Consider the following 72089-nt stretch of genomic DNA (forward strand, 5'->3'; position numbering starts at 1 on the left):
ATGTATTACTGTGTATCTTTTAGATGGCCAAAGTGGTTTTCCTTTTACTCTTCAAAAACTCATGGGTCTGTAGATGGAACACACTAGAACACAAATATCTGGGGCATGTTTCCAATATCTCTATTGTAACTGCAATGATAGGGTTTGGCATATAAGAATATAACTACACATTTAATGAAATCTGGCTGAGAAGTGATTTTCTAAAACAAAATGGTTCATGAATGATGAACTTTGAATTACTAAAAGACACTGAGAACTATCGAAAATTTTTCTGTGTAAGAAAATTAAAATCAAATCCGCTAATTATAATCAGAATGAGAATTCAAAATATAAACACATCATACAGAATGCATCTATCTACTAATTTCAGTATTAATTTAAATAAAGGAAGATATATAATACCATAAAATCTAATAGAACAATAGGTAACTTTAAATATTCTTAACACTGCTCATTAAGATCACAGTGGATAGCCATTTAACAATTTTAACTTTATTGAAATTAGATCTTTACATACAAAATCACTTATATAATTTTATTTACAAAACAATAAAAATGTTCATTTTCTATGAAAAAATAACTGTTTTGACAAATGAAAAAAATTTAATGCAAACAAGTTAATACAGAATGCATGTTTATTTGCTTCATTGTCTCTTCTACTTTATTTTCATAGATTAAGTCAGAATGATTTTATTTGCTTCATGGTCTCTTCTATTTATTTTCTATGATCTAGTTTAACATAAACAAGAATTACTTTGGTATCTGCTGAAACATAAATGATAAGGTCCTTAAATGCGGAGTTAAACAGGCTGAGTGTTCAATATTTTGGAAGTTGCATAAACAAAAATAAATTAAGACTCTGTAGTCACAGAGATTTGTCATTTTTCTTCTTTGCTCTTATGAAAACATATATTAGAACATTACCCATGGGAACACATTTTTAAATTTAGTGTTACAATCCTATCAACTTTAATAACAATGCTTAGAAATTACATTAATTTCACTCAGGATTAACACTTTTTCTAAAACAAAGTGGAGGTAGTCTGAATTTTGCATTTAAACATTTTAAAATATAAAGTTTCAAATGCCATAAATGGAATTATATAAAATAATATTTTTTCATATTTGGGATTTAATTTTCTATTATATTCAAAATTACTAAATTTTTCAAAATACTAAATTGTTGCTTAAAATTTGTTTGGTTGAAATGATTACTCCAAAGAATAATGTTAATTACTTTTAAATCACAATCTTTACAAAACAAAAATATTTAATTTTTATAAGTTTTCTATTATTGGAAAAAAAAAGGTTCCAATGATTTAAATGCATTTATAGATCCTCTCACCGCTAAAAAAAGCAGCTTAACAATTTGTCACATAAATACTTCCAAAGAATTAGATGTTAAAGCATCTACTGAAATAAAAAGCAAAATTTAGAAATGTAAACTGGATTAATCAAACAAAAATCTTTGTATTAAATTTTTAGTCATTCCAATATAAATGTGACATATCTATAAGCAGTCAATTTCATGTTTTCTCTCACTTTTCTCAGCAGCCTGTTTGGTAACAGAGCATAGCAATGTATAGGCTTCTCTGGTGTTCCCACCTGTAAAGGCATCCCAGAAGCCCCTGCAAACTTTTACGTGGAAGGCTCTTACTAGGCCCAAATTAGAGCAAGGACTTAGTAATAATATATATATGTATATATTCTGAAAATTCCTGTATTTTATTTTTGAAGCAACTCTATTGACTTAAAATAAAATGTGATTTATTTTTACTTTTGACACACTGAAGGCTTTACTTCCCTTTTCTTCTTTTTTAAAGTGACCACATTTTAAGTTTCTGCTTAAGTGAATATAATAAATATAGATATCACTTAAAAAATCAAATAGCAAATGAATAAGTACTTTTCCAGAAAAATTCATTCTTCATTTACCATCTGGAATAAACCTAAAATGTATTTTTTTAGAATTATGTGAAAATAATTTTTATCTAAAAAGTTGCACATAGAATTTATGTGAAAAGAAAAACTTTCGAGAACCCAGTTTTACAAAAATTCACGTTTTACAAGATTTACATTTAATAAAACACTACTATTTTAACTGAATTGTGCGGGAGCGAGGGAGAGTTGCCACTGACTGTTTTTTGTGACTACTCACCTTTAAGTTTAAGTTTTGGGGAAAATGCTCACTATATAACAAAAGCAAACTAAGATCATTATTCTTCTGTCACTGATGATTTCCTGCATTTGAGAACAAGGTCCTTAATGGATGAAGAAAGCTCTTGAAGCTCTTTACGAGTAGCATTGGTGACATCCTGTTGTTCTTTGTCTAGTTCATCACTCATGGGATCATCTCCCTGCCCAGTCTTCTTTTGACTAACTAACTGTTTTACAACCAAACCTTGATACTTTACCAAAAGAGTATGCTGATCCTGTGAAGAAGAAGGAAAAGTTACAAACACAACTCAATTTTATGTGGAACTAAAGAAGTAGGATTTGTTTGACAATATGCATTGAAGGTCCTCAACTTTATGAAGCCCTGGTCATGTAAGTAGAAAGCTGAATCTAGCAAGGTCCCTGCTTTCAAGGAGTTTACAGCTTAGAGGAAATAAACCATGAACATAGATCAATTTAGTAAAAGTTGACTTAGCTAGTTTCTAACACCAAAGTACAAAGTGATAAGGAGATTTAAAGAAGCCAAATGACTTTTAGCTGAGGGGCGGGGATTCTCAAAAGAATTTGTATAGGACAAGACTTTTGAACTAGACCTTGAAGGTAAGTTAATTGCTTTACAACCAAACCTTGATACTTTTATATTAAAAGAGTATGCTGATCCTATGATGAGAAAGGAGAAGGAAGGAGAAACTAAAATAGGAGATCTGACATTGTGTATTTTTCCTGAAAGCTTAATTTTCAAATTCAGAACATTCTTTACATGGATCTTAAAGGATTCTGAAAAGTTCTTTCTTTCTTTATTTATTTTTATGTGGTGCTGAGGATTGAACCCAGTGCCTCACCTGTGTGAGGCAAGTGCTCTACCACTGAGCCATAGCTCCAGCCCTGAAAAGTTCTTGAGCTATGTTAAATTAAAAACAATAAAACAAACAAATTCACTGTTTACATTCTTGGAAGCAAGCAGATGATATTAATATGTTGTGCCTGAGAGTTGACAATGATTTGTGTTTATTCACTCAAAATATTAAGAATTTGAAAGCTTGAAAATTTCAAATGTATTGAAAATGTTAATACCTCTGGAATTTTATTATTAAGAAAAGCAATGATCTGTGGGACACATCTTCCAGGTGCATGGAGCATGCTGTGGGTTGAGAACTGAAACAACAGGATTGATGTGAGGTGCAGAATAAGAGCAGGGTCTTCTGTGACTTTCAGCTGTTCAGCCAGTGCTTGTCGATGCTGGAATAGTATCTGTCTAAACAAGAATCAAATCATAAAAAGACATAATTTAATAATTTCTCACCAATCTCAATTTTTCCCCTCTGTATTCACTTTATCACTTTGTAGTTTAATGATCTAGTTCCATAATATTTTAAGAAATCCTTCAAATATGGGGTATATACACAACCAGCACCCTAACAGACATGGACAGACTAGCATACCAGAAAGTTACAGAAAAAACTCTATAGAGCAGAGATGTTTGAAATACACTTTCTGTTTTAAGCTGCTGGTGATCAAACAGAACTGCACTGATTTAAATAAGATTTCCTATAAGGAAGGTCCCAAAGCTCACAAAAAGTCCCAGGCTTAATCAACTCTGGGATTATGAGCTCTGTCACATTATTAAGAAGGTCAGATAGGAATACCTACCTATATCAAAACCTTGACATGCTTGAAGATATATAGTCATTTAGATACAGTTCTCTAGGCAAGGTTCAGACAGTAATAATTCAACTTTCAAATATGAAACAGCTCAATTTAAGAGTAACACAAATTAATTCAATGTTACCTTTCCCTTTTTTTGTCTCCCTTTTTCACCATAATATCACAAGTTTCTGCAGCAGAATCCAGAGAAGAAAGAAAGTCTTCTATGCTCTAAAAAGATAGTTAATAGCATATTTTGCTTTTATATATAGGTGTCTGAAGAAATATAGCCATTTAATACTGTTTTCTAATTTTACACCCTAAATACAATTTTTAAAAGGTCACTTTGGCATTAAATTAGAAATTTTGATTTAGAACTAAAAATGGTAAAATGTTCTCGGTTTTGTCTCCTTCCCCTCCTAAAGGTGTATCTGAGTATACAATTCTAGCTTTTATAGTTTACAGTTTTTATGATAAAATTCTACTTAAAAGATTTTTATAACATAAGAGTTTAGCTACAGTAACTAACTAGAATCAAACTTTACTTACTTTTTCATTCAGAGAGTTATGCAGTTTTGTTAGAGCTACTTTGGTTTCTTCTGACAATTTACTTAAAATTTTTTTTCTTACCTGTAGGGGGAAAATTTCTTTCAGTACTGTGCTTTCAACATGTAGTGAATATAAGATCAATGAAAACAAAAGAATAAAGTATATTTATTACTGTAACAGAATGCTGAGTGGAATTTATTTTGTTCTTGAATTTTACATCTGAAACTAGGAATAAAAATATGATTAAACATATTGTAAAATCACAGAGCTAACCAGTAGTCAACAAAAAGGTAGATACAGTCCTACTCCTCCCACCTGCTCCCGTAATATAAGAAGGCTGGAAAGAAAGTCAATGCTATTGTGGGAAGTAGAGTAGTTAGTTGGGTTAAGAGGCTCCTCCTTCCCTGGTGCCAGCTGAGAAGAGCCTCACTCACAAGGAACAGAGCTACCTATAGGATGGGGGCTGAGATCTTGTTCCATGGCTAGATTCTTTTTACGCTGTATGATATAAGGAATCTTTCAATACTTTTATCCACACATATTCATATTTGGTGAAGTTTGGTGGCATTCTTGGCCAAAGTCAGAGATAGCTCCTTCTAGTACAAAATTTCTGGAAGAGGCCTACTGAAATGGCTTGACAGTAGGCCCTAAAGGGTACAGTATGTATAGGAAGTCAGGGGCAACTTAGTGCCTCCTTGTACCACCTTATACTAAGCCTTCTATGGTTCTTTAAGGGCATGGAACAAGATCTTCTTTATTTCCTACAATAGAAGTTGGTACAGAAGCAATAGACATGGGACTGTCCAAACAGCTGGTGATTTGTTACTCAAGTTGAAGAAGGGAAGGGGCCTAGGGGCTGGAGGGAGAAAAAAATATACATTTGTTTGGGAAATGGTCCTTCCTATGAGGGGGAGTAATGTTAAACTAAATGTCATTCTAAGAACAACTCATGTAACCTATGTGGCAACAACCACATTACTAGAGGCCATAAGCATTAGAATGATTTGGTTTGATCTAGTTCAAAGTAAGTTATATGCAGTCAATTACATGAAGATACATCCACCTCACTCATTTTCCTTAAATCTCCAAGCTTTTGTGAACCAAGAAGGATGAGGAAGAAGAGAGGAAAAAGAAGAGAAGGAGCAGTTGTCATTGTCATCTTCAGGACATTTTTCTTCCTCTAAGCAAATAGGAGACACAACTCTACAATTTATTACAATAAAGGAAGTCATATGTTTTTAAATTTAGTTCGAGATTAGTGTTAGAAAAGATCTGGAGTTAGTTTAAATATTGAAATGAGATGGTGTCATTAAATGAAAATTACTATAAAGTTATAGAAATTGATCAGAATATTATGTGATTTACAAGCCAACATGAAAATTGAAAATGTGACATAATGATTAGGAAAGTAAAAGCCTTGTTTATTCCAAAGTAATTATTATTAACTTTTAGTAGACTGGTTACATTACCAATCCTGCTAGCAACTATCTATACAACATTACTTGAACTAAAAGCCTTTTAGATGTTTTAGAAAAAATTCCTTCCTGTATTTTATTTTTCTTTTAAATTATTTCAAATGAGTGAAAGTAAACTGCTCAGACTCAACACATCAGGAATGTGAAGAAGATCACTAACATACTTCACTTGTAATGGTTGCAGGATCATCTACTGCCATCATTAAATCTGAAGCTAAGAAGTTAAAAATGAGGTTGGTGATGTCAGTACACACTGTCTTCAGTAAGTGCTTAGTAAGAGCAGCCAGTGTATCATCTGGAAAAGAAAGGCACTTTATTAAAACTAACTTCCTCCCAGAATTATGAGAATCAATGAAAAAACAGTATTAAGTATACCTGCAAAAAACTTCATCCCTTTTTCAAATAACCTAATATTATTATATAGATTTGAAACCTCTTCTTGTAAATCCTTGATTGTGCGTTTTCTGCCAGTTCCAGAAGCAGAAGTTGAAGACATGAATACTGAACGTACCACCTCAAGATAGGTTTTATTAAGAGGTCTGTGCACAAGACAAATAGAGTTAATTATAAAAATGTACTGAATTTAACTGATGTAAATAAGAAATGTTATATCTACTCAAATAAGGCTTTAAAAAATCTATTTTTCCAAACTCATAAAATTAATCTGGAGAAGAGTTCATTAAAAATTTGTCTCCTAGCTCCAGGAATTGTAACTTAGATAAACTATTACACTTAAATTTTAAAGTTGTAAAAGTTATTGCTCTAAAGATTACAAGAATAATATATAATTATAATGCACCAATAAAAATATGGGGAAAATAAAGATGACAAGAACAACAGTAACAGTACACAAATCAAAATAGTTTTTTAATATTAATTTGGAGAAGAGTATACTATAAGTCTGTTCCCATTCTTAGGAATTACAACTTAAGTATTTCACTTTTTTTAAAATATGTGAAAAAATTCTGTAGTATATTTAAATGTAAAAATAGTTACTTAAATTAAAAAAAATTCTCACTGCAAAAGCTACAATTATACATATAAAAAGTTCATGCACCAGACTCCTGGATTGTATTTATGGCAACTTATATATTGAGACTAACTTCAGGGATGACCAGGTTTGGTTAATGATGGTTATATATAACTTCCTTTACTCTTGCATGTAAAAAAAAGTCTGGCTCATTCAAAAGGCAATAGCAGTAGCTCAGTGGTAGAGTGCTTGCTTTGATTCTTAGCACCACATATAAATAAATAAAATAAAGGTCCATTGACAACTAAAAAAATATTTTTTTAAAAAGGCAATAGTATTTAAATTATTCTTTTTGAGACAATTTATTACTTATTTTCTCCTTCAAAATAAACAGTTTAAAAATTTTCTGTCAAATCAAACTAGAATACTGGTGTTTTCTTCCCTGACTACGATTTAAGACTGCAATATTGGTGAATGAGGGCACATCTTCAAAGCTTCTCGGCTTTATTTCCCATACTGCCTTGCCCAAAGAACTAACCAAAGGTCTGTGGTACTAACAGCTTCCCAAGACAAATAAAATACAGTTTGTTGGCTGGATTAAATGCTAATCTTTGAAAATACCTAAAATATATGCTTTCTGATCTTCATGAAAATTTTACTTAACAACTCACTGAATTGCTATCACAAAACAGAAACTGAAGAATGTTTTATACTTGCTTTACTAAATATTCAGCAAGTTCAGAAATGAACTCCTCAGGGGCATCTTGAATGTGTTTTCTTAAAAAATCTTCAATATCATCCTGGAACATAAAAGTGATCTCTGGCTTCTTCTTTGCTACAACAGACAGGAGCAATGGGGGAAAAAAAAAATCATCCAAAATTAAACATATAAGCAACCAAAAAGCAAATAAAGTCCCACTAATATACTTATTAAGATGGTAATTCATTCATTATCTATCAGAGACTTTGATATTAGTTATTATGTCAATAAGATAACTAATATCAAATATCTATAACTAATAAAAACAATAAGCTATGTAGTGGAATTTCTTTTATTATTTCTAATTTATTATTATATCTAATCATTTTATAATTGAATTTAAGTTATAGACTTTTCAGCTGGGTGTGGTAGTGCATACTTGTAGTCCCAGCTTCTTGGGAAGCTGAGGCAGGAAGATCTCAAGTTCAAGACCAGCCTGGGTAACACAGTAAGACCCTGTCTCAAAATAAAAAATAAGATGGGTAAAGGATGTAACTCAATGGTAGAGTGGCATTGGGCTCAATTCCCAGTACCTCACACGTGTGCACGCGTGCGCGCGCACACACACACATACAGCTGTTTTCTACAAAAATGAAATGATTTTTCTTCCTCACTTGGCTGATGAAAATAGCTGGAAATCAAAACAATCAAGAAGAGAGAAAATAATCTTTTAAGACAGGATATTTTGTTTAACAGTAGACACTGTGTAGAATTTTCTTCTTTATAAAAATAAATATTTTGTAATTTGCACAAGATCTTCAGGGAGTTTTTATAATCATATGAACCACAACTCCAGTAGAATTGTTTAAGCTGAATCAATTCATGTACAATTGTTCAAACTACCTTTTTGGAAAGACACAAACAGCATAATTTACAGCCATAATTTATTTTTTCTCTTAAAAAATAATTCTGTAATAAGGAAACGCAGGCAGTTAATGAAATCATAATAATTATAAATGTGGAAATGTTTTATCTACTCACTTACTTGTAAAAGTGTGGGTTGAAGACAAAGCTAACAATATTTCCAGTAGAAACTGTGAAAGTATAAAGTGATTATATCCAGCTAAATTAGGTTATTGGTTATATGAGTGGAGTATTAGCAATAAAAAATAAAACAACTCAAAATTCAATTTTCAATATGAATGAAGATCTAAACAGTTGAAATCACACTTTAGAGTAGTATCCTTCTTTTCTGAGAGCTGCTGTCTATCCCTGATGTTCATACTAAACAATCTATGAATTTCTGTGTGCATCTTGCATACCTTTTACAAATTACTAATTTCCTTTCAGGAATCTTTCATATTGAACTGATCTTAAATTTTAAGCTGAAAACCAAATTTTACTGTCCATTTCAGAGATTACAACACAATATTTTTCAAAAGCACTGAAATTACATTTGTTTTAGGTAGAATGATTTTACTACTTTAATAGCACCTCCCAATAATCTACACACACAAAAAAAGAATATCACATGCTTCATTTATTTACAATTACAGAATCAGAGAAGTATTTTTTAAATATCTCTTTACCTTCATTCCTAGCACATCTAGGCAATAGGGAAATTTATTTATCAGTGAGAAATTAAAACACATATAAGAGAGTCTTAATATTATTCAAAATAAGGATAGGTAACAGGAGTGGTTTCTACAAAGATATTTTTCTTAATTAACATTGTTTTATGCATGTCAAGAACAGTAGCTATTTCAACCTTCTTAGAATATTTTAAAGACAAATCTTAAGCTATTAAAAACAGAAGCACATTAATGGCTGCAGCCATGTCCTTTGCAATTTGCATTTCTCAGCTATAGTTCATAGGCAATAAACTCTGTGAAAAAGAAAAAATCTCAAATTATCATTTGAGGTTTGTTTTCAATTTTCTTTTTGCTGAGGATGAGGAGGAGAGTAGTATCATGGTTTCTTTAACAGAAAAAAATAAAAAATTATGCATACTTTTATTTAGAAAAACAAAATACAATGTCTCTTGCAGACTTAATATTGCCAAACACTAACAACTCAAGGAAAAGAAAGATACACTTAATTAATTCTCCCCTTTAGACATAAGCAGTTAGGTATTATTATAAAAATTAAATATGCATAAAATGTCTGTATCAGCTTTCAACACTTTATCTTTTGCCTTTCAATGTCTTGAAGCATTTCCAAGAGTTCTTTTAATGGGATTTCTTTTGCCAATTTTACATTCTCTAAGAAATTTATATCCTTTTTGTCATAACCATTTTCTCTGTTTATATCAATAAGTTCGCCTTTACTGTTCCTCTTTTGTGTGTAGTTAGAGTCTCCTGAACAATGGCACTGTCAATACTCCCACAATCTGCCATTCCTTCTATTATTCCATTATACTTGGTTTCAATTTTATTTCCAGTGTCATTACTTTTCATTTCTGCACTTTCATCTTTATTATCCATTTTTTAAAAATGTCACATGGGTTTATCATTGGGAGACAAAGGCAAAACAACTATATGCTTTGTTGTTTGTGCATAAAGAATAATGGATGTACAGTAATCAACTACTGACAAACCTTAAAAATGAGTGATCATAATATATATCTATTATTTTTTTAATTAAAAAAATATTTTTTTGGTACTGGGGATTAAGCTCAGGCTGCTTGACCACTAAGCCACATCCCTATCCCTGTTTTGTATTTTATTTAGAGACAGGATCTCACTGAGTTGCCCCACTTTTGCTGAGGCTAGCTTTGAGCTTTCGATTCTCCTGCCTCAGGCTCCTGAGCCACTGGAATTACAGGTATGTGCCACTGTGCCCAGCACATCTATTATTTATATAGTGATTCATGTCCTGAAGACCTAACAGTAAAGTTTGTACTTGAATTCAACTACTAGCAGTTAATATATCAGGGTAATGTGGTAACTGAAAGTTAGGCTGTATTATTGGTGGGATGATATTTAACTAAATTGTGATTCCTGAAATTTGTCCCCAGTGAAACTATGCAAAGCAAGTACTTCCTATATAAGTATCATATTTATGAATGATATGAATATCAAGAAAATTTGTTAAAAAAAATCGTACATACACAAAGAAAGGATAAAAATACATACCAGTGTGAGATGACTGAGACTCATCATCACTGTCATCATCTTTTCTTCCTTTCTTCTTGGTTTTTTTAATTTTGTATTCTCTGGCGTTGCCCCATCCTCCTCCTCTCACACTTCCACTGCCCTCTGGTGGAAAATGAAGCTAGTTAGTATTATATAATGAAAATGACATGAGTTAGTATTAGAAAAATGATGACATGTATTGTTGTACTTAACTTCAGAGCAGAAAGACAATTAAAGTACATTTGATCAATAAAAAAAATAAAATATGAATCCTCTTGAATTTCGGCAACCTTCTCCTGCCTATTCTAAAAGCAGTTTCTTCCTCTTATGTTACTTCTGTAGCTATGTCTGATCTTTTCTTAGCTAAACCCATTCCTTCATATCTTCTTTTACCTCCAAAAGAAATGTGCTGCTGGGCATGGTGCTGCACATGTGTAATCCCAGCAGCGTGGGAGGCTGAGGCAGGAGGATCACAAGTTCAAAACCAGCCTCAGCAACAGTGAGGTGCTAAGGAACTCAGTGACCCTGTCTCTAAATAAAATTCAAAATAGGACTGGGGATGTGGCTCGGTAGTTGAGAACCCCTGAGTTCAATCCCTAGTACCCACCTCCCCCCAACCAAAGTGTTTTCATTTGTTCATCTCTGTTGTCACAGTATTATTAAAACCCCCTATTATGAAACTTCACAAATATAGCTATATTTGGTTTTGTTTTCTTGCTTGAAAGAGTATTATCCATCTTTAGGAGACATCCTGACTCACTGACCACTCAACTCAATCGCAAAGTTTTTGATAGCAAGGAGCACATCTCACTGTTTGTACTTTTTGGGATACAGAAATGTTTGAAATATTCTAGGTGCTCAATAAATGTTTACCATGATAGTTATGTAAAAAAAAATCATTACTGATCACAGTTTAAAGACTAAAAAAATAAAAATTATGAAGCAAACTGAAACACTTTCAAAAAAGTAAATAAATAGATATTTACATTCAAATATCTATTCTACAAAATAGGATACTGATAATGGGTTATAAAATATTGTAACTATATTTCTTCATAATTTTTTTTTTCAATAAACTATTGGGATTTCTATAAACTAATGATATATTTCTAAATTCTAAATAGAATTCCCTTAGATTTCATCATATCCAAGAATTAAGACTTCTATTAATTTACCTTTCCCTTGCTTTTATGATGGAAGCATACTGTCTTCATAAGCACACATATAAAGTGAATGTGCTCTTTCATATTTGGCAATAAGTTTCTTATGGAAGGACATTTGTATTTGAGACATGATTTCATATACTATAATTAAACTACTGCAATATAATTCAATGAGATAAAAATCCATATGACCTTATATTCATAAAGAAAAAACAAACTAGTTATCCTGACATAATTCACCAGTTAATTAAGATGCATTTAAAATTATATATTTAAACAAAATAAAACGTGCATGACTATGAATATTACTATGATATATTGAAGTAATTTACTATAGTTCTCTTGAAAGAATAGAGAGAAATTTCAAAAGACCATTGCAAGATTTTGATGAAAATGCTTTAGAAGAAGAAACTATCTCAACAAAGTAAAAGTGAATTCACATAGCAAAAATTTAGTTTTTATAAAGTATTTTTAATGTAGCTACATATTAATTAACGAAAAATACTGAATATCTTTTTTTTTTTTTAGTCTTGATATGGCATTAATAACTTTTTCCTAGGGAAAAAAGAATGGAAAATACATATCGCTTTTCAAATGCAAGTTACTAGTATATCAGTGCTACCTAGAATAATTTCCAGTGACTATAAATTTTTAAAAAGGAAATTAAAAAGACAATGACTCATTGGGAAATTCACTCATTCAATAAATATTTACAGATCATCTAAAATATGCCAACTGGTGCTCTAGGTACTAGAAATACAACCACTAACAGAGATAGACAATGTTCCCAAACAATAAAACATAACACAGTAATAAAATAAGGAAAGAAACTGGCAAGATAAACAGTGACTATGGCTACTATTTTTTAGGGGTTGTAGAAGCCTCTGAGGAAGACATTTAAAGTTGAGCTCTAAATGAAAAGAAGGAACCAGTTACTTGAAGTTCGGGACAGGGCATTACAGGTAGAGAGCAGCTAGTGTAAAGGCCTTGAACTGGGAATTTTGAGAATCAAAAAAAAAACCAAAACAAACAAAAAACCCTGGGCTGGAATACAGAGTGAGTGAGAAAACAGGAGTTGGGCACAATCATAAAATTTAGTCAGTTTTTTTTTTTTTTACAAGAGAAAACAGAATATGCAATCACCAATAATCCATTAGCTTAAATAAATTTAATACATTATTGAAAGATTTGGTTGATATGAGTAGTTAAAAGTGAATCAATCAGTAAAAGGTATTTCAAAAGGCCTAATAAATGCAAAGTTCACTACAACAAATAAAAACTCATCTTTCAATCTTCTTTATTGATAATAATTTATTACCTGTTGCTTTCCTCCTGCGTTCATCTTTTTTATCCTTTTTATTTGTATTAACACTTTCTAGAATGGAAACTTGCTTCAGATCTTCTTCAGTGATTAAATGCACAGGATTATTTTTCATTTCCTGAAATTAAACAAATTTTTAATGGTCAAATATATATAGCATTTGAAAAGCATTAAGTAAAAGTTGCTTATATACTGTATAAATTATAAAGAACTATCAAGCTTTATTTCACAACTGCCATTCTGAGGCAATTTCTCCTTGCTAAAAATCAGTCTCTTCTGTTGTTCTTGGCTTTTTGTATGCATTACTAGACAAAATAATGAGAACGCCTATGTTATTGCCGAACTTATGGTTGGTCACTGAGCAACTCTCCTCAGCTGTTATTGGCTAATCTTACCATTGTTTATTGATACTCTCAAGTCCAGTACCACCTGGTTACTTGAGATTATAAGAAAGATAATGAAAATGACATTCCCTACCTATATAACCACACTAATTCACATAAATCTATTTTTTCCTCTGGATTCATTCTTGATTATCTCTGCTTTTTAAAAGTTGATGTTTACAACACGGAACTATTTATTTCTATGTGTAGAGATTTGTTCTTTCTTGTGGGAAAGGGTTCTATAATCTCTAGTGTCAAAAGTATATTTTCATGGTAAAAATGCTATAATTTCCTCTTTGGTTTTCTAAAGAAAAATGCTTAGAATGTTTACAGTTCATGTAATACAAATGCCTTTCTCGGAACCATTTTTTTTTGTGGTTAGACAGAATACTAAAAAAGTGATAATAATGTTTTAATTTTAGTTAATAATCATAAATAAAAATAATAATTTAATAAACTACAACAGACATTTATATGTATCCCTTTATATTTATCCTTAACATAGTAGGCATCATCATCTTTTCTTTGAAGATAAGGAAATTGGAGGTCTACTTGTCCAAAGTAATATATAGAATAAACATTTTTAAACTTAGGTTTCCTAATATCAAAGAGCTTAAAAGGAGTATAGAAAAATACAGATTACATATTTATTAAGCCTACGTGAATTTATTAGCAGTTTAAAATACAGGACTTGTTTTATCTACTCAAGCAAACTTTATAAAGAGATGGTGTTAATTAGAAATATGAATTCAACAGTCATTAAGACAGACCTAGCATTGCCTCTTCTTCAAAATACTTTGATAGCAGTTGCTCTGTAAGACTAATCAATTTTGACAGAAAATTTCTATTCTCAGCTAGTTACCTATTTATATACTCTGGCTATGTAAAATTAACAAAGATCTGATAGATTTAAAAAATACATTTATTGTCCAGCACGGTGGTGCATGCCTGTAATCCCTGCAGCTCAGAAGGCTGAAGCAGGAGGCTCATTGAGTTTAAAGCCAGCCTCAGCAAAAGCAGGCTCAGTGAAACAGTTGCTAAATAAAATACAAAATAGGGCTGGGGATGTGGTTCAGTGGTTGAGTACACCTGAGTTCAATCCTGAGTACCAAAAAAAAAAAAGGGGGGGGGGGCTGGGGATGTGGCTCAGTGGTTGAGTGCCCCTGAGTTCAACTGCTGGTACCACCCCCACCCCCCAAAAACACCATATATATATATATATTTTGTGTGTGTACAGTACAAATACACTATACTTTTACATATCCACAGATATGTATAATTTATGTGATTTCAATTTGTAAAATTATTTTTCCAAGTTCTAATATATATTCTGATGAAACTAAAGAAAAAGAAATATGAATCTGTGAGAGGAAATAAAAAAGAATGATCTATTAAAGGGAAAATGATGTATAATTCAAAGTGTTCATTTTTGGGTAGACTGTTTATCCGATTTTTCAAAAGACATGACAGATGATTCTAATGTGAAAATACTGTTTAGAGAGATCAATGAAAGGAAACATGGTATACCTTTTCAGCTTTCTGGTGCATCAATTCACTGAATAACTCTGTACAGTCATTTATAAATTTTTCACTGACCACAACAGTGTCGCTAAAGATTATAGCTGAAGCCTGTTTACTGAATGCTCTCATCACCTGCTGAAGCAATATGGCAGAATCTTCAACTGATAAAGAACTGGGAAGCAGAGGCTAGAATTACAAACAAAATAAATACAAAATGAAAATGCAATATAATACAGATAAACCATTTGTTCCATATATTATGTATATGTAAATATATGTATTATATACACATTACAGTATGTATTTGTTCTGTGTGTATATATCATATATATAATTTTAATTTATTTATTATATGTATTATATGTATATTATTATACTTATAATATATATCCATATATTATGTATACACACATAATATATACACACTCTCTAGGTGGTTTCATAAAGTCCAGTGACTTTAGGAACAATATTTATACTGATAACTTCCCAAAATTATATTTCTGGTTTCAATACCACTTGGAGCTCTGGAATTATATATCTTACTTCCTACATCATTTCCTCACTTGTATGCCTAATAGGCATTTCAATAATGGTTCAAAACACCCAAACTTACAAGTCACACTCAGCTTCTCTCTCTTACAAATCCACAAAATATATGTCCTCTTAGCTTTTTCTACTATCTGAAATTGTCATTTTGATTAAACTTTCACCAATAAAAGTGTCCCTCCTGACAGCAGAAAAGTTGTTTGGCTGCCATACACCCAACAAGTAGAATGATGCCTCACATACAGAAAGTATTTCATAAATTTTGTTGCATGAATAGAAAATCTTGGGAACTTTCATATTCCAAATGGAATTCTGCTTTATAAAGAGGTTCTGACTCCTAACTTAAAAATAAAGAATTGACCTCTTATTTATCTTTACCTATATGTATCCTTTTAGCATAATGAAGGGCAGGTCAACATTGAACACTGAAGTAAAACACTATCAATGCCAGAGGCAGCTTATGTTAACATATTAGCAGAGATTAACAGATAAGAGATAAATAAATGCTACACAGTGCCTGATGACAGTGGTTGTTTAAGTGCATGGATAAGATGTGAAAAATCTCATTGATTTCTGTATCAGAATTGATATGAGTGTTATATTATTTACTTGTTTATTTTGAGATTCATAAAACTCTGGATATTGATTATGGACATGTAAAAGGATATTCTTTATTTTAAAGGTTAGAAATATTTTAAGCTTAAAATAATTAAAATTATCTTTGTTGTAATAATGACTAATAAAATTGACCTTTAAAGCCAAGACTACCTTTATGTATCCTAATTTTTAAAATGGCTATCTACTAGTGAAACATGTGTCCTTGGCTTAAAGAAAAATTAAGGAAAAATAAAAAGATAAAACATACTGAAATATCAACCCATGTTCCAGAGCTGATGGCTTCCTCTACTGATGCTTCCACCTGATCCACAAGTCCTTGACCAACACAAGCTGCTTTCAAAAACAAGAGTTGTGTAGTCTTATATCTTTTCTTTATGTAGCTTACAGCATCTGGGATTCCAAGTCTGGACAAGGCATCAAATTCTAGAAATATATAACAAAGTTGGAAAGAACTGGAAATATATAACAAAGTTGGAAATCATTTACACCTTTTAGAAATCATACAAAACGTTCCACCAATATCTATTCTTCAATCACAAAGGTACTGCATTTTACTATTTTTTAGGAATAAAACAGAAAAGAATTGCACCTTATTTCCTGCCTTATGAAAAATTTAAAACTAAAGATATGTGTACAGAAAGTGGTTCGAGTATCTTCCTGAATATCAGCTATGTCAACCCCTCTCCAATTGAAGGACCAAAGGAAGACATGAGGACTTCACAACAATGTGATCAAAAATGGGAGCAAAGGAGAAGGAATGATTTAAATTAAACTGGAATTAATTTTGCTTAATATATTTAAGGAATGGAATCTATTTTTCAAAATGTATCAGCAGACAACTTAGGACAAAGTAGTTCTTCAGTCTAATTTAAGTTAGAAAAAGATTTAACATAAAAATATACTTAAATATACAGACATTCTAGTTATTGAAGATTATCTACCTTCCTCACCACACAATCCCTATCCAGATAATCACACTTAGGAAAACTAGATATAACAAAGTTCTAATTCAATTCTGTGGTCGAAGAAGCTAAAAAGTTTGTCACAGAAGTCAAGTAAGCATAAATGAAGTCCATTATCCTAGGATATATTTAAACTGTTCATTATAGGTTTATTTATAGGTTTATTATTGAGAAATAATCTGTTATGTGGTTTGACTTGGGTTATAAAGCTGTTTTTTTAATGATATGATAGCAGAACCTGAGAAACAAAACTTAGAGTAACTTTGATGTTTCTGAAGTACTATATAACTGATACAAATGAACACTATAAAGTGGACAGTCAATAAATATTTCTAAGATGCTGTAACTAAAAAACTGGACAGTTTCAGAGAATGTAAGATATAGTATAATTACTTTTATGAGTTTGAAATATTTGAAATTTTGTGTCATCAATATACCTAGAAGCTCAATAACAGTCAACAATAGCAAAGTACATACTAACTCCAGGGTTAGTATAAATACCCTCCAGAAATGTTTTAGCGTTAGAACAAAATTTTAGGTTTAAAGAAAATTTAAAAAGTTACCTAGATAACCATTCTGCCTGAAAAAAGAATCCACCCAAGTACTCTGTGTCCTGGAGTAGATGTCAGGGACAAACACAGCTTTGTCCTGTCTCCCACCAATTACAGTGCCTCGTAACCGTCCATTATTAACAAGTTCCTCGAGCACAGCTTAAAACAAACACATACAAATACAAATAAATCAGAACAGGTAAAATCTTAAAAATAGTAAAAAAAAAAAAACAAAAAAAAACACTTTATCATTTCACAGTTAAACTATTCTTACCCTTTTAAAAACCAATTTGAAAGGTAAATAACAATATATTATACTTTAAATAAATAAAACTTTCCTGCCACTTACAGTTTAATACTCAGGTTGTAAATACAGGGAATTTTTGGTAACTAATATTAACATATTGAACTTTTTTATTTATTTAAAGAAAAAACTAAAATGCCATTATTTATTTCATGATTTGTTTTAAAGTGAATTATCACTTTGAAAATAGATAATATTCAACTGTTAGAGTTAGCTAGTTTAATTTCCTGATACTTAGAAAAATCAAGATAATGGAACATATTAGCTCAGCAATATGAAATAAAGTTATAAAAATTTTAAATTAGTTATTACATTTACACTGTTTAAACAGAAAAACATTTCAACTATACATAAAAGAGAAGTAAGCATGCGTAAAAGGATGGATCTTGGAGTCAGACTTCCAAAGGCTAAACTTCAACTCTGACACCTATTAACTTATGACTTAATGTTCTTCTCTGTGAAATGGAACAATAACAATATCTGTCTCATAGGGCTGTAGTATTCTGCTTGAAACAGTAGCTGGCCTATAGTAAAGCAGTCAATATATATTAACTTAAGTATCTTTACTACCACTACTGCCATCATAAGGACTGAGAGCAGTTTGAAAAAATGCATAGTGCTGCAATTAATACAAACTTATGCTTTTTATTTAAACAAGAAAATTTAACTAAATGTTTTGTTATTTTAACCATTAAAATCCTCTAAAAAAGATAAAAGAAGGCAGAAAGGAGCCATTTATAAATGAATTAGCCAGCTAATTAAAAGATGTCTGGCACAAAGGCTTATAAAAAATTATTGCCTTTAATATAAAAAAATTTACCAACCTAGATACCCTTCAATAGATGAATGGATAAAAAAAATGTGGCATTTATACACAATGGAATATTACTCAGCACTAAAAAATAACAAGATCATGGCATTTGCAGGGAAATGGATGGCATTAGAGCAGATTATGCTAAGTAAAGTTGGCCAATCCCTAAAAAACAAATGCCGAATGTCTTCTCTGATAAAGGGGGGTGACTCAAAATGGGATAGGGAGGAAGAGCATGAGAAGAAGATTACCACTAAATAGGGAAGAGAGGTGGGAGGGAAAAGGAGGGAGAAGGGGAATTGCATGGAAGATGGAAGGAGACCCTCATCGTTATACAGAATACATGTATGATATTGTGAGGAGGAAAAAAAAAAAAAGTGTGTCACATTAGATTGGGTAGAGAGAAGTGATGGGAGGGGAGGGGAGAGGAAAGGGGGATAGGAAGGGCAGCAGAATAAAACAGACATTATTATTGCTGTATATATATAGGGGTGACTCTATGACCAATGAGATTCTGCAACCTGTACACTCAGAAAAATGAGAAATTATACCCCATTTGATTCAAATGTATGAACTGTCAAGATCATTATACTGTCATGTGTAACTAATAAAAAAATTTACATAGGAATTTCAATGATATCAAAAAAGTCCAGATTTCTCAGGAGACCACAAAACATGATTTTCAATTTAGTGTGACTATATAAAAATCTATTCGAAATTCTGACCAAAGTTCTCAAGTTATCAATTAGTACTTGAAAAACTTAACATTATAGTGAAATTGTGTCAAGCTTCTATTTCATAGCTTCCAATTAGTTTAATTTAAAATGTCTTAAACAAAAAATTTAAATTTAAAATTCATATTCTGAAAAATACAGTGAAGATTTTTAATTCAATACTTGAATATCTTTTCCATTCATTTTAGATTTTCATATCTGCACAGATATCATCTGAATTGAAAGATTAAGTCACTGCTTTTAAAAAGTATTCCAGCCAATCATAAAAAGACCTCAAAAATGCATAAGAGTGTCACACACACACAAACAAAACAGACAATAGACCAAGATTAATTGGGAGATACTGTGTTGTTTGAATGCTAAAAATTTAGCCATATTTTTATTGCTATAAACTCTACAAAAATTTTGTTAGAGAAACCCTATTTACTTTTATATTTAAAAATATGAAAAACCATAGGAAACAAAGCAAAAATTATTCCCAATCCTACAATTTTAAATCTCTATATACAGTAGTCTGTATACATGTATATTTTCATTCATGTATAAATTTTCATTCCAATCCTCTAGTATTATCCAATACTAAATGTCTGGTAGATATAAAGATCAACACATATATGGAAACCGTTATATGGAAACCTTTTCAAACCATGAAATATTTTAGTAATATTGTTTTAAGATTAAAGAAATCAATATTATTAAGTTTTATATTAACAGTATATTCAGCAGCTATGGTGTGGATGCTGAATGTCTACCAAAGGTACATCTGTGGAGCAACTGGGAGATGGTGATGCCTTTAGGAAGTGGGGCCTAGTGGGAGGTGGTTAGGCCACTGGGATGGACCTTGAAGTGGCTGTGGGATCGATCCTGCTTCTTCCTCTTTTTTGGTTCCTTGGCTCCTGATGTAAAAGGTTTTTCTATGCCACAGGCTCCCTGTAGTTGTCATCTGACATGTCATCAGAAGCTCAAAGCAATAAGTCTACCTGATATTGAACTGGAATATCCAAAACTATGAGCCAAAGTAAAGCTCTTCTCTTTATAAGTTAATTATTTCAGGTATTTTGTTATATTGATGGAAAGCTGACTACTACCACCAACTAACTTATAATTTAAACAAAACTCACAGTACAGAAGCTGCTCCTGAAATCCATATTTTGAAATCAAAGAATTCACTGCTGTAGGCCTGTAAAGAAATAAAAATAAGAAAATATTAATTATAGAGTTACTTAAGAATTAAAAAATAACTAGGAGAATTAGTGTTTATGAAAAACACCAATTAATTTAAATTTAAAAAGGCAAAAATTATATCACTTTTGAAATTCTTAATCAGAATTATGCAACTGAAATATCAGAGAAATCAATTCACTTTTATAATCCAAGATTGATTTATGTTCCCATCCCACAAAATGGGAACATGAAGTATGTTCCTTTACTGTATACACTGTATACACTCATCTCTTAGTATCCATGGGGAATTGGGTCTAGGACTGTCTCCTATCTATCTAAAATCCACAGATGTTCAAGTTTCATATAAAATGGTGTGGTATTTCCCTATAGCCTATGTATATACTTCTGCATATCTTAAATCATGTTTAGATAATTTATCATACATAACAGAAAGTAAAGGTGATGAAAATAGTTTTTCTATTGTACTGTTTATATAGTGATGATGAAGGAGAAAAAAATCTGTATAGGCTTAGTACAGACATACTTTTTTCCTTGAATATTTTCAATCTGTGATTAGTTGAATCCACAGATATAGAACCCACAGATGGGAGGAGCTGACTATATTTGTTTTACTTAATTCTGTGCTGTCCAGGAGGATTTTCCTCATTTGGGAATACTGAACTGAATGTTATATGACTCCATTTTTGGAGAAAAATGAGATCATATTGTACAAATAATGTATGAATGATGTATCAGAATGATAACTCCTAGTGAATGAATGGGATTCATTTAAAAAGCTTTTCTTAAGAAAACAAAAACTACAACAAAACACTTATCAGTACTTTCTATAATGACTATGCATTTTTTCTAAGCTGTTTTAATGGGTTATAATGAACACATCATACAATCCACTCAACTTTTAGCATGTAATATATGGCTTTAATTCATGGAATTGTGCAACCACAACTATCCAGTTTTAGAACATCTCCATCATCTAAAAAGTTCTCTGATAGCTGTTTGTTGTCAATTCCTGCCGATACCTCTATATCTAGATAATAACTTTTTCTGCTTCTGAAATTTGCCTTTCTAGACATTTAATATGGATAGAATTTTTATCTTCTTTTACTAAGAATGTTGTTAAGGTTCAACTATAATGAAGCATGCCAACAGAAGTCATTCCCTTTTATTGGTGAATAATAGCTATATAGATAGAACACATTTTGCATATATTGTCAGTTGATAGACATCTAAACTGTTTCCAGTTTGGGGCTATTATGAATAATGCTTCTATGAACCACACACACATTTTTTTTTAAGTGAAGGAAACTGACAAAAGGATCTAGACTTTTTATTCAACTACAATTTTTTTTTCCTATTTATTTTCAACCAGTATGTCTATTCTTCTGTTAAGGTTAGTCTGTTTTCATTTTTATGAATATAAGTGAAAGATTTTTAAGTAACTCCAACATTTTAATCCCTTAATGTTGATTACTTAGGATGTTGTAAATTCTTTTGTGCTACAAACTGAGGAAAGCAGAAATAATTACCTGTTTAAAAATCTGTTTGGTGACTTTTACTAAATTATAATTTTACCAATTTATTAAGTGGACAAACTTATTTTAATTTGTTTTATACCAAATTTTCAGCCAAATTGCCTAGAAACCAAAAGCTAACTAGGTCCAGATGCCCTATGAATTTTGTTCTCCTCTATTTATTTTACAATAATCAATATAACCTTCCAATGTTTTACTTGTGTGTGTGTGTTTTCTGTTGTTTCTATTTAAACACATCCCTACAAGAAGTTGAGGATTCCAGAAAAGACTTTATTTTTAAATTTCTGAGTGCATAACATACTATAGGTGTTTGGTAAATATTGAATGGAGTTATAGAAAATTCCCAGTTTTTTTTTTTTGTTTGTTTGATGAAACTGTGAGTTTTTATTTCAATTTGGAGTAGAATGTAGTTCAGCATATCTGTGTATCTCATTCTTATCACTAATTGCTTCATGTTTTGTTTTCTGGATACCTTTAATAATTATAAGCCCATATAAATATTTTCTTTGAAGTTAGGCCAGAAAAAATTGGGTATGTTCTTAATTTTAAGAGGTCACTATGAAGATATGGTGCATTATGTGAAATTGTCAGGAAAATTATCTAACAACATCTTTTCAGGATCAGAACTTGTTTTCTTATATCTACACATACAGAGAACATGTATCTGTACATACAGAGAAACTCAGGGGTACTCTGAAAAAAATAAAAGGTTATCTTGATAAAGATTAAAACAACTATTTAGTATTTTAGTAAAGGAAAAAATCAATGCACTTTTTAATAGGAAAAATATGTTTTTAGTTTTTGTTTCATAATTATATAATAAACACACAGGGCACAACAAAACTGAATTCTCCATTCTTATCAGTCAGTTACCCGGTTCCTTTCTCCAGGAACAACTGGCAGCTTCTTATATTAGTAGGGATCCATGCATGGGCTGTTAGAGCCACGGAGGATAAAGAATATATCCATACATAGGAGGAAGCTGCAGTAGTAATGGGAAATCAGTCACATAAGGGAAATTAAATTAGTAAACATATTAAAGATAACAGATGTTAGGTTTCTCATGGTTGAATGAGGGTATTACAAATATGGGAAAGGAGAAAACTAGAATGAAGCTTATAGAGTTGGACTAGAATTGAAAGAATTAGTATGAATTCATTTTTTTTGATATACATATTTAAAAATACTAAAATATAGAGGGGTAAATACCCATGTGTAAGTATATCCCCTAGCTTGTCTACTGAGATGGCCTGAAAGCAATGTTGAGTAAATAAGTTATAAGCAATTAAGTGTCTAGATCCTTGGTTGCTAAATATTATTTTCTATTAGAAGGAACCAGGGCTGCTTGGAGAAATGGCTGATTCCAGGCTAGGGACAGAGAAATTATGTCTGAAAATGAACTAAAATTTAAAAATCCCTGTGAACCTGAAGCATCTTGTTCCCCAAATTATAGAAATACCCCACCCAGGAATGATGGGGACATGCCAAAATGACACAAAAGTAGCCCAAGGAGCCTACCATAAGTTAAATCAGGGCCAGTTTGAAAATGTAAATGATAATAAATTAAACTTTAATGAATAAATTAGGAAACCCTGAGTTCATAGTAATTGTAATAAATAGTTTGATGAGAAATGGGATAAACTGCATGGTTCTAAATGGCCCTTCCCACAAATACTTATTAGTTACAAAGAAAAACCAGTAGCTTTGAAGAATCCTAACAGATATATATCTATAAAATGATTACAATATATTTATTAGTAATTGGAAAACTCTAAATTGCATGCCACCTGACAGAATTCTATTAAAAGAACACAGTGTCGTTTCTGTGATATTCCTGCCAAACATGGGAAACTCGAATATCCACACACATAAACTAAACAGCAGACAAGAAAAATTGAAAGTCCTACAAAATAATTGGCCTGTGATCCTCAAAAGTATCAAGATATTTTCAAACGTCATGAAAATCAAGGAAAGACCAAGTAAGTGTTGCAGATTGAAGGTAACTGAGGAAATAAAATAATTAAATGCAATATGTGATTCTTTTTCTATAAAAAATATTTCTGGAGCCATCATTAAACCATGAATGGGATCTGAAGACTAGATGTTAGTATGTGTCAATGTTAATTTAAAAAAATAAAAAGATTTTTTTGGTAGTTATAGATAGACAGAATTATTTGTTTATTTTTAGGTGGTGCTGAAGATTAAACCCAGTGCCTCACACATGCTACACAGACACTCTGCCACTGAACTACAGCCCCAGCCCATCAATGTTAATTTTATGATTTGGACGATTATATTATAGTTACATAGGATAATGTTCATTTTGTAGGAAAAACATACTATTGCATTTGTGGTAACAGAATGTCATTTCAGCAATTTCTTCACACACACAAAAAAACCCTCAAGTTTCAGGTTATTTAATATAAAAAAAAAAGAGAGAATAAAATTATTCCATTAGATTACAAACTCTCCCTAACCTTCTAGTATTTTGTATCTCTGTGCAATTATGTGCTCAGTACTTACTGATTTGTTAAATGACCAAACAAACAAAAACCCAAAAACATAAAACCAAAAAAACCACAACAGCTATCACTTAAAAAATGTCTGGAGTTAAATATTACTACAAAGTCAGATGTAATCATTGACTTATTTTGCAGTACTGGGGATTCAATCCAGTGTTCCTCTATCACTGAGCTACATCCATATCCTTATTTATCTATTTTTTAATTTTGAAAAGAGGTCTGGCTAAATTGCCCAGGCTAGCCTCAAAGTTGAGATCCTCCTGTGTCAGTCTTCTATAGCCAGGATTACAGGCATGCACCACCGTGGGTAGCTTAGATTTAATTATATTGACATCACTGCTATGTAAGTTGTAGAAGCCAAGGAGGTCAGTTGAGAAGAAAAAGAAGGTAAGAAAGCTGTGAATAAATGCAGACATCAATTTCAAGAAGTTTCACTTTAAGGAAACTTAATACACAGGATGGAGTGAACTATGGGGTTCAGAGTCTGTTTTAAAATGGGAGAAATTTGGACATTTTAAAGGGACACAAAGCCACTGAAATGAAGCTGATGTCACAGGAGAGAGGAGATAAGTGAGAACATGTTTTATAAAATCTATAGTTTGTCACATAGATCCAAAATATCATAAATTCTTATTTTAGCAAAGTTAGTCATTTTGAAACTAAAGTTGTTATTCATTAGTATAGTAGAATAGTAGAATGTTAACTATTTTTTTTTTTTTTTCTGGTCCTGGGAATTGAACTCAGAGCCTCACACATGCGAGGCAAGCATTCTACCATTGAGCTACATCCCAGCCGTTAACAAGTTAACTTGGTAAAAAGAGTCCTAAAATTATCTACCCCATCTAAAGCCCAAGTCAGAAGAATGACATTTATGCTTAAAGTCACATGGTTATTATTTGATGCAGCTATAAGCCCCAATTCTTCTACCTTTGTTAATTGCATGGTCTTTCCATGATTCCAGGACAACCTTAATATACAGTTTTGCATAGCAGTTTTTAAACCACATTCTACAGATGTGCATCTGGGGGTATGATGGAGCAAACAGGAAAAAGAAGGGGATGTTGGTTGGAGAGAATTAGGCTGCATTCTGGACTTTGGTATCCCAACCCCATTTCACAGAAGTTCCCCTTCTATCGATGACCCTCAATGAAATTTTGCTTAAAACAAAACGAAACAAAAACCAACCAAACATTCAGTTGCTAGGAAAAGAAATGTAAACCATATCAAAAAAATGTATAAATCTGCATATTTTAAAACATGCTCACCGGGTAATAGCACTGAATAATCCACGGATGCGTGCTTTATGTCGAGCAATAAAAGCTTCTGTGAAAATTACTCCTCTGTTATCAAGATCAATATGTCCATTGATAATTCTACCTAGTCTGTGAGTTAATGCCTGGGGGTAAAGATTTAAATTTTTATTAATTTGAATAAAATCACACATATACATTTTGTATACTCATGCTTACTGCATGCTGATGTTATATGAATGATGATTAAGAAATTTTAACAAGCTTAAATTACAAGATATATAAACTAAATGAAATTTCAGGATCTAGAAAAATACATTACCACATAGCAGAGCCAAGAAATAAGTCAAATTACTTTTATAATAAAAGGCTTGGTTATTGTATTAGCCCTTGTTTATAAAGTGTATTTCTAATATAATATTTCTATATATAGGCAGTTTCCAACATAAACACAAGATATATGCATTGATATCAGAGAAGACCCTATCTGGAGCTTCAAACACTGAGAAAAATAAGTGTTATGCCAAGATTCTGCAATTTAGGAGAACCTAAGACCTGAAAAAAAAATGATTTCTTCTGGTACAAATATTAACAAAAGATTTAAACCTGAAGATGATTTGGTTTCTTGGTAATCTGTTTTCTAACAGAGAGAATATTTTCCAACAGCTATAATATACCTGGGATCAGATAAGTGCGAAATAAGCTTGGATATAGTTCACATCTCAAAATAAATTAAATCTGTAAGTCAGCTTGGCTGATACTTTTATGATACAAAAAATATTTTCAAACAACTTAATGAAGTTTTAGAATGCTGCCTGTGGTATTCAGAATAATTAGAACTAAAAAATATTAAGAAACTGCATATTTCTAAGAGGTATTTAGGTGCACAGTTTGGTAAGAATTTGGATCTGGCCTGATATTTTAAAAAGTGTTTTAAAATTAGAATAAATAAATAAATTTTATAAAGTACAATTTTTAAAAAGTATAATGTTTTTCTATGATTAATATGTATTTACTCATGTGAAATAGAACTTAGGATCCTGAAATGCTATACAGAAGTTATACTCTATTTTAAATGTAATTTGGGAAGTTGATTCTCTTAATGTGGAGAACAATCCTGTTTGTACTCCAAATTAATCTCATCATAGGGTCTTTTAAACCTTCTCACTGACAGGTCTTTAGCACTCACTTCAGCTTGAGCATCAGGAGGGCAGAGCCCACCTCTGTCCAATACATGCAGTGCTGGGCCCCAGAAAATGTTTGGTACATTTTGTAAGTTGAAGTTTCTTATTAAAGTGGTGTATAAAGTGCAATGTCTGTTACAACAGAGGCACTCAATAAATGATAGTTTTGTATACTGAAACATGGAAAAAGCCAAATCTCATTTTAGGTATACACCTCTGTTGTAACAGACATTGCACTTTATAGGTACATCTCATTGAAGCTTATGAAAAAGATATAATTATTCCCATTTTACACATAAGTAACTTGAAGCACAAGAGATTAGTTTTTCTAATGTAAAATAAATAAAAAGTGACACCAAAAGGTTTCAAATCAAGCTGTTTAACTCCAAAACATGTACTTTTTACTCTATCAAATGGATTTCCACAATTCTAAAATGTCAAACTACTTAAAAAAAAAAAAAATAAGGAAATAGCATCTGTTTTCAGGTAGCAGTGTTACTATACTATAAATCAAGATATTTGATTTGAGTATTAACACAAGTACCTGAACATAAGATAATACGTGAGATTTCTTTGTTTTTCTTCCCATCATACTGACAGTTTAAAGAGGAATAATATAGATAACATTGTTTCACCTAATAATCAAAATTTGCCTATCCTGATAATGTTGCACACCAGATATAAGAGAGCCCTTCAGTTTATTCCTTTACTTATAGGGCTAGAAAAGGACTTGCCAGGATTGGCATAGAAGTAGCAGGATTAGGAACTTCTCTTCACTACTATAAAAAATGGTCCATACAGGTTATTGAGGATAGCCATGCTGATTTGGTATGAACTTTACAAAATCAATTGGATTCCCTGTATTCTGTAGGTTTGCAAAATCATCAGCACCTAGATCTTCTTACTGCAGGACAAGGTAGCCTCAGCCTCTTCCTTGGGGAAAAATGTTGCTTCTATGTTAGTTAAGTCAGGAATAGTAAGGGATAAGAAAGCTAAAGAAACAAGCCGCTAACTTAGCAAACATCTCCTCTTTCCCCTGGATGGGAGGGAGGACTCCTGACCTGGATTTGGACCCATATGATCCTTCATTCTCCTGATTATCTTATTTTTCTCCCTTCTTCCATGTTTCATTAATATTTTCCAGAGGTTTCTAACAGAACATGTCTCTGATCTCCAGGGCCACCATGCTACAGCCTCTGGAAGATATCTTAGTGATGCCCCTGCTCAGCAGAGTAGCCAGATATGATGACATCATCCCAACTCACTATATCTTTTTTAGAGTCTAGAATGAAGGAAATGGAGACTTACTCAGGGAAAAAGGGGAGCTTAGGAATCTAGTCTCTCCTAATCACCCTTATCTGCCCAAAACCCCCTGCCGACCAAAATAAGCCCAGCAAAAGTAACTAACCAACTCCTCCCATGCCCTGCTAAACCCTATAAAACTCAGATCTGCTGTAGCCCATCACCATTTTCCCCCTTTAAAATGTGCTCCTCCACTGCTTAGTAAAGCATCACTGATCCATTAAAAAAAAAGATGATATCAAAAGACAGTGGCACTTCTGACACTTATGACAAGAAAATACTTTGCTGAACAGGCTGTCTTGTGTAATGTAATATATTTAGCAGCATCCCTTCCTTGCCTTTACCCACAGATGCCAGGAGTACCCCTTCTAACTTAAAATGTTTGATGGTTTTTCTAAAATGTAACTGGGATATGGAACTGTAGATATCCTGGTTAAAATTTCTATGCAGCTGATAAGAGAAGCATTAAATAAATTCATGCACTAAGTATAATTCTCTGTTTAAAATTCTTTGTTAAAAAGATATATTACACCATTAAGAAAAAAATACCTGTGTCAGAAAGTTTCCAGGAAGGTCATAGGTTTTACACAGTTCTGATATGGTTACCTGACCACTTTCTTGCAATTTATCATTTACTTCTTCTGCTAACCGATCCAAATAGTTGCTAATATTGAAAAAACAAAATGAAAAACAATTAGAAATAATGTTTTTCTTTATTTTCTGATTCTTTTAGGCTTATTTTCTGTTGGAATAAAGTATGTACCAAAAGTAATGAATAATGTATTGGTAATATGAATATTATTCATATTACCAATACATTATTCATATTCATTATTCATATTCTAAAATATTTTTTCTCATCAATGTAACTAAATGAACACAAGGTTACTCAAATGATAAATTTTGGGATTTTTTTCTTATATTGTAAAGTTTGTTATTCTTCATTAATATTTTTAGAATGAATGTGCTTCCAGAGTTAATATCATATAGCAAAAATTATAAAAGTTCCATTTTGTATTGCTTTTTATTTTCAAAGACAGAGGTTTATAGAAAAGCAGAAGCACATTCAAGGGAGAATGTGGGCTATCCCAAGAGTGAGAAACTATGGGGGTACAACAAAGAATATACATTCAAGGGAAAATTTGCTTGATCTCCAGAAGCTTTGCACTGCTTCAATAGAAACAAAATAAAACAAAACAGACACAGTTTATAGTATTTGCAACTACGTATTCCAAATAATTAAGCATTTACATTTTAAATGCAATGATATTTATAACAAAAATCAGCACTATAAGAGCTGTAAATAAAATGCCTAACTGGCTATAATTGGTCTAAATTTTAACAATATTTTAAAAAGAAAGAAAATAAATGCTCCTAGATAAAGTACTTACTCATCTATCAATTGTCCCAATACTAGCTGGACATGCTTTTCTGATTTAATAATGTCACCAATTCTATTCTCAATATGAATCAGGTCCACATTAATTACCTGGAAAATAAATAGAAATTCTACTAGTATAAGTATGTACTGTTTCTTAAGTTTGTTTTGGCCATACTGGGGATTGAACGGGGTACTCTATTACTTAGCTACATTCCCAGTCCTTTTTTGAGACAAGGTCTTACTAAGTTGCTGAGGCTGGCCTCACATTTGCGATCCTCCTACCTTGCTGGGATTACAGTATGGTGCCACTATGCCTGGCTATTTGTCAGCTTTGAAATTATATATTTAGATTTTTTTTTTAAAAATTACTTGAACAATTTTGAATTTATTTAAAATATCGTTAAAGGCTTCAAATAAAAAATGAATTTTTGCTTACTTATGTTCAGTTCTAAAGAATTCTATTTTTACTTGCTAAAAAATTTAATATAAATTAATATAATAAACAACAATTTTCATACAACAGACACCACTTCACACAAGATTGCCTAGCTTCTTATATATAATGTACCGCGTCAATCACATGTGTATTTATATTTTGAAAATATATTCTACTTCTTACTATTTCTCCATTACTTCCACATAATAAAGACAATAAATATAAAACTCATGATTTTTCTCCTGAAATGACATGAACTTTAAATTATATAAAATGGCAGCTACTGAGTTTATTAGGTAAAGAACAAGCAAGTTGACCAAGGAAGAACCTATTAAATCAATTGAATATATCATAATTTATTTGATTTAATGTATCAGTGAGGGCTATGTAACTATTTTTTCACAAACATTATATAAAGTGCGATACCAGTATCAGTCAATGCTTTTAAAGACACTGAACAAATTCACAGGATTAAAAATTAAGAAATCAAGGCAAAAATTTTATAAATTTAAAATTTACCTGTTGCAGATCAACAATGTTTACTCGACCTTGAAAGAAAAGACATTCACTTATTTTAAATTATGTCTAAGTACAAATCAGCTAAAAAGTGTACATTCTCATAGATTTAAGTTTTGAACAAAGTTTTTTCCTAAAGGACACAGAATCACAATTAATGTCTTTAAATGTAAACCATTTGCTAAGTGTTCATAGCTGAAATCAAAGGCAATAATTTGAATTTTTATTACATGAGGCTACATATAAGCATCCACTGATACACAAGTTAACTAGACTTACAGAAGGTACTGAACTCCCTTAAGAACTCAGAATTTATCTACCCTGACCAAAGAGATATTGACAACTAAATTAATTATTTTTAATAATATTTTTCTCAATTGTTTGAACCTGAAAGGTAGGTTTCTATTTACCAGCAAAAGAAAATTTACTAAATACCCCCAATTACAGGTCATATTTCATTAGCATTATGTAGGGAGATAAAAAACTAAACTAACACCAAGGTTATATTCTGTAAATATCCAATGAAGAGCTGCTTTCATAGTTGCTTGTATTTTAATCAAATTGTGTCCAATTTGCTCAGTAATTTTTCCAAATAAAAGACAAAGGAAAACTGTGAGTGTTTTATGCTAACCACAATAATAGCATTTCATATAATGTGATGGGTGAAACACTATATAATATTGAGTTACCTAGTTTGTATTACTTACAAAATAAATAATTTAAAAAATATGGTAATATAGACTTGTTTAGGAATCTCTGATCTTTTTAAAATCCTGTTTCAAAAATAATACTGATAACTGGCAGGTAAGTACCCTACTTTAGTTCATATAATAAATTAATAAATTACAAAAATAAATAGCCAACATATTCACATATAATACATATAACTCAAAATAATAAGAATAGTATTTTGGAAAGTGATATTACTTGAGTTCATTTAGATTATATGATCATGTTTATGTGAACCCAGAAAAAACATTAAGCTTGACTACTAAGTTAACAATTAAGAAGGATGTCCTATAAGCTCCATATAATTTAGCACTTACGATTTAAAGATTTTTTTTTTCCTTCCAAAGGTCCAGGAGACAAAAATAAAACACTACAAAATTACCTACCGCCTCGGACATGTAGCTCATCTCTCATTTCTTTACTAATTTGGGCTGGAGTAATATATTCCTTTCCATCAAGTGTGTGAACTACTTCTAGTTGTTTCTGAGCAATCAGTTTATTCACAATCTCGATGCAGTTCCGTTCTGACAATCTGAGGGAAAAAAAATTTAAGAGTGAGTAACATACTGGTGTTCCATAAAATTAACACAATGTATGAAAACAGGTTTCTAAAATGTGTTTGGGTAGAATCATTAACTTCTATTATCACAAAATATTTGTCTTTTATTAATATAACAATACCAGTTTAAAAGTTAAAAAAAAAAACTATTGAATGTAAGCAGATTTTCATATACTTATATCATTTACTTAATATATATATATAATTTTACTCAATTTCAAATTTGCTCTTTTAGGCCTTCTTTTAATCATCAAATCTAAATAGAAAATTTTGACATGTAATTTAGATAGGAAAAACAACTGCCCTACCTTACTTCAATTTTTGGTTTAACCCAAATCTTCTTTTTAAATTAAGTGCATAGTGGCCTCACTGATGTACTTGGTGTGCAGATAGAATCTGGCCTAGCAAAACCATAACACCTACTGTTAGGTACCTGCACACTTACTGTGCTCTAGATTTTGTTTTTGCATCTCTCAGTGCTATAAAATACAAAATACAGCATAAAAGGTCTACTGCCTTCAGGACTAGAAGGAATAAAACATCCACAGTAAGAAATACTCCATCGATAAAAAGGATTCTATTAGCATTATAAGTATGTTCTATAATATTGAAAAGTAGAGTTAAGGTGTTCCAGACACATCCCCCAAAGGTTCGTGGGTTTCTAGACAATGTCAGTGGCCTGAAAAAGTCCCTAAAAATGACAGATGACTTCATGGGTCTGTTCTACATCTGTTATGTTAGATAATAAAGGATCACATTTGCAGAGTACTGTATTTGGGGTTAGTCTCGCTTTTCATGCTCATTCTAGGTCAGGAAGTGTGTAACCGGGACGATGCAGAAGTGACTTGGTAAGGGGTGGGGGAGAAGGATTAGAGGGAGACTCTAAACACAGCCCTAAGTCACCCGCTTAGGCCATCGCAGAGAAGGGGCGCGCCACCACCTGGCTGGAGCCAGGAATGGGGGTGGTGCGGGGGGGCGGGGGGAGTTCAGGGCATGGTAGCAGGCGGGCTTTCCAAATGACTCCTGGACTCAGAACTGCGATCCAGGCTGGGGCGAAGAAGGGAAGAAGCGAGAACTCTGATGAGGGCTGGAAGGCCCGGGGTCCAGGACCAGGGATCTAAGCTCTAATTCCGCGCGTGTCCACCCAGGGCCTAAATTGGACTCCACAACGAAGAGGGAGAGTCTGGCACCTCTGCGTGGCCTCGGCGAACTGCGCCCGCTGGAAGTCAGCCGCCAACCGCCTGATCTCTTCCCAGGCGTCCGCCATCACGGCCTGAGTCGCTGAGACTCGGAGTAACTGCAGACACGTCAGCCCAAACACTACCGGAGGCGAGGCGGCGAGACGGAACGGGCCGCGCGAAGGGACAAGAAACTCCTCCCTCGACACAGATACCAAACGCGCGCTCGCGCAAGCTGGGAACACCCAAAAGAACTGCAGCCCCGCCCACCCGCTGGGCGGCGCTTGGCTTGCCAGTCCCCGGAGGTGCTATGGATGAGATGTGTGAGAGGAAGGACGAATTAGTAAAGCGTTACTTGAGATCTTTGCATTATTACTAATATTTCTGCCTAGTGATAAATAAACCACGTTTTTCGTCTGTCTTCCGTGTGTGTGTGTGTGTGTGTGTGTGTGTGTGTGTTTTGGAAGCGGCCAGGGGAAATGTGTTTGTGCCTACAGTCAGCATAACCCTCTTTCTCTGGCTATTAACTCTTGAGTAGTCCACTTTGTATAGAGCATCCTGCTGATTTTTACTTGAACCCAGAATGATTTTTACCTTTTGGGAGACCTGTGGAGGCACAATACTGAAAGTAATCACTGTTTTTTGTTTGCACAAAATGACTGTTTTGCTATCATAAGTTATGTCAGATTGCTTTCATGTATTCTAGAGACTTTCTTATTTCTCTTGAGGGGAAGATTAACTCCATGAAATAATGAAGAAATGTAAACATGAGATAATAAGAGTACATGGCTATGACAACCCCTGAAGATCTACTTTAAGATCAGTAAAGATAGATATTTACTCTGGAGTATTTTTCCATTGCCATTCTGCTTTTATACTTCATTTAAAAAAATACATTATCCTTTTTTAATTTGAAGCCCTATTGATACAGTTAGTAAAGTTTTTTCAGTTGCTTTCCTTCCAAGTATATTATGCTGGGTAACTCACATCTAATGCCACAAATACATTTGTCTATCAAATTCCTGGCTTCATTTAAAACGTGGAGAACAAGTCATAAAATCTGTTGTTAAATAGTAAACAACGACACTGTCTGGCAACCTGATGGTGGATCAAAAGATTAAACACCACAAGTCAAAGGGGTAACTTGGAAGATGGCAGTGCGGTTCCAAGGGCATGAAGCTTCAGAACAAGCATAAATAATATTCATAAAACAGATACTGAGCCAGGCGCAGTGGCACATACCTGTAATCCCAGCAGCTCAGGAGATTGAGGCAGAAGATTGCAAGTTCAAAGCCAGCCACAGCAAATTAGACTCTAAGCAATTTAGAGAGACCCTGTCTCAAAATAAAACATAAAAAAAGAATGGAGATGTTGCTCAATGGTTAAGCACCCCTGGAACAATTCCTAGGACAAAACAGAAAAACAAAAGAAAACAAAAACTTAGTCTATATTAGATGTCATGGAATATACTGGTCAATAAAACAGTCTCTCCACAACAAATTATAAATCAAACGAGGAGGATTTTAAAACATAAGTAATTAACAATAAAGCAAGTTTTCTAACAATATTGAGAGTACAGTGTACTATGGGATCACTAGGTATCCAAACTTCTTGCTTACCACAAGAGACTGTCACAAGCAGCCTAGAGTCAACTTTACAGTAGCATCTTCTGCTGATATTGATGCATACCACATATGGAAGATGTGGGTCCAAGACATACCAAGCCTTTTCAGAATTCAATGTTGTTTCTGGAATGCCTGTCTACTTCCTCACCTCCCATTCCTCTCATATTATTTTATAGCATATTCTATGATGTTCCAGATTTTTAAAAATTCGTTAATGAAAACTATTACTTCTCATGGACAGTTATTCATATGCTATGTCCCCCAAATTTTTATTAAGATGCTCTACTTACAATGAAATTGTATCATAATTTATTTACTTCTTTTTTACATCTTTCAATAGTCTCTGAGCTCCTTATGACAACTGGTACATAGAACCTGCTATATCCTATAAATGTTTGTTATAGGGATAAGTCAGTTTGAGTGTAGCATTATCTATGGTCCTATGGTTATGTTAATATTATTAATATTTACATTTATTCCTTAAGAAATGAAGACCACAGGGGTAATTTGTGGTTATATTTTCTGGGGAGTTGTTTTGACCAATGTGGTAGTCAAAAGTCATGTGAAAAAAAAAAGTCATGTGAGACTTTAAAACTTAAGTTAATTAAATACTTTGATTAATTAGAACTTCAGTTTCACTAGCTACATTTCAAGTGCTCAATTGTAATATATGGACCATAACCATATTATATAGTAAAGTAAGAAATATAGTATGTGATTAGAATAATGATAAAAATTCCAAGTGGTTATTAAATATGAGATTGAAGATTTCTTGGAAGAATGAGCTTTGTGTCCATTTGGGGAGTAGAGCTTCTATTCCCTACTAAATTTTCTAACAGCTATCTACAAACCTAGCTTGAATTTTGACATAAGGTGCAATGAACTGATGATGTCTTCAGCTACCCAGAATATATGATTTGTGACATTCTCAGCCTCAATTCAATATTTAATTGATACATACAAACATAAAAATTGTACATAATAATGGTGTACCATGTAATGTTTCAATTATGTAATATTAAATCATGTTAAACATATGTATCTTCTCGTTTATTATCTCTTCATGGTGAAAACATTTAATATTCTTTATTCTAGACTTTTGAGGTATAAAGAACACAGTTGTTATCCATAGGAACCCTATTGTGCAACATAATACCAGAGCTTCTTTCTCCTATTATTTAGTACCATTGATTAACCTGTATTCATTCCTGTCCCCCACCTCCTAAACCCAGTCTTTGGTAACCACCATTCTACTTGTGTATGAAATAAACATTTTAGATTCTACCGATGAGTGAGATCATGTAGTACTTGTCTTTTAGTATATGGTTTATTTTATTTAACATAATGACTTCCAGTTCCATTCACACTGTCAAGAATGACAATATTTCATTCTTTTTTGTGGCTGAATAAAAAAGAAAGAGGTCCCATTTTATTTATCCATTTCAAAGTTGACACACACTTAGTTTGTTTCTTTATCTTGGCATGCATGAATGGTGATGCAGTCAACATGGGAGTGCAGATGTCAGACACATTTTTAAATGTGAAGAATAACAAAAATTTCTAACATCTTTAAGTAGATTGATGATTTTACTAATATAATAGCAAATTTGAGCTTACAGAATTCCTCCAATTCAAACTTTTAAAAAATATAATTTGAAATCCTTGTCTACCAGGAGAGCAAAACATTAAAATTTGAAGTACTTTCCCCAACTCAACTAGGAAAACAAAACTGCAAATAGGTATTGTCAAACAAATCAGTATTTACTATTTGTTATATAGAGAAATTACAAAGATAAAGACAACGTTAATTGCATTGCTGGCATTATTCTATTGTGCTTAAGAATTTTAAAATTAATACTACCATAAAAATTGCAGTAAAAATTTTACATAGAAAGCATCAATCTCTTAGGAAATCACTATGACTCATAAGTGGAAAAAGAGAAAAAGGGTCATTGAAAAAGATGAAAGTAGTTGGAGAAACAGGTGAAAAGGAAGGAATAGTTAACAATACCCCTACAGAGCAAGGTGAATAAAAATCAATTCATGACCATTGACTATTACAGCAAAGATGTTGTGACTTTTAAGAGGAATTTTTTTACCCCTGGCATAGTTGCGATAGAAATGAGATTATATGAGTCCAAATAAGGTATGCTAGTTAGTTTGGGTTCTCCAGAGAAACAGATGGAGGAAGAAAGAGAGAAAGGAAGAAAGGGAGAAAGAGTGAGGGGAAGGATATGACACTTGGCTTGAGCAACTATGGAGGTTGATAAGTTACATGATATATAAGTTAGAGAACCATGGAGCCAGTGGTGTTAGTTCAGTCCAAGTCCGGAGCTTGAGAACCAGGTGTGCCTATGGCTGAGGGTAGGAGAAGCTGGATATCCCAGATTTATTCTTCCTCCATATTTTTGTTCCATTCAGACCCTCAAGGGACTGGATGATGCCCATCTGCACAGTTACTTACCCAAATGTTAATCCCTTCTGGTAATATTCTTACTAACATACCTGGACATAAAGTTTTGCCAGATATCTGCATGTCTCTTAGCCCAAACTAAAATTAAACATCACAGAAAGACTACCTCATGAACAAATAGAAATAACTGGAACAAGAACAACGATGGACTGGATCAGGCATTAAGTGGGTGGAAGACAAAAACTAAAGTTATTTGTGATTAAATTGTCAAAATTTCATTTTAGAGCTACATCTTTGTGAAATTTGTGCTGCAAAAATATGCTCCCCTTACCTCCTGCACTAAAAGAGAGATTATGATAATGTTGAAGAGGGAGTGAGCAAGACCCTCAGGAGTCATAGAATCAGAATATCAGGCCAGTAAAGGCTCTTTAAATCATACATATTAATGGCCTAAAATGACATAGAAATAATTGCTCTGCAAAGCTGCTGGCAGATTAGCTTTTGCTTAGACCCTTAAAGTGATGAAATTGTTCCTTGCTTTAAGAGGTGGCCTAATCCATTTTTGGACAGATCTAACTTAAAAATTCTTCTTTATACAAAAGCAAGATCTGCTTCCCTCTCTTCTGTATGCTTTCCTTGGGGGTGATACAGAAATGACTATAATTTAACTTTCCTATGACAGCTCTTCAGATATTTGAAGCATGTCTCTCCTGTTTTCTTTTTCCAAGTTAAAATCTTGGATACTTCAAATCTCAGATACTTCTCCTAAGAAGATCTCTAGACCTCTTAATTCCTGAGTACCCAACTGGGAGAGAGTAGTTGAAAGTTCGTTTGCCAGGGTTAGTTTCAAAAAGTGATGTACAAATGGAATTGAGTATTTTGCATGTAGTCTGACTACAGCAAATGATAGAGATTAATTTTGATAGATATTTTACCTCTGTTAATTGAACTTTTGGCTTAAATTGAGCTGGTAATGAACTGTATTTGGCTGGTATTTATCTAAATTGATATCAAACCAGGTTTAGTCTATTCAATGCCTGAACAAATTAGTTTTATTTGATAAAATTTCACCTTGTTAATTTCCATTCACTCATTTATTCTTTTAATAAATAATTTTTGAGATTTACTGTGTGGCACTCTGTGCTATGCCCTGGGGATACCATGGAGAACAAGTAGTTCTAACCAGCTGAGATTATTTCAAAAATTAAATGTGACATTCCACATAGTTATTTCTGCCATCACCTATCACTACAAATTTGATAAATGTGATTATGTTTTTATTCAAGTGACTAATAAGATTTATTAAGATAAAATCAAGGACATATTTCTGTGATGAGCCAGTGACCTTGATTCATTAGAATCCTAGATTTTAAAATAATTAGAGGTACAGGACATCTAGTAGTCTAATTTAGAGGTAATACAAAAGAGAGAAAATATACACCTTTGAGTATGATTATCTTAAATATCAAACTTTTATTTCAAGGGAAAAATGACAATGCCATCTTGTTTAAAGAATTCAAATTTTCAATCATGCAAGATGTAAGTTTTTATGCTTTTTCCTAATAAGCACCATTTTTTTTAAAAAAAATCCAAACCTTACAGAGCCATCCTTTTAATAATTTGTTTTAGAACATTTGTTGCTTTCCTCCATTTTTCTTGTTTTACTTTAAAACCAGGGTTAAAAGTCACTTTGATATTTTTAGATTTCACTGTGGGGTGAGGAGCAGGGTTCTGCTCACTATGATGTTCAGCCTTCATTAGTAAAACAACAACAGCATCACTTAGGTTTGTATCATTTTATACTTCTGTATATAATCTTTATAGTCTGACTTACAGAGTAAAATGCATGTAAATACTTCTTAAACTACAAAATTGTTTCATTATATTTATGCCTCCACTTATTCCTGACTAAAACTATTTGTGATTAAATTGTCAAAATTTCATTTTGGAGCTACATCTTTGTGAAATTTGTGCTGCAAAAATATGCTCCCCCCTACCCCCTGCACTAAGTATTTGTTTGTTTCCAAGGGAACAAATTCTATATTAGTCCTTTCTTTAAAAAAAAATCCTTCACAATATTGTATTTAGAGCCAGATTTATTAGCTCCAGGCATCACTTGCTTTCTTGTCTATACTCTCCATGGTATAACTCTCAGGCAAAATGACAAAAAGGAAAATTCACAAAGGAACAAGTTAGTGTTCTTGTCAGTGTTTGGGTCCCTTTCTCAGGAATTGAAAATTCTTCTAATTTATCAACAAAATGTGATCTAAAGGAATATATTGCCATCTTGTATCGCTTCTGTTGCAGTATGTGTCATTGTAGAGTTGACAATCATAGTAACACATTCTAAAAGTAGATAGTATCTATGCTTCCTGCCAAGCAAAGAAAAATGGAGACTCCACAAGTCTCTAGGAAAAAATGTGTCCTCCATTTTTATCTCTTGCTCCTCTTTCTGTATTCCCTCCTCTCCACCTTCTCTCCTCTCTCTTCTTTCCTTCTATGCATTAGTTATTAATTACAATGACAAGATGATGTTTGTAAAGAAATTGAGAACTTGAAGCAGATGTTATACTATAGCAGCAGCAGTGACAACTTCTGGAAGTTATCAAAAGCCAATAGTTGGCATTTCTAAAATTCACCTACCTATATTTCATTCTAAGAGGATTGTTTCTAAAAGAAAGGTCTAGTCAAGTTCCTAAAAGTGACAACATTAGGGGTAGTTGGCCTTTATACTAGTTCATATGAAAGGTAACAGTGTCTATAGAAATATACATGCACAGGGTTTGCTACTGCAAACTTTCAAAGCAATTCTTACATTCTTATGTATTTGTTTCTTAGAATTATAAAATGTATGCTTGTATTTTAGGCAGCTCAAATATGTTTATGAGAGAGATACTACTGCTGATACCTGTTCTTATACACATAGTAGTTGTATTTCTATGTAATTTGTATATGGACTAGACATTTATTGACTTACTCTGCGTCTTTTTGACCATAGCAGTTCCAATTGATTTCACAGGGTCAGCAAATACACAGCATGAAAGTTAACACTCTTTTTGGTAAGTACCACAATCAATTATGGCATTTGTCTTGCTAAACCAGGAAACAGCTTCAGAATCCTTCTCAAACAATGTTCTAGCCAGCCACTAACAATACATCAGAGTTGGCATTTGTTATGAGATATATTTGCTATTTCAGAACAATGTTGTGCCTCTGAGAAATGGCTTCATGTTGAGAGATCTCTGGCATTGGCTTCAGAAATGCAGGGGTCATTGATGAAGTATGTTAGGAATCTCTTTGGATGGGCAACAATTCCACGAATGTCAGATGGAGAGATCCTCTTTTCTCAAAAGCTAGGAATTGAGAGAAGATAACTCTGGTTTGGATTTGGGATAGAAGTAGGATGAACATTGGGTTAGTCAAATTTTCATTGCTATGACCATAGTGCCTGACAAGAACAACTTAGAGGAGGAAAAGTTTATTTTGGAGTCACAGTTTCAGAGATTTAATTCATGATCAGCCAACTCCATTGCTCTGGAACTGAGGTGAGACAGAACATCATGGTGAAAGGAGTAGTAGAAAACAACTTTTAAGTTCATGACAGCCAGGAAGCAAAGCATAAAAAGAGAGAGGAAGAGAGAGAGAGAGACAGAGGGAACATGGCAGGAGGACAAACTATAATCACCAATGGCATAATCCTAGTGACTTCTTCTACCAGCCATGACCTACCTGCCTACTGTTACCACCCAGTAACCCATTCAAATTATTAATCCACCATGTGAATCAATCCACTGATTAGATCAGTCACAGCTCTTATAATCTAATCATTTCATTTTTGGATATACTGTCACAGATGCTTATTAGGGAACCCTCATATCTCAAACATAAAAGAAGAAAAAAAAAGAAGAAGAAGAAGAAAGAAAAAGAAAACATACCTTAGGACTATGTCCATAAATCCACAGATTGTGTATCTGGGCAGCCATCACTCAGATTCTCATTCTATTGAGTGTTTTTTTTTTTTTTTTGTTTTGTTTTTGTGTGTGTGTGTATGTGTGTGGGTGTGTGTTTCAAGGTGATGACAGTGACACTAGTGACCCAGTGGAGCATTGAAAAGGGAAGTGTTAGTTTTTGTTTTTGTAAAACATAGAGGAAGAAGTCCCTTCTTTTAACCCTGTGGCTCTCATTTTTTGGTCTCAGGAAACTTGCAATCATAAACATTGTGAGGACCTCACAAAAAGCTTTTATTTACATGAGTTATATTTATCAATATTTATCATGTTAAAATTAAAACTGAAAAAAGCTTAAATAGTTGTTGAAAATGATAATGGTCTATGTTTACTGACATGATTTTTTTTTGAAAAATTAGAATAAAATTTTATTCCAGAATAAAAATTTAAATAAGAAGATTGGTATTGTTTTATTTTTTTTTTGCAAATATTTTTAATAGCTGGTTTATAAGAAGACTGGAAGTTGCTTCATTTAACTTATGATATCATATATCATGTAACCTCTGGAAAACTTTATACTTGTGAAAAACTTAGAGAGCAAAAGCCAAAGAATGTCTTAGCATGATTTTGAAAGTTGTTTTGACCTCATAGATCTTTTATGGTTTTGAAGTGAGATGCCTGCCCCCCCCCCCACCAAAGCACCTCTTTTGTTTTAATTTAGAAATTTTTTTAGTTGTAAATGGACGCAATACATTTATTTTTATTTGTTTATTTTTTAATGTGGTGAATCCAGTGCCTCACGTGTGCTAGGCAAGTGCTCTACCACTGAGCTACAATCCCAGCCCTTGTTTATTGATTTTTATGTGGTGCTGAGGATAGAACCCAGTGCCTCACACATGCTAGGTAAGCCACTGAGCTACAACCCCAACCCCTCAAAGCTCCTCTTAATGTAAAAATATTTGAAATGAAATAATTGAATTGTGAAAGCTGTAACCTTATCAGTCCTTTCAAAGTTGGAGCTACTTTGAATGAATTGATTGGGTAGTAAGTGAGGGCAGGCGGGATGAGGCTGGAGAAAGTAGGTCACTGAGGCATTGTCTGAAAGGGTTGTTCTTCCTGTTACCCACACCATTTCCTTACTGTCATGAGGAGCAGCTTTCCTCAGCTGGGTGCTTCCGCCATAGTGTTCTACCTCTCCGTGGACCTAGAACAAAGGAGTTGGCTATCTATCAACTGAAACCTCTGAAGCTTTGAGCCCCAAATAGAGGTTTCCTCACCTATGTTGTTCTTCTTGAGTATTCTGGTTGACTAAAATACCTACTAAAAGAATTTGAAGACACCAGAGGTTTTTTATAGTTGGAAAACTATGGCTTGAACTTATTCTGTAATGACTGATGCTTTGTTTTAAGATAAAGGCAGAAGGTCTCTTGCTAGGGCTGTGCCTGGTGTTACATCATTCAAGAAGTTTCAAAACTTTATACATCAACTGAAGTTATTCATTCAACTAGATGTTTATTAGAAATATTTTTGGTGTGTGTATTTATAATTTAGAGAAAATGCATCAAAAAATCATTGATAAAGAGCTAATTACTCCTTGAAGCACAAATAGAAAATAAGCAGGTGCAGAGAAATATTAAAAAAGGAAATTAAAATTTGAGAAAAAATAGCAATTAAAATATTTGGACTACGAATTTGGCTCATTCATTTATTTACTAAATGCTTATTGAGCACCTGTGCTAGGCATAAGACTTGTATAAATAACTAAGCCGCAGTTGTTGTCTTCATTGGGTTATATTATAGTTGTAAAACTTGCATAGAAAATATAGCTATAGATAGAGCAAATAAATAAAAGCAAAAACCAACCATAAATATATCAAGTAACAGATTATCATTCACCAAAAGATTAAAAGAAGTCCTCAGGGGAAGCAAAGATTTTGGGAGGTGTACTAAATAATTTTCCTATAGTAAATTTAATAATTGACATGTAAAGCTCTTTCTTATAGTCTCCATTGATGTAAGTTGAGGCCATGAGAATAAAATACCACTGAGAATATCATATAAGCTGTTTTGTGTGTGTGTGTGTGTGTGTGTGTGTGTGTGAAGAGCATGATCCATTTGTTTCCAGTAGTATGAGTCTGTGATTGTAAAACAAAATTATGTTCTTTTCCTGTATTCAAATCTTCATAATATAAGCCCCCGTTCATGCTTTAGAAATACAGTATAATTCCCCCCAAAATCAGTTCCAAGACTCCACCCTTAGCAAGGGAGCTGAGAAATGTGAAGGAGTGTAGGATATTTGATGAGAAGTAAATGTGTGATATGGATGATAGTTGAAGATTGATGGAAGTTTTTTTTATGGCTGATAGTTGAAGATGGATGGAAGTTTTTTTTTTTCTTTTCTTTTTAGAATGGGAAATAATGGTATGAAGACTTATGGGCCGAATGCTATCCTTTGAATTTGTGTATTGAGCTAATCCACAGTATTTCAGAATGTGAGTGTATTTGAAAATAGGGTCTTTACAAAGGTAATCAAGGTAAAATGAGGTCATTAGAGTGGGCCCTAAACTAATATGCCTGGCATCCTTTTAAAAAGAAGAGATTACAACACTGTCACCTACAGAGGGAAAACCACGTGAAGATACAGGGAGAAAAGCTGGTCATCTAGAAGCCAAGGAGAGAGGCCTCAGAGAACACCCAGTCAACCAAATGCCCCAGTCTTGAACTCTAGCTTCTAACATCATAAGAAAATAAATTTATGCTGTTAAGTACCTGGTCTATGGTACTTTACTAGGGCATCCCTTGAAAACTAAAACCATACGATTTAATGATGAAGGGACAAAACCATTGAAGGAAGAATAATCAAAGATTCAAGGGAAAGGGAGAAGGAGTCAGGAAGAGGGGAGATAATGAGAAGGAGAAAATTTCAGGTGTAGCAGAAAAATATGGAACAAAACACAGACAGATGGTTTGGTAGGCTGAAAAGTTCCCCCTCAAATATATCCATGTCAAAATCCTGGAACCTGTGAATATTTCCTGTTATGATAACAAATGTGGTAAATTTTAGACTCTTTGGAAAAAAATGTTTATCCTGGATTATCTGGGTGGGCCCTAAACAGAGTACCTTTAGGGAGGCAGAGACAGTTTTAGCTGAGACATACAGAAGATGAGAAGGTGATGTGATGTGGCCTCAAGTCAAGGAAGACTTGGAGCCACCTGAAGCTGGAAGAGACAAGGAGAGAATAAATATCTGTTGTTTTAAGCCACCAAGATTTTGGTAATTTTTTTTTTCCCCATCAGTCAGAGAACAAGTTCAGATAGACTAAACTTGACTATCAGAAGGGAAATTTCTTCCAGATATGCTGTGTACAAGGAAGGAAGGACATTTTTGTGTTGATTTTCTTGGAGGTGGTGGTGATGGAATAGTTGAATAGAGACTGTTCATTTAATAAGTAATAATGCTTTGAGAACTTTTGATCTTTCTGATTGGTAGATAATTTAGAGTGTAGACTAGATCTCACAGATAATAGAATTTTTTTTTTAACTTGGCAATTTACTTCAATAAGCAAGAAAGCTTATTTTCCATCTTTAAGTATTCTTTTATAAATAATGAATCAGACAGCAAATAGGTCAATAATGACATACCTAACAAATCAAGGTATGCATAAGGTTTCATAAGTTGGTAGAAAATTCCAATTGCTTTTCCTGAGGTAGAGAAAACTTTCATAACAAGAGTGCTTCTTTGAAATACTGTAACAGTATGATGTTCTAGATGGTTACATACAACAATATATTAAAATCTAATTAATTTTCCTTATAACAATCTGTAATTTTGCTATAATATAACACAACTTCAGAACTGGGTTAAATACATTGTTTTTTTTCCAAAATCTTATTTTTGTTAGCATATTTATTCTGGCAGGTGAGGGGGCATTTGGGGTGATGTTTGTTGATAACAGAAGGATGGCTTAGTTTTACAACATGAGTTGGCATTCTATAAAATCCATTCACAAAATAATTGCTTACTGGAGTTTTTTTTTTTTTTTTTTTAACTTTGTAGATGACAGAGAGAGGCACATCTGTGTTCCTAGCAAAATGAGACACTGCTCTTTCTAGCAAATGATACATTCTAGAACAGATAGGGACATGGAAAAAAAAAAGATTCAGAGGTTCTACTTGAGTCTGTGATTCTAAAATTAGAGACAATATTGAGATCCAAGTCTATAATTATACCACGAAAAGCCATAAAAACCATATAGAGACCTGACACATTTTACTTATATCTTTAATTGCTTTCTTGTGGATAATTTGGTAGAAAAAACAACACAAAATGAAAGCACATGTTTAGAAGTCCTTAAAGTATTGCTAATTACTTATGGGATTGGTTTCAGAAATTTGATACGTTGACATCTTAAATAAACAAGAAATGCTCTTAACAGTAAACATGAAATCATTTTCTAAAGCCAAAATGTTTTAATTTCCCCTGATGATATTTGTTCAACAATGCACAAGCAAAAGGAAAAGTTTGTGTGTGTTTTGGGAAGGGGATTGGTAGTATAGGAGGAATCAATCACCAGCACTACTTGATTCTCAAAGATTCTTTGCCTATAATATCTGATATCCTTTCCTTTCTCTCAACAACCACCCACAAACTGCTTTGTAAGTTACCTGGGCTTAGGCACAACATCATTAGTTTTGGTACTGACACATGTACATATTACAGTGGTTACCTGTTTTGCTGTTTCATTTGTATAAGATATTTATATTAAGAAACATAATTGTATTAAAACATAATTCAAGTCTTAACAGTTCTGCTTTTAAAAACATTTAAAATGTTTTGTGTTTTAACATGTTAATGGATATTCATTGGTAAAAAAAAAAAATGAATTTCAGACTCCTAAAAATTTTCTGAAATGGTCATTTACAATATTTCCCCCAAATTACTGCTCCAGCTGCGGCCTAATCTTCCTCAGCACCCTTCATGAAGGCTGGGATTCAGCAGCATGCACACTGTTTTCCTTCTCAAAACGTGCCAGATTCCTTAGGGGCTCTGCCTATTTGCACTGGATGGTATACCTTTCTAAAATATCCTTTCCCTCTTCTTTACCCCTGGCAAAGTAAGTTTCTCCCTGTTCTTTTCTCTTAAAGCTTTTATCAACTCTCTGCTTAAACAATGTAAGAATCTTCGTAAATTTCCCACTTACTTGATTTCTAAAATTCATTTTACTATATTTACTCCCCAGATTGGTCACAAACTTAGCAAGGCTTTGACGTTTTTTTCCTCTGAATTTCATTTTTATTTAGGTTTCCTTTCCTGGTTATATTTTCTTCATTACAAAATAGATTTATTTGTAGTCCTTTCTGCAAAGGGCTATTGGTAATATAACGATTGCAGTCTTTTTAGCAGTCTAATCCACCAGAATAGCTGAAACTAAGACTGACAGCTCCAAGTGTTGATGAGTATCTTAACACTGTCGGTAGAAGCATAAGTATGTACAATTTAGAAACACAGTTTGACATTATCAACTAATGCCAAACATAATGAATATCTTATAATCTAATAATTTCACCCTCAAATGCAACATAAAGGCATATATTTTGAGGTAGGCTAACTTATGGCCCTCCAAACACAAATCATACCCTACTACTTAGAGCATATGTTTCCAACTATGACAAATGTGATTTTGCAGATATGATTATGTTAAGATTATCCACAATAGGGAGGTTATTCTTGATTATCTGAGTGTCAATGAAGCCATAAGCATCCTTATAAAAAAGATGCAGAAGGAGTCAGAGAGAAAGCAATGTGTTGACTGAAGCAAATGGAGTGGAGTAGCCATAGGCAATGGATGCCAATCGCCTCTAAAAGCTGGAGGGGTCAAGAACAGATTCCCTTTGGAGACTCGAGATGAAGCCAGCCCTGCCAACACTCTTATTTTAGGCCTATGAGCTTCATTTCAGACTCTGACCTCTGGAACTGTGTGAGTGGAGATTTTATTTGTTTCAAGAATACTATCCCCTATGTCTAGACAGTGTAAGTGCTCGGTAGCCAATGTTGAATAGCAACAACAATGAAATGTGTGAATGAACAAATGCAAATGTCTTTATTTCATTCTTACTTTGAAGGGTAAATTGGCATGGCATAGAATTCTGGGTTGACAGTTATTTTCTTCCAGCTTTTGAGAGAGGTTTCTGGTTTCTCATCAATCTTTTCTCAGCCATTCCCTCTTCGAACACTGTGTCTTCTTTATCCTCTCAATTCTCTCTATTTGTAGTTGCTGTATGACTTTCTGTCCTCTGTGTATCTGAACCTTTCTGCCATTGTGTCTGTCTCTTTATTTTCTCTGCTACTTTCTGGGTAGGTTGTTCATATGTTTATCCAGTTCATTAATTTTCTTTTTTTCCCCATTGGTGCATTGTAATTATACATAATAGTGGGATTCATTATGCCATATTCATAATGCAGTTCATTAATTTTGTGTTTAACTCATCCACACAAAATGAACAAACCACAGGGGTAAATCTTCATGAATTATTACAAAAGAACATCACCTAGGACAATAAACAGAGTTTGTTTGTTTTTTTAAGCCTCCAGAAGCCCTTTCATCCCTTTTCCCAATCACTGTGACTTTCTTCTTACCTATAGGTGACCATTATTACTTTGATATTTCTTAGTGGAATCTATCAGCAATGTCAATGGGTCTCTAACAGAAGATCCTTGAAGATGCGTTTCAGTGTCTTTCAGCTTCATTGTTCTAATGGAAAAGTCACTGGTGACCTTTACTGTGTTCCTTATCAAAGTCTTCCTTTTTCCTTCCTTGTAGATGATTTTATATTTAAATTATCTTTGTTCTTCATTCATTTCAAATTTATGTGAGAATGCATATTTTTCTTTTTATTTATCTTTTCTGGGATTCCTAATGCTATCTGAATCTGTGGCTTAATTTCTTCTGCTGGTTTTGGAAACTCCATAGTTATACTCTCTTCAACTATTTTTCTACCCCATTTTCGTTTCCTCTTTTTCTGGGACTCCAATTATGTTTTTGTTAGAACTATTCTCTGTATGCACTATGTCTTTCCTATGTAATTTTCTTTATTGTTTCTTCCTTTTATTCTCTAAACTTCATTTTTGATATTTTCTTCTAATCTATCCATATTAAGATTTGCTGGGGGTGGTGGTGCACACCTGTAATCCCAGTGACTCTGGAAGCTGAGGCATGAGGATCACAAGTTCAAGGCGAGCCTCAGAAACTTAGCAAGACCCAGCCTCAAACTTAAAAACAAACAAACAAACAAAAATCCTCCAAAAAATAAACTAAAATAAAAACAACAACAACAACAACAAAGGACTGGGGATTTGGCTCAGTGGTAGAGCCCCCTGGGACCAATTCTCAATACCATAAAAAAATGATATTAAAAGTTGTTTCTTATAACTCTTACTTATCTCCTGTTGCCTGTTTCTATTATCTTTTCTTCTTTTGGTTGTGCACATGCTGTGTTGTCTCCTTGTTATCTTCTTTACTTTTTAAATATAGACTGCATGTTTCATACATAGTAGTGGAGATAGTTAGGTATGATAATGTTATCTTCCACTAGAGAAGATTCATATTTTCTTTTGGTAGGTAGCTAGAAATTACAGACTACCTTAACTCAATCAACTCTTGACTTTAATTCTTCTAAAAGTTCATTTTTTCATACAATTCTTTCCTAGTGGGTATTCTTGTGGTTCCATACAAAAGTCCAGGATATCTACTGTGAACCATATCCTGGGCATGCAGTAAATACCATTTAACTCCACTTTTTGTTTCCTTGACCCCATGAATCTGTTCAAAATTCTAAGTTCTTAATTCTCTCAGCAGCCTCATGTGGCATGAGCACTGTGCATCAAGGAAAAGTGATTCCAAATACAGAGCTCTTCTGTCCTTTTAATCCCCGCCCCACCAGATATTCTTTTTCAAATTCATTTATCTCTCTTTCATCTTCAAATAATACCAAGAGGGTTAAAGTATGCATTTTTCCAGTTTAAATAGCTGTTCTTGGTGTGAGATTGATCTGATTTTTGTTGTAATTATAGAAATGGAAATCAGGAGAGATGCATTTTGTTGCTTTAAGTTCTATTTTATTTTTTAAAATTGCTTGTCCTTCCTATAAAGCCATTTTCTTTGATTATTTGGCTTGGATTCTTTTCATATGTCATCTATTTTTATTCTAAAGATATAAAGCTTCTTTATACTGTCTACTCAATAATTACATCATTAGAAGTTCTTGGTAGATATAGTCCTGTGGCTTATTATGAGATTTTTTTTTTAAAGTGGGTGCTAGGTTTAAATTCTTATTCTTCTGGTTGTACATGATGTAGAATCACACAGGTCATGTGTACATAGGATTCATTCTACTATCTGTCCTACCCCCACCCTCCAACCCCTCACTTCACTCCCCTATGCCTAATCCAGAGTACTTCTGTTTTTCCCTAGCTCTCCCCGCTTATTGTGAATTAATACCTGTATATCAGAGAAAAGGTTCCGGCTTTGTTTTTTTGGGTTAGGCTTATTTTGCTTAGCATAATATTGTCCAGCTCCATCCATTTACCATAAAATGCCATAATTTCATTCTTCTTTAACGCTGAGGAATATTCCATTGTGTAAATATATACCACATTTTATTTATCCATTCATCTGTTGAAGGACATCTATGTTGGTTTCATTGTTTGGCTATTGTGAATTGAGCTGCAATAAACATTGAGGTGTCTGCATCAATGTCACATACTTATTTTAAGTCCTTTGCGTATAAACTGAGGAGTGGGATAGCTGGGTGATGGTGGTTTCATTCCAAATTTTATGAGGAATCTCCATACTGCTTTCCAGATTGGTTACACCAATTTGAAGTCCCACCAGCAATGTATGAGTGTACATTTTTTCCCACATCCTCAACAACATATTCTTGATAATTGACATTCTAACTGGAGATGAAATCTTAAGTGTGGGAGGCCATCCTCGCACGTGATTTGAGTTACCTCCCTGGCTGGGTAAGAGGAGCTTAGACACAGCTTAGACACAGCGGTGTCAGAGCCTTCCCCACCCTGTCCCAGGTTCGAGGGCTTGTCTGTGCAGAGGCGTGCCTGGCCACTGACTTGAAGACCCAATCGCTGGCCCTTATCTTGGGATGCTGCCCCCCTTAACCTTCATTGGATGGGATTTTCCCTTGAGAGTCTGTGTCTTTAATTTTAAAACTCAATAGCAATTTTTTTATGCATCGAACCTTCTTTTATGAAGCTCGTGCTGGTCACGTGGCAGACTTAAGAGTAGTTTTGATTTGCATTTCTCTAATTGCTAGAGATGTTGGACATCTTTTTTCATATATTTGTTGATTGATTATTTTTCTTCTTCCGTGAAGTGTCTATTCCAATTTATTAATCTGTGATTTTACTTCTTGTTCTTTGGGAGTCTTGTTAAGGAAGTCAGCTCCTAAGACAACATGGTGAAGATTGGGGCCTACTTTTTCTTGCATTAGGTGCAGGGTCTCTGTTCTAGTGCCTAAGTCTTTTATTCATTTTTAGTTGAGTTTTGAGCAGGGTGAGAGATAAGGGTTTAATTTCATTTTGTTACATGTGTACTTACAGTTTTCCTAGTCTTATTTGTTGAAAGATGCTATCTTTTCTCCAATAAATGTTTTTAGCACCTTTGTCTAGTATGAGATAATTGTATTTATGTGGGTTTGTCTCTGTGTCTTCTATTCTGTACCATCAGTTTGTGTGTGTGTTGGTGCCAATACCATGCCATTTGTGTTACTCTAGCTCTGTAGTGTATTTTAAGTTCTGGTATTGTATGCCTCCTGCTTTTCTTGCTAAGTATTGCTTTGGCTATTATGGGTTTCATATTTTTCTGAATAAATTTCATGATTCTTTTTTCTATTTCTATGAAGAATATCATGGGATTTTAGTTGGAATCATATTAAATCTGTATAAAGCTTTTGGAAGTATGGCTATTTTGACAATATTAATTCTGCTTATCCAAGAGGATGGGACATCTTTCCATTTTCTAAAGTTTTTTTTCAAATTATTTCTTTAGTAGTTTTCATTGTAGAGGTCTTTTACTTCTTTTGTTAGCTTGATTCACAAGTATTTAATTAATTAATTTATTTATTTGAGGCTATTGTGAATGGAGTAGTTTTCCTTTTTTCTTTTGCAATGGATTTATCACTTATGTATAGGAACATGTTTGATTTTTGGGTATTGATTTTATATCCTGCTATTTTGGTGAATTCATTTTTTAGTTCTAGAAGTTTTCCGGTGGAATTTTTTGAATATTCTAAATATAGAATCATGTCATCAGCAAATAACAATAGTTTGAGTTCTTCTTTTTCTATCTGTATTCATTTAATTTCTTTAGTCTGTCTAATTGGTGTGGCAAGAGTTTCAAGGGCTATGCTGACTCGAGTGGTTAAATAGGATATTCCTGTCTTGTTCCAGTTTTTAGAGGGAATGTTTTCAGTTTTTCTCCATTCAGAATGGTGTTGGCCTTGGGTTTAGCATAGATAGCTTTTACAATGTTAAGGTATGTTCCTACTATCCCTACTTTTTCTAGTGTTTTGAACATAAAGGAGTGCTATATTTTGTCAAATGCTTTTTCTGCATTTATTGAGATGATCATATGGTTCTTGTCTTTAAGTCTTTTAGTGTGATGAATTACATTTATTGATTTCCATATGTTGAAACAAACTTGCATCCCTGGGATGAACCCCACTTGATTGCTGTGCACTATCTTTTACTATGTTTTTGTATGAGATTTGCCAGAATTTTACTGGGAATTTTTGCCTCTAATTTATTAGGAATATTGGTCTGAAGTTCACTTTCCTTGATGTGTCTTTGTCTGGTTTTGGAATCAGAGTAATATTAGCCTCATAGAAAGAGTTTATAAGGGTTCCTTTCTTTTCTATTTCATGCAGAAATTTGGGGAGTATTGTTGTTAGTTCTTTTTTGAAGGTCTTGTAGAACTCGGCTGAGAATCTGTCTGTTCCTGGGCTTTTCTTGGTTGATAGGCTTTTGATGGTGTCTTCTAATTCATTGCTTGAGATTTATCAGTTTAAATTGTATATGTACTGATTTAGTTTGGGTATGTCATATGTCTCTAGAAATTTGTTGATGCCTTAGTGATTTTCTATTTTATTGGAGTATAAATTTTCAAAAAGTTTCTAATTATTTGCTGTATTTCAGTAGGATCCATTTGTGATATTTTGTTTTTCATTGCGAAGTTTAGTGATCTGAATTTTCTCTTTATCTTCATTGCATGGCTTAAGGGCTTATCAATTTTATTTATTTTTTCAAAGTACTAACCTTTTGTTTTGTCAATGTTTTGATTTTTTTGTTTCAATTTTATTGATTTTCGATATGATTTTAATTATTTCCTGTCTTTTACTGCATTTGTTGTTGATTTGTTCTTCTTTTTCTAGGGCTTTTAGATGTAATGTTGGGTCATTTATTTATTGACTGTCTACTCTTGTAATGAATAGTTTCCCAGAGGTTTTGATATGTTTTATTGGTGTTCTCATTTACCTCTAAGTATTTTTTAATTTCCTCCCTGATTTTTTTCTGCTATCTATTCATCATTCAATACTGTATTAGTTAGTCTACAGGTGTTGGAATTATCTTCTATTTTTTTATTTTATCATTGATTTCTAATTTCATTCCATAATGATCTGATATGATGCAGGGTATTATCTCTATTTTTTTTTTTAGTATTTGTTACGAATTTCTTTATGGTATAACATACTGTCTATTCTAATGAGGATCTATGTCCTGCTGAGGAGAAAGTGTATTTGCTCATTGATGGATAAAATATTTTATATATGTCCTGTAAGTACAAATTGTTAATTTTATTATTTAGTTCTATAATTTCTTTGGTTGGAAGATCTATCCACTAGTGAGAGAAGTGTGTTAAAGCCACCTACTATTATTATGTTGTGGTCTATTTGATTCTTGATATTGAGATAGGTTTGTTTGATGTATATAGATGCTCTGTTGTTTGGGGCATAAATATTTATGCTTGTTATACTTGTTTTTTTTAATTTTTTATTGTTGGTTGTTCAAAACATTACAAATTTCTTGACATATCATATTCCACACTTTGATTCAAGTGGGTTATGAACTCCCACCTTCACCCCATACACAGATTGCAGAATCACATCAGTTACACATCCATTGATTTACATATTGCCATACTAGTGTCTGTTGTGCTCCGCTGCCTTTCCCATCCTCCACCATCCCCCCTCCCCTCCTCTCCCCTCCCCTCCCCTCCTCTCTCTCTACCCCCTCCACTGTATAACCCTGAGGGTCTCCTTCCATTTCCATGCAATTTCCCTTCTCTCTCCCTTTCCCTCCCAACTCTCATCCCTGTTTAATGTTAATCTTCTTCTCCTGCTCTTCGTCCCTACTCTGTTCTTAGTTACTCTCCTTATATCAAAGAAGACATTTGGCATTTGTTTTTTAGGGATTGGCTAGCTTCACTTAGCATAATCTGCTCTAATGCCATCCATTTCCCTGCAAATTCTATGATTTTGTCATTTTTTAATGCAGAGTAATACTCCATTGTGTATAAATGCCACATTTTTTTTATCCATTCATCTATTGAAGGGCATCTAGGTTGGTTCCACAGTCTTGCTATTGTGAATTGTGCTGCTATGAACATCGATGTAGCAGTGTCCCTGTAGCATGCTCTTTTTAGGTCTTTAGGGAATAGACCTAGAAGGGGAATAGCTGGGTCAAATGGTGGCTCCATTCCCAGCTTTCCAAGAAATCTCCATACTGCTTTCCAAATTGGCTGCACCAATTTGCAGTCCCACCAGCAATGTACAAGTGTACCCTTTTCCCCACATCCTCGCCAGCACTTGTTGTTGTTTGACTTCATAATGGCTGCCAATCTTACTGGAGTGAGATGGTATCTTAGGTTGGTTTTGATTTGCATTTTTCTGACAGCTAGAGATGGTGAGCATTTTTTAATGTACTTGTTGATTGACTGTATGTCCTCCTCTGAGAAGTGTCTGTTCAGGTCCTTGGCCCATTTGTTGATTGGGTTGTTTGTTCTCTTATTGTCTAATTTTTTGAGTTCTTTGTATACTCTGGATATTAGGGCTCTATCTGAAGTGTGAGGAGTAAAGATTTGTTCCCAGGGTGTAGGCTCCCTATTTACCTCTCTTATTGTTTCTTTTGCTGAGAAAAAACTTTTTAGTTTGAGTAAGTCCCATTTGTTGATTCTAGTTATTAACTTTTGTGCTATGGGTGTCCTATTGAGGAATTTGGAGCCTGACCCCACTGAATGTAGATCGTAGCCAACTTTTTCTTCTATCAGATGGCGTGTCTCTGATTTGATATCAAGCTCCTTGATCCATTTTGAATTAACTTTTGTGCATGGCGAGAGAAAGGGATTCAGTTTCATTTTGTTGCATATGGATTTCCAGTTTTCCCAGCACCATTTGTTGAAGATGCTATCCTTCCTCCATTGCATGCTTTTAGCCCCTTTATCAAATATAAGATAGTTGTAGTTTTGTGGATTGGTTTCTGTGTCCTCTATTCTGTACCATTGGTCCACCCGCCTGTTTTGGTACCAGTACCATGCTGTTTTTGTTACTATTGCTCTGTAGTATAGTTTGAAGTCTGGTATCGCTATACCGCCTGATTCACACTTCCTGCTTAGCATTGTTTTTGCTATTCTGGGTCTTTTATTTTTCCATATGAATTTCATGATTGCTTTCTCTATTTCTACAAGAAATGCCGTTGGGATTTTGATTGGCATTGCATTAAACCTATAGAGAACTTTTGGTAATATCGCCATTTTGATGATGTTAATTCTGCCTATCCATGAACAGGGTATATTTTTCCATCTTCTAAGATCTTCTTCTATTTCTCTCTTTAGGGTTCTGTAGTTTTCATTGTATAAGTCTTTCACCTCTTTTGTTAGGTTGATTCCCAAGTATTTTATTTTTTTTGAAGATATTGTGAATGGAGTGGTTGTCCTCATTTCCATTTCAGAGGATTTGTCGCTGATATACAGGAATGCCTTTGATTTATGCGTGTTGATTTTATATCCTGCCACTTTGCTGAATTCATTTATTAGCTCTAATAGTTTCTTTGTAGAGCCTTTTGGGTCTGCTAGGTATAGAATCATGTCACCTGCAAATAGTGATAATTTAAGTTCTTCTTTTCCTATTTTTATGCCTTTAATTTCTTTCGTCTGTCTAATTGCTCTGGCCAGTGTTTCGAGAACTATGTTGAACAGAAGTGGAGAGAGAGGGCATCCCTGTCTTGTTCCAGATTTTAGAGGGAATGCCTTCAATTTTTCTCCATTCAGAATGATGCTAGCCTGAGGCTTAGCATAGATTGCTTTTACAATATTGAGGTATGTTCATGTTATCCCTAGTTTTTCTAGAGTTTTGAACATTAAGGGATGCTGTACTTTGTCGAATGCTTTTTCCGCATCTATCGAGATGATCATATGGTTCTTATTTTTAAGTCTATTGATGTGGTGAATAACATTTATTGATTTCCGTATATTGAACTAGCCTTGTATCCCAGGGATGAATCCTACTTGATCATGGTGCACAATTTTTTTGATATGTTTTTGTATCCGATTCGCCAGAATTTTATTGAGGATTTTTGCATCTAGGTTCATTAGAGATATTGGTCTGTAGTTTTCTTTCTTTGAAGTGTCTGTGTCTGGTGTAGGTATCAGGGTGATGTTGGCCTCATAGAATGAATTTGGAAGTTCTCCCTCTTTTTCTATTTCCTGAAGTAGCTTGAAAAGTATTGGTATTAGTTCTTCTTTAAAGGTTTTGTAAAACTCTGCTGTATAACCGTCCGGACCTGGGCTTTTCTTAGTTGGTAGTCTTTTGATGGTTTCTTCTATTTCCTCAATTGATATTGGTCTGTTTAGGTTGTCTATATCCTCCTGACTCAATCTGGGCAGATCATATGACTTAAGAAATTTATCTATGCCTTCACTATCTTCTAATTTATCGGAGTATAAGGATTCAAAATAGTTTTTGATTATCTTCTGTATTTCTGAAGTGTCTGTTGTGATATTGCCTTTTCATCCCGTATGCTAGTAATTTGAGTTCTCTCTCTTCTTCTCTTCGCTAGCATGGCTAAGGGTCTGTCGATTTTGTTTATTTTTTCAAAGAACCAACTTTTAGTTTTGTCAATTTTTTCAATTGTTTCTTTTGTTTCGATTTCATTAATTTCAGCTCTGATTTTAATTATTTCTTGCCTTCTACTTCTTTTGCTGTTGTTTTGCTCTTCTTTTTCTAGGATTTTGAGATGAAGTATGAGATCATTTATTTGTTGGTTTTTTCTTTTTTTAAGGAATGAACCCTAAGCAATGAATTTTCCTCTTAGAACTGCTTTCAATGTGTCCCATAGATTCCGATATGTTGTGTCTGTGTTTTCATTTATCTCTAAGAATTTTTTAATTTCCTCCTTGATGTCTTCTATAACCCATTGATCATTCAGTAACCTATTGTTCATTCTCCAAGTGATGTATGCTTTTTCCTTCCTTCTTTTATTGTTGATTTTCAGTTTCATTCCATTATGATCAGATAGGATGCATGGTATTATCTCTACTCCTTTATATTGTCTAAGAGTTGCCCTGTGACATAATATATGATCTATTTTTGAGAAGGATCCATGTGCTGCTGAGAAAAAAGTGTAACTGCTTGATGTTGGGTGGTATATTCTATATATGTCAATTAAGTCTAGGTTATTAATTGTGTTATTGAGTTCTATAGTTTCCTTATTCAACTTTTGTTTGGAAGATCTGTCCAGTGGCGAGAGAGGTGTGTTGAAGTCTCCCATGATTATGGTATGGTGGTCTATTAGACTCTTGAACTTGTGAAGAGTTTGTTTGATGAACATAGCTGCACCATTGTTTGGGGCATAAATATTTATGATTGTTATGTCTTGTTGGTGTATGGTTCCCTTAAGCAGTATGTAGTGTCCCTCTTTATCCCTTTTGATTAACTTTGCTTGAAATCTATTTTATTTGATATGAGTATGGACACTCCTGCTTGTTTCCGAAGTCCATATGAGTGATATGATTTTTCCCAACCTTTCACCTTCAGCCTATATATGTCTTTTCCTATCAAATGCGTCTCCTATAGGCAGCATATTGTTGGGTCTTCTTTTGTGATCCATTCTACTAGCCTGTGTCTCTTAATTGGTGAGTTTAAGCCATTAATATTTAGGGTTATTATTGAGATATGGGTTGTTCTTCCAGCCATATTTGTTTATTTCTGTTACTAAACATGGTTTGCTTTCCTCTTTGATTATTTTCCCCCCTTTACTGTCCTACCTCCCACTGTTCGTTTTCATTGTTATTTTCCATTTCCTCTTCCTGTAATGTTTTGCCGAGGATATTTTGAAGAGATGGTTTTCTAGCTGCGAATTATTTAAACTTTTGTTTATCTTGGAAGGTTTTAATTTCATCTTCCATCCTGAAGCTTAATTTCGCTGGATACACAATTCTTGGTTGGAACCCATTTTCTTTCAGTGTTTGAAATATGTTATTCCAGGATCTTCTAGCTTTCAGAGTCTGTGTTGACAGATCAGCTGTTATCCTGATTGGCTTACCCCTAAATGTAATCTGCTTCCTTTCTCTTGTAGCTTTTAAAATTCTCTCCTTATTCTGTATGTTGGGCATCTTCATTATAATGTGTCTAGGTGTGGATCTCTTATGATTTTGCACATTCGGTGTCCTGTAGGCTTCTAGGATTTGGGATTCTGTCTCATTCTTCAAGTCTGGGAAGTTTTCTCGTATTATTTCATTGAATAGACTGCTCATTCCTTTGGTTTGGAGTTCTGTACCTTCCTGTATCCCAATGACTCTTAAGTTTGGTCTCTTAATGTTATCCCATATTTCTTGGATGTTCTGCTCATAGTTTCTTAACAGTCTTGCTGAGCTGTCTATGCTCTTTTCCAGTTGAAATACTTTATCTTCATTGTCTGATGTTCTATCTTCTAAGTGTTCTACTCTGTTGGTAGTATTCTCCATTGAGTTTTTAAGTTGGTTTATTGCTTCCTGCATTTCTAGGATTTCTGTTTGTTTGTTTTTTATAACCTCTATCTCCCTGTATAGTTGATCCTTTGCTTCCTGGATTTGTTTGCGTAATTCGTTGTCGAAGTGATCTTTCATTGTCTGATTTTGCTGTCTAATGTCTTCCTTGATACTCCAGATCATCTGAAGCATGTATATCCTGAATTCTTTATCTGACATTCCATCTGCTGCAGCTGTTACCTCTTCTAAAGTTGCGTTGACCTGCATTGCTTTGGTCCTTTCTTTCCTTGTCTTTTCATACTGCTTGCGTTTCTTTCTTGCAGGCGCGGGTGGTGGCTCTGCTCTCTCCTTATTCCAATTGGGGTGTCGTGACTACCACGCCGGCAGGCCACCGGGCCTGATCCGCCGGTCGGTTGCAGGTTTGCCTACCCTGCAGGCGTGGGCGGAGGCTCTGCTCTGCCCGTACTCCAAATGGGGTGACGTGTCTGTCGTACCGGCAGGCCACTGGGCCTGTCCCGCTGCTCGGTCGCAGGTCTGCCCACCTTTCGGGCATGGGTGGTGGCTCTGCTTTGCCCCTACTCCAATTGGGGTGTCGTGACTACCCCGCCAGCAGGTCGCTGGGCCTGTTCCTGGCACGGGCGGCGACTCTGCTCTGACCCTACTCCAATTGGGGTGACGTGTGTACCACGCCGGCAGGCTCCTGGGCCTGATCCGCCGGTCTGTCGCAGGTCTGCCTACCTTGGAGGCGTGTGCGGCGGCTCTGCCCTGCCCCTCCTACCACGCCTGTGGACCGCTGGGCCTGATCTGCAGGTTGGTCACAGGTCTGCTCACCCTGCGGGCACGGGTGGCAGTTCTGCTCCACCCCCACTCCAACTGGGGTCACGTGACCACCACACCGGCAGGGCCTGATCTGGGTGCGGGCGAAGGATCTGCTCTGCCCCTACTCCAGTTGGGGTGACGTGTGTACCACGCTGGCAGGCCGCTGGGTCTGAACCACCAGTCTGTCACAGGTCTGCTTATCTTGCAGGCGCGGGCGGCGGCTCTGCCCTGCCCCTCCTACCACGCCCGTGTACCCCTGGGTCGCGGGTCTGCCCACCTTGCTGGCGTGGGTGGCGGCTCTGCTCCGCCCCCTCTCCAATTGGGGTCATGCAATCACCATGCCGGCGAGCCGCTGGGCCTGCTCCGGGCGCTGGCGGTGGCCCGGCTCCTCCCCTCTGGCTTGACGACAAATCGAGAGAGACTCTGGTGTCTGTGCCTCACCCCCCGCTAACAGGAGACCAACTGTTTCTGTCGCCGCTGGTATTGATGACGTTCTCTCCTCCGCCGCTTTCTGATGACATCAGATCTCTGCCATGTTGGTATCCTATGCGAATGGCAGCATTTCGTTCCCCTTGCCGGGCAACCAAAGCAACGGGTGAGTCCTGACCGGCCTTCAGCAGGATCCGGACCGAGAAGCAGTTTCCGCGGGCTCCTAGCCCTGGGCCAGGGCAGTTCCGGGAGCTGGAACTCGGCCGCTCCGTGCTCCGTGTATGCTCTGATAAGAGCAGGCTCCAAGAAGCAGCCTCCGCGGGCTCCCCAGCCCTGGGCCAGGGCAGTTCTGGGAGCCGGAACTCGGCCGCCCCGCGCTCGGTGCACTCTCCGATAAGAGCAGGCTCTAAGAAGCACCCAGGCACTGAGCCCAAGCAATCTGTCCACAAGCCGCAGGCGAATGGCAGCCTGAAATTACCTGTTCTATGGCTGAATGAGCTGCGGTCAGTCGAAAACAGGGATGGTGACGTCAGCTCTCCAACATGGTGGCCGCTGGCCTCCTCTGTGGTCTGACCGGTGTGGAGAACCGAAATGGACCACTTCCTTCCCCCGTCTCGAACCCAGAATTCAGCCCTGAGTATGGTGCTTGCACGACTGGCAGAAACTGCAGCGCTGTATCCCTGCGTCGCTATCTCCTCGTTTCCCAGCACGCGCACTGCAGACTCTAGCCGCGGGGCGATTTGCTGAATAAGCAGTGTTACCCTCCGTGCGACAAATCTCTCGCGTTTGAGTCCCCGTAGCCGATCCTCGTGCGATGGAAATCCTTCCTCCAGGTTCTGGAGCACCCCACTATTGCTGGAAATTCCTAACAAGATAGCCTTTAGCCGTCCTGACTTGTCATACTCCCACACAGTGACGTAGCACACGGGGGCAATGCACTCCCCTCGCCGCCATCTTCCAATCCCTTGTTATACTTGTTGATGTATAATTCCCTTAAGCAGTATGAAATGTCCTTCTTTGTTCCTTCTGACTAACTTTGGTTTGAAGTTCACTTTATCCGATATGGGGATGGAAACCCCTGCTTGCTTACATGGTTCATGTGAGTGGTATGTTTGTTTCTTTGTTTTCCCAACCTTTCATCTTCAGTTTGTAGATATCTTTTCCCAGGAGGTGAGTCTCTTGAGACAGCATATTGTTGGTTCTTGTTTTAAATCCAATCTGCCAGTCTATATCTTTTGATTGATGAATTTAGGTAATTAACATTTAGGATTATTATTGAGACATGATTTGTACTCCTGCTCATTTTGGTTTATTTCTGGTTTTAAAATTGAGTTAGTTTCTTCTTTGATTGACTTTTCCCTAGTTTAGTTTCTTTTTTTGCTGTTTTTTATTGTTGTTTTTCATTGCCTTCTCATGGAATATTTTGCTGAGAATATTCTGTTGTGCAGGCTTTCTAGTTGTGAATTCTTTTAACTTTTGTTTATCATGGAAGGTTTTTATTTCACCTTCAAGTCTAAAGCTCAGTTTTTCTGTTTATAAAATTATTGGTTGGCATCCATTTTCTTTCAAATCTTGGTGTATGTTTTCTACAGGACTTCCTAGTTTTGAGGGTCTAGATTGAGAAATCAGCTGATATTTGAATTGGTTTCTCCCTATTTGTAATCTGATATTTTCCTCTTGCAGCCTTTAAAATTCTGTCCTTATTCTGTTTGCTAGGCATTTTCATTATAATGTGATTTGGTGTGGATCTGTCTAATATTGAAAATTTTGTTTCCTGTAAGTCTCTTCTATTTAATTTTCCATTTCATTCTTCAGATTTGGGAATTTTTCTGATATTATTTCATTGAAAAGAGTATGCATTCCTTTGGTTTGCGCCTTCATCTCTCCCAATAAATCTTAAATTTGGTCTTGGTCTTTTCATATTATCCCATAATTCTGTTCATGATTTCTTAATATCTTCTTTCTGTGGTCAACTCATTTTCAAGATTATATATTTTGTCTTCATTGCCTGAGGGTCTATCTTTTAAGTGGTCTAGTCTATTGGTGATACTTTCCATTGAATTTTTAATTTGGTTTATTGATTCCTTCATTTTGAGGAGTTCTGCTTGATATCTTTTCATAATCTCTAGCTCTTTATTGAAGTGATCTTTCATCTCTTGAAATTTATCTCCAATTTCACTCCTTACACCATTCTTTATGTCATGAATGAGTTTAACTCTGTACATTCTGAACTTCTCTGACATTTCTTCTACTGTGTAGTCAATGGATTCTATTATTGGAGAATCTTGGTTTGTTTTTGTGCTTTCTTCCCTTGTTTTTTCATGTTGTTTGTGTGTCTTACCATCTAGCAGTGTGAATCTGAGGCAGTACAGTTTCTATCCTGTAGACTTATACTATACCTGAAGGTTTCCAGTACCTTACCTTTAAGGGGAAGACCAATATTAACAGCACCCAGTGCAAACAATATACAGCCTCAAACCATATAGCTCCTATTAAGCTATCAGGCACTTCACTCCTTGGTGGTCCTGAGGCTGAATGCCAGGACCTGTGCAAGAGTCATAGAGAGATGTTCTATATTGGGTAGATCAGGACCAGGTGCTGAGATCTGCATGTTGGCCACATAGCTGTGAGCTCTGGTCTGGGTTGGTGGCTAGGGAGGGTTTGGGAGACTGGGGATTGGGAAGCCAGAGCATCCTGTTGGGTGATGGAGTGATGTCAGAGCTGGTGGGACTTAGTGGGACCAGGAAATCGGTATATGCTGTACTGGGGAGGGAGTCAGGGACCAGACTGGTACCATAGACTGGGCTGGTGCCAGTGCCCAATGAGTGCCAGTCTGAGTGTGCCCCTAGAACCCAATGGGTCCTGGACAAGCTTGCTGGGTGAACCAAGAGGTTATATTGTTATACCCTCTTCCAACCTTCCAGACTGCTGTACCCAGCCCCCTATATCCCCATGCACTTCAGGACCCACAGAGCTGGGGAAAGCCTGGCTCTCTCCCACCTCTGCAGCAAGATGGTGGCTATTAGCACACGTAGCAGGAAGACCTCAGGTGTCACCAAATATGTAGGTGCCTTGATATTGGACTTCTAGGCTCTGGCTGGTGTTCTAAGATGTAGTCTTCTGCATCTCAAGATGGCAATGGCAGTGGTGATGGTTTCTGAAGATTGAGGCAGTGGCTTTTGGAGATGGGTCATGTGGGAGGGCAGCAGTGGAAGGCAGTATGGTGGCAGCTGGAGGCAGCTGCATTCAGAGATCCCCATAGTAGATTTAGCCCTTAATTATTCTGTGACCTTAGGCAATTTGATTACATTTTAAGGTTTAAATTTTTCAACTTTTTTTGAAATGAAAATTGTGCTAAATATCATTTTCATAGTTAAATGTGCAACATAGTTTAAAAAAACATATTATTTAAAATATAAATGGTGAAGAAAAGTGGATTTTTTTCTGTCTGCCAGAAAAATAAGTCAAAATATAAACCCCTTGTTCTGTGGATATATAGAACTTGGTATTTTGGAACACTCTAATCACAGTGATTATTTCCGACATTACCTTGACAAACAGGATTCCAATCTTTACTGACAGAGAAACTTGGGGATTTCAGCTTTCAACAATGTGGAGGACTGTATCACTCATTTCAAAATGTGCTGTATGTAATACAATAACCTTTTAAATTCCACTAGGGCATTGCCATCATCTGGACATAAAGAATAATTAAAAATCTGGCTCATAAGCCAATACCACATTAATGGGTGCTTGAAGGTGTTTTCTGATACTAGTAGACTTGTGTTTCCATGGCACAATAATACCTGGTGCCTCTGTTTATACAATTAGTTCCTTCAAAGTGGTGTTTTCTCAGTGAAAAGACAAAAAAAGAACAAAAAGTCTCCCCACTTGCAAAGATACATGACAAGGTCACTTCTTTGTCCTTGGTTAGATTTTAGGATGGACAAAAATAATGAATTTCCTAAAAAATTCTAGAGCTGGGGCTGTGGCTCAGTGGTAGAGCACCTGCCTTGCACGTGTGAGCCACTGGGTTCGATCCTCAACACCACATAAAAAATAAATAAATAAAGATATAAAAAATTCTAAATGTAACTCTAACTTTATGTGGAACTGGTATTGAGCTTTATATAATTCAAACTTAAAAATTAGTATAGTTGGGCTGGGGATGTGGCTCAAGCGGTAGAACTCTCACCTGGCATCCGTGTGGCCCGGGTTTGATCCTCAGCACCACATACAAACAAAGATGTTGTGTCCGCTGAAAACTAAAAAAATAAATATTAAAAGTTCCTTCTCTCTCTCTCTCAAAAAAAAAAAAAAAAAAAAAAAAAATTAGTGTAGCCATGGTATCTTGTGTAACCAATAAAGGTTTTATCTAGTAACATCCATATTTATCTCTGACCTTCTCATTATTTCCACAGTTTTAGATGAATTGAGGTCAAAATTCAAAATTATAAAATATTCATAAAATAAGCCTCATTAGTAAGAATTGACATGAACAACAAGCAATAGAAATGCTTTACAGCATCAGTGGCAGTTTTGGTTTGTTTTCAAGATGAAGTAGACTTAGATATGTGGTAGGCTAAGAAAACACAAAAACAAACAAGCAAACAAAAACCACAAATTTAAGAAGCAAAAAGCCAGGGGAAGGGTTGATGGGAATCCTGAGGTACTGGAAGAAGAAGATAAGAAGCAGAGATTGAAGGGAGAAAGCTCATTTATTTCTTGTGGAAGGGAAGTTGATATTGAAATGTTAAGTTAGGAATATACAAGAACATGAAAGATTTGTGATTCAGTTTTCTCCATATAATAGGAAATGAGAAGGAGGCAAGAGTGGAAATGTGTGGGCATGGTTAAAAATTTAGATTTTTTATGGAGTATTTAAGGAAATGAATAGGAAAAAGTAGAAGGTTGGCTGATGGCTGTTGAGAGCCCAATAATGGCCATGTGAATTTGAACAACATTAATTCTGTGAAGTTGTGGGATTTTCTGTCAGCCATGGAATGATGGAAAAGCATAAAATCCACAGTTCCACGGAAGACAGATTTAGAGCAAAAACAAATAAATAACTGGAATTCTTGCATCAAGAATAAAATGAATTTCTGTTTAAAATTCAGAGTTTAAGAAAATGAAATTGCACATAAGAATTTTGAAAGCTCTTGTTGAGGTTGAAATGATTAAATATTTTAAGGTTTTCATGACAGAAAATGTAAATATTAATGATCCAGAAAACTGTATAGATAAACACTGAGCAAATCAACTCATATTGAATTTCTTTATGTTTTAGTCAATTAAGCTGAGTGCCAAAATTTTTAAGTTTTTTTTTTTCTGTTCTTTAAAATGTATGTAATAAAATAAGGGACAAAACAAAAGTCAATTGTAAAACTCAAACAAAATATTCTGAAACTAGTTAGGAACTGCATGTGTTAAATTTGAGATCTTGACAGGCAAAGAACAAGTGCGTGTATGAATTTTTAAGTGTTTCCTATATCATCGTTTCAGTGCCACTGGATTCATTCACTGTGTTAGGTGTTCTAATCATTTATTGATCTTCTAGTAAGTCGCATGGCAGCTGCAACAAGAGCCCTATCATGTTTCTGTCCAGAATCACCGCTGCTCCACAGCACCTGCTGTGAAGAAAATTAAGTATGGATGAGCGATCTTTGTTGATTTCACTCCCAGCAGGTTCCACATGGAGAAAAATACTTTGGTTCAGGAGATCCTGAAACAAGAGAGAAAATAAAAAGAAATGAAGGGGATCTGAAACAATAAAAGGTAAAATGAGTGGAAAAATAGTAAATGAAATAAGAAAAAAAGCCTTAAATTGTAAAACACAGGGACTGTAAGAAGGAAGATCTCCACAAAATGTCTGGTGAGGGACTTGGATTTGGGAAGTGCCCAGAGTCCAGAAAGCAGAATTGATATAATTCCAGTGCTCTTGGCATCTTGTCTAGCTCTTTGGCAAGCCAGGCTCCTCTGGAGGCTGCTAACTGCTTAGTACCCCTCAGGGGTTAAATACAGAGTCTTATTTAACTTAGTTGCTGCATTTAGTTTTGATACTGATGATTTGATATGTTGCCGAGACCTTGACAGGCAAAGAACAAGTGCAATTTTATTTTCTTAAACAGAAATTCATTTTGTTCTTGATGCAAGAATTCCAGTTATTTATTTTCTTTTTGTTATTTTATCATTATGGTATTTGTTTTTGAAAGAATTCCAAAGATATATTTTAGGCCCGACTAATATGTTATCAGGACCAAGAAATTTGGTGAGATTTTTTTTTTTTCCATACCAGAAATCTCTCAGACTGTAGCTTAACTCAGTGCCAGGAAACTGAAGGAAGTGACTGTTTCCCAGCCAGGCACTTTCTAGATTGTGATGCTTTGAGAGCATGCTGCTTCTGTGTTGTCTATCTTTTGCTTCATTTTCTGCCTTAGGGGAAGGAAGTACCTGATAGAGGGTAACTGAAAATGGATATAAACATCTCACTAAAAATATGATTATGGGATGTAAGTTTTTTTTTTTTAACTTATGAATGTGACAAAGGTTACTGTTCTTTACAAAATGGTGGGGGTATAAATTAAAATACAGACTCTGAGGACAAAGAGAAATGAACATCTCAGAGCTTAAACTTTGCATCATAAATGTAGGCTTATGTAAACCTGTGCACACAATCCTATGCTTTATAGGAAATCCCCTCAGGTTCACATGCAGATATTTCTTACTATATTTTATGTAACATTTCTACATGCCTGATTACCTACTTTCCCTGCTTATAGATAATATAGGAAAAAACTGTTTTTAGATAGTTCTGAGAAATCCATTAGACTATAAGGTCCATTGAGGGTGGAGACCAGATGTATCTGATTCAAATTTGGATTTCCAGGGCCAGCACATACATGCCTATGAAACAGAGCAGTAGAAGCTATATTTGTTGAACAAATTAATGAATGGTGAAAATTAATTGGGAGTGACCAGTAAATGTTGATGTAATATATGAACCAAACTTGTGATATATCCTCTGAAACCTGAAAAAAATCTCAGTTGTGATGCTAACAATATTGCCTTATAGAGATAATTGGAGTGCATAAGACCCTGGGTTCAATCTCTACTATTCTGCAAAACAAAACAAAACAAATATATAGAGATAATTGGAGTGAAAAATATTTTATTTTTTCTAAGGTGTATAGTTCTGACTTAAATGACCTAAGCTGTGATTTTTATACGTATATATACTGGGACTTGGCAATTACTTGAATCAAAACTAAACTCAAGGCTGGGGTGTAGCTCAGTGATAGAGCTCTTGCTTAACATACTCAAGGTCCTGAGTTCTATCCCCCACATCACATAAACAAACAAACAAAAACAAAAAAAAAATCAAACATATTCAAAATAGTGATCTTAATTAGAAGATTGGTATCCTTCTATGTACTTCTTAATCCAGATTTAGCTTACTCAATATATTTAAAACTTAGCCCTCATCAAACAACTCTAAATTATGATGCCCCTGACCTAAATATTGTCTTAAAAAGAACTTTTTGATCAAAGTAAAAATCTACTTATTGATTTAATTTAATATAAGGAAGCTGGTGTTTCTGTATCTCAGAGGCTAATTCAATGATTGTTATAATTCTTGAGTAGTGTAGATTCCTTTTGCTTCTGCTTCTGAAGAAAGGTAATGAATATAAAGCAACCAAATATAGTAGGGATTTACTTCCTTAAAACACAATTTAAAATGAGGTTGAAAACACATTGAAATATCATTAGTAATATGTGTTCCAATCAAGGAAATGCCATGGAATAATTTATTCAGGTAGAATGAGAGAGCTAACCATAAAATACATTGGTTATAAGTACAGTCTCTGAAGCCAAAGTAAGGTATTTAAACCTGGCTATGTCACACTTCAGTAGTGTGATCTGGTGATACTTAACCTTTCTGGGACTAAGATTCCTTCTCTGTAAAATGGAGGTAATAATATTATCTATTACATAGGGTTTTAAAAATTAAATGAGTTAATATGCAATTCATAGAAAGCACACTTATTCCACCAACACCTTGCCTGTATTCTGTGTGTAATCGGGCAATTGTTTTATTACTGGTTCTGTCCCAAGATGACTTCACTTTGGAAGGGCTTTAATATTGATTTTCTTCACTTATGAGCAGTTTAGTGGATTCTTTAGAGGCCAAACCTGTGTTATGGCTCTCATGGCTTACACTAATGTACTGTGTTAGATCAGTCACACTCTCTTCAGGTTCCAGCATGCAACTGGAGCTCTCATTCTTCCCTCCACCAAAGCAGCCTGCCAGCTTGCTCTTGCCCTTCAAAGTTCCTGGGAGGCAGACACCACTGTGCTGAGTCCTCCCAACTCAATAGTGCACAACAAGCGCTCTAGTGCTTCTGTGAAGAGCCTCTCTCCTCCTTTTCTCACAGCATCCTGGCAACTCATTTTAAAGAAATTCTCCTTCTAAATTCTTTCTCCAAATTCCCTGCCAACCTATTAATAGTCTTTGTGTAGTTTTTAGAGTTGTCCAAATAGTTTTCCACCACATTACTTTGAAAACATTCAATTTCTACTTAACTAGCGTTGATAGCTAATATTCAGCATATCTTGGTGTCTCAGATAAAATTTTCTATTACTTCCTATTATCAATTACAATCTCTTAGGTCTATGAAGGTAATGATTGATTTTTGAGAGCATTTCTATCTGGAATTTCTGTTTCCTGCAAGTTTCTTTTTGCAGTGTGCGTTGTTCTCTTCCTTTCTTCTTTGCTGCTGTGTCCTTTCCTCAGCAATCTGTTGGTTTTGGATTGTGTGCTCACTTTTCAGAGTGAGGCAAGAAGAGCTGACTGGAAGCTCTGTCTTCAAGTGTAGGTTGGACTGTAAAACAGTAAGGGTGACTAAAGTGTGCAGTTTCATTTGGGAACATGAGTGAAAGGGGATTAGTTAAGCTTTTCCTTTCCTTTGTAAAGGGGATTTTCCAATCTCCTGCTTTTGAAGTGTGAAGGTGGTAAATAGCATCTGGGTTAGTTTTCTCATAACTAAGGCATCTCCAGTCATAATGTAGAATTCGGTTGCTTTTCTTAGTTCAGGTACCACACTTTATCCCTGCCCTCAGTTATGAGGCTATCACCAAATCTCAAGCCTCTCTAGCTAAGATTCCTGGTTCTACTTGTCTTCTACCAGTGTTCAGTGGAACTGAATGTGGAGGATAAATGGAGAAGGGAACAATCTATTTCACATAGACTTTCATTCAGTCTTTCTGCAACTTTATATCTCCATTAACAGAGATAATTGACCCTCCGTTTTCTAGGTTTTTCTATGTATATTCTATAAGTTTTTCTATAAGCCTATCAACTTTGGTTGGCAAATAAAGGTTCTGTTTTTCCATTTTTTTCATGTTTCCCAAATTATTTACTACTCATTCATAAGCTTTTTGTTTTCTACATTTTTACTTGTCATCTTTTTTCTCCTTTTATTTCTTTTGTGAATTTATGAGATGCCTTTCCAATTATTACTTTAGTGGGATTTTAGCTAACATATCTGTATAAGAACAAGGAAGTGCTTTGCCCTTAGCATATTGTAAATATTGTGAATTGTGCTGCTATAAACATTGATATGGCTGTGCCCCTGTAGGAGCCAACCTAGATGCTCTTCAGTGGATGAATGGATTAAAAAAATGTGGTATATATACACAGTGGAATTTTATACAGCAATGAGAATAAAATCATGGCATTTGCAGGTAAATGGATGGCGTTGGAGAAGATAATGCTAAATGAAGCTAGCCAATCTCCCAAAAATGTTTTCTCTGATATAAGAAGGTTGAACCATAGTAGGGTAGGGAGGGGGAACATGAGAGGAATAGATGAATTCTAGATAGGGAAGAGGGGAAGGAGGAAAAGGGAGGAGGCAGGGGATTAGCAAGGATGGTGGAATGTGATGGACAACATTATCCAAAGTACATGTATGAAGACACGAATTGGATGTCAACCTACTTTATATACAAACAGAGATATGCAAAATTGTGATATAATGTGCAATAAGAATTGTAATGCAAAAAATACCCAAAGTACATGTATAAAGACATGAATTGGCATGAACATACTTTATATACAAAGATATGAAAAAGTGTGCTCTATATATGTAATAAGAATTGTCATGCATTCCACTATCATGTATTTAAAAAATAAAATCAAAAAAATCTATAAATCAATATTGTAAATATGGTTTTCTCTTGGAATGAATCCATATATATATGAATTGTGCTTGATTGATATGATCAATATAGTACATGACTGATGGAATCTATGGAATCAGATCTAAAAATAATATTTAGGTTAAAGCCTGAAAGTTAAGTATGTTGATGAATATAAGAAGTAGGAGGAACAGTGATCCAGTAGAAGAAATAGGTGTGAAGACCCTGAGTAGGTATGTAGCTTGTTAAATTCAAGGATTTGTGGTGTGATTTCAGACTATGGGGCAAATAAAGTAGACAAGATAAAGTGGAAGAGATAGAAAGGGGGCAGTTTGCAAGTTGTGAAAGGCCATACTAAGAATTTTAGATGTTCATATACTACCACAATGTGATCCTAATTAGAATAAGTTATACTCCATGTATGATATGTCAAAATACACTCTACTGTTATGTATATCTAAAAAGAACAAATAAAAATCATAAAAAAGAATTCTGAATGTGATTCTAAGAGTAATGGGAAGCTAGGCAAAGATTTTAAAGTGAGTAGCTTGATCAAAATTGTGGTTTTAGTAAAATAACTGGATTTTGTCAGGAAAATACATTTGAAAACAGAAAATTATGTGTCAAAGAAGAGTTAAGGTATCTTAGGAACTAGTCAAATGCTTTCTCTAGCTCAGAATTGTGGTTTGAAAGTAAATGCTGAAAATGGTATTCTAATCCAAGCAATTGCAGAGAATAGGACTGTCCTTTTCAGAGATAACAGTTATAAAATATACATAGATGTGTATGTTTATGTGTGAGCATTATGTGTTTTAAAGGCACGTTAGAGAGTGACCAGAAGCAAACAGAAGAGGGGATTTAACCACTGAAAGAAGAGATCCATAGTGGCTAGGTGAGAATCACATACATATGATTTTCAAGTCATTTTGTCATCTGTATGACATAGGACCATGTGGACTTACTCTGAAAGCCAATATCTTAATGGGTCAAGGAATTAGAAGATGAAATTCAATGATGGCAAAGTGACTGAAAATTAAGGATAAATGTAAAGTATGAATCCAGAGGAAAAGTCTCAAAATATGAGAATGAAGTCTCCTCAAAATCTCAACTGACCTCTAAGTTATGCATGCATGGGAGAGACATAGAGAAATCTACTAGAAAGTAACAGCTAAGGTTAGAGAAAAGTGATTTTAAATTCTTATCAAGGTAAAGCAGACAGAATTTTGAGTTTGAATCCTTTCAAATTAAACCCCAATGGGCTTTTCCCCATCCACCATAGCAAAGCATAACACCAAACTGCTGCCAGTTCTAGGTGATCAGTCAGAAATCTAACTCCCTGACAGAACAAAACTCACATTTTATAAAGGATAAGTTATATTCCAACATTTTAATGATGAAAATATGTTTTAGATAAATGTGACCCATAATCAAGAAAGAAAGTAGATGAATCATTTGGGAAAACCAGCATATGAGGACTTTAAACTTGCTTTTATAAATTTGTTGAAAAACCTCAGGAAAACAATAGTTATAAAAAAAGTTAGAGATGAGAAATCTCACTATAGAAATTTATTAAAAACTAAAGAAATTTTAGAATTGAAAAATGCAATTTATAAAATGAAAAATTCACTGAACGGCTTCATAGCAGATTGGCTGAAGCAAAAGCATGCCAGTAAACTAGAAGGTCAATAAAATTACCCCATTTGAAGGAGAGAGATGAGTAAGATTGGGGAAAATTGACATGCCTTCAGTAGCTTATGAAATAATAGCAACTGACCTAACATATGTCTAATTTGAATTAATTAAAGAGAGAACACAGAATGAAAAAGAAAAATGTTTGAAGAAATGGTGTCTCAAATTAAGTGGAAAACATCAATACACAGATCTAGGGGAGTTCAGTGTACTTTAGACAGAATAAACACAAAAAGAACCACACTGCAGGCACATCTTATTCAAAATATTGGGAAAAAAAGATTAACCTAAAATTTTGACAGTGGTCATGTAAAAAATTTACATGTGTAGCAAGACTGGTATGAATGACAGATTTCTCAGAAGTATTAGAGAATTGAAAAAAATTAGAATTAGATATTCTAAGTAATGAAAGAACAAAAAATAACTATCAATTAAGGATTTTATTTCTAGTAAAAATATTCTTTAAAAAATGAGAATGAAAGGAAGACATTTTCAGATAAACAAAATGGTAGATAACTAGTTATCATTAGGCATGCATTTTTATGAAACACTAAAGAATATTTTTCAGGCCAGAGAGAAATAACAACTTATTAAAACTAGAT

General features: G+C 34.3%; 1 protein-coding gene across 1 annotated transcript; it reads right to left on the bottom strand.

Annotated features, from left to right (window-relative positions):
- Nucleotides 1-472: 472 nt before the first annotated feature.
- Ufl1 (UFM1 specific ligase 1) lies at nucleotides 473-33569 on the bottom strand. Its single transcript, XM_027928371.2, has 19 exons — nucleotides 33348-33569; nucleotides 31985-32130; nucleotides 30873-30901; nucleotides 29928-30025; nucleotides 29086-29200; nucleotides 26066-26196; nucleotides 20683-20741; nucleotides 17725-17871; nucleotides 16447-16622; nucleotides 15042-15221; nucleotides 13129-13249; nucleotides 10648-10770; nucleotides 7531-7648; nucleotides 6219-6382; nucleotides 6008-6138; nucleotides 4369-4449; nucleotides 3965-4050; nucleotides 3250-3430; nucleotides 473-2432 (listed from the first exon to the last, which is right to left on the bottom strand). Exons 1-19 carry the CDS (start codon nucleotides 33422-33424, stop codon nucleotides 2217-2219), a joined length of 2379 nt encoding a protein of 792 aa, XP_027784172.1. The 5' UTR covers nucleotides 33425-33569; the 3' UTR covers nucleotides 473-2216.
- Nucleotides 33570-72089: the final 38520 nt, after the last annotated feature.

This window comes from Marmota flaviventris, chromosome 6 (assembly GCF_047511675.1).
Source record: "Marmota flaviventris isolate mMarFla1 chromosome 6, mMarFla1.hap1, whole genome shotgun sequence".
NCBI lineage: Eukaryota > Metazoa > Chordata > Mammalia > Rodentia > Sciuridae > Marmota > Marmota flaviventris.

Bases quoted from the DNA above. Each gene is read 5' to 3' on its own strand.
- Ufl1 (XM_027928371.2), bottom strand. From the start codon at position 33,424: ATGGCGGACGCCTGGGAAGAGATCAGGCGGTTGGCGGCTGACTTCCAG. The intron at 26,197-29,085 runs GTATTTTTTTCT...CTTTACCCCCAG, and splicing joins CTGGAAACTTTCTGACACAG to GCATTAACTCACAGACTAGG. The intron at 13,250-15,041 runs GTATACCATGTT...GTTTAATTTCAG, and splicing joins TGCACCAGAAAGCTGAAAAG to GAAATGAAAAATAATCCTGT.